This window comes from Peromyscus leucopus, chromosome 7 (genome assembly GCF_004664715.2).
Source record: "Peromyscus leucopus breed LL Stock chromosome 7, UCI_PerLeu_2.1, whole genome shotgun sequence".
NCBI classification, from domain to species: domain Eukaryota; kingdom Metazoa; phylum Chordata; class Mammalia; order Rodentia; family Cricetidae; genus Peromyscus; species Peromyscus leucopus.
The window spans coordinates 41,163,170-41,234,500 of NC_051069.1; the positions used below are offsets into that span (position 1 = coordinate 41,163,170).

At 44.0% G+C, this 71,331-nt stretch overlaps 2 protein-coding genes across 10 annotated transcripts in view; one reads left to right on the forward strand and one right to left on the reverse strand.

Moving 5' to 3' along the window:
• The first annotated feature begins 4,994 nt into the window (after positions 1–4,994).
• Positions 4,995–41,529, forward strand: Tmem45b (transmembrane protein 45B). Its single transcript, XM_028858984.2, has 6 exons — positions 4,995–5,052; positions 35,949–36,148; positions 38,530–38,739; positions 39,173–39,357; positions 39,816–39,961; positions 40,881–41,529. Exons 2-6 carry the CDS (start codon positions 35,965–35,967, stop codon positions 40,990–40,992), a joined length of 837 nt encoding a protein of 278 aa, XP_028714817.1. The 5' UTR covers positions 4,995–5,052; positions 35,949–35,964; the 3' UTR covers positions 40,993–41,529.
• Positions 41,530–49,745: 8,216 nt separating this feature from the next.
• Positions 49,746–71,331, reverse strand: part of Nfrkb (nuclear factor related to kappaB binding protein) — a 34,235-nt gene continuing 12,649 nt past the window's right edge. For 5 of the 9 annotated variants that reach the window (XM_028858981.2, XM_028858976.2, XM_037207656.1 and 2 more), the window contains 17 exons: positions 71,228–71,331; positions 70,531–70,657; positions 70,224–70,289; positions 67,799–67,878; positions 67,654–67,700; positions 66,663–66,723; positions 66,105–66,279; positions 64,070–64,176; positions 62,568–62,691; positions 62,049–62,128; positions 61,685–61,902; positions 61,319–61,589; positions 60,254–60,466; positions 56,817–57,584; positions 52,522–52,628; positions 51,133–51,268; positions 49,746–51,021 (listed from right to left, as the gene is read on the reverse strand). The exon at positions 71,228–71,331 is cut by the window's right edge and continues 2 nt beyond it. In XM_028858981.2, coding sequence (XP_028714814.1) covers positions 50,896–51,021; positions 51,133–51,268; positions 52,522–52,628; positions 56,817–57,584; positions 60,254–60,466; positions 61,319–61,589; positions 61,685–61,902; positions 62,049–62,128; positions 62,568–62,691; positions 64,070–64,176; positions 66,105–66,279; positions 66,663–66,723; positions 67,654–67,700; positions 67,799–67,878; positions 70,224–70,289; positions 70,531–70,657; positions 71,228–71,331 — 2,810 coding nt within the window. In that variant the 3' untranslated portion in view covers positions 49,746–50,895. The remainder of the gene's footprint in view (positions 51,022–51,132; positions 51,269–52,521; positions 52,629–56,816; positions 57,585–60,253; positions 60,467–61,318; positions 61,590–61,684; positions 61,903–62,048; positions 62,129–62,567; positions 62,692–64,069; positions 64,177–66,104; positions 66,280–66,662; positions 66,724–67,653; positions 67,701–67,798; positions 67,879–70,223; positions 70,290–70,530; positions 70,658–71,227) is intronic. The other 4 variants (XM_028858982.2, XM_028858977.2, XM_028858979.2 and 1 more) reach the window with 3 other exon arrangements.

The window sequence follows — 71,331 nt, forward strand, 5'->3', positions numbered from 1 at the left end:
ATCAAGGGGTTTTTCCTGTTCGAATCGAATTTTTATTAATTTTGTTAGTATCCATAGCTTTTCTTCTCCTGCAGAAACAAAGGCAAAACCCCTTCCCCAACGTAGAACATATCCAGGTTTCCATTCTGAGGTCAGCACATCCTTGAAATAAACTGGTTGATTTAGCTCAGGAGTTTGGTCTGTCGTGCAATGTCTCTCCGCAGCTGTTGTTCCTTTCTCATTAGCATTGAGAAAATTCAAGGTTAATAAAGCACTATGCAGTCTATTTCTAGGAGTCATTGTTACCTGTTGCTGTTTATTTAGCATATCCTTTAAAGTTCAATTGGATCTCTCTATGACTGCTTGGCCTGTGGGATTGTGTGGTATACCTGTAACATGCTTTATATTGTAATAAGCAAAGAATTGTCTCATTTTAATGGAGACATATGCTGGGGCATTGTCTGTCTTAATTTGTACAGGTATTCCCATGATGGCCATAACTTCTAATAGGTGTGTAATCACAGAATCAGCCTTTTCAGAACTCATAGGAGTTGCCCATTGAAATCCTGAGTAGGTGTCAATTGTATGATGTACATACTTTAATCTTCCAAATTCTGCAAAATGAAACACATCCATCTGCCAAATTTCATTTCTTTGTATACCTTTTGGATTACTCCCTGCAGGTAATGGAGTTTGGTTATAGATGGAACAAGTAGGACATTTTTTCACAATATCTTTAGCCTGTTGCCAAGTGATGGAGAAATCCTTCTTCAAACCTTTGCTATTTACATGGTATTTTTTATGACATTCTGAGGCTTCTAGCACATTACCTATTAGTAACTGATCAATCTCATCATTACCTTGTGCTAAAGGTCCTGGCAGACCTGTATGGGTTCTGATATGTGTTATATATATAGGATGTTCCCTTTTTCTGATGATTTCCTGCAATTGTATGAATAATGAAGTTAATTCTGTATTATCAGGAATAAATTCAGCAGTTTCAATATGTAAAACAACTCTCTCTGCATATTGAGAGTCAGTGACTATATTGAGGGGTTCTGTGAAGTCCATCAGTACCATAAGAATGGCATACAGTTCTGTCTTTTGTACAGAGCTATATGGACTTTGTACCACTTTACTTAAGTCTCCTGATTTATATCCTGCTTTCCCTGATTTATTTGCATCAGTATAGAATGTGAGGACTCCAGAAATTGGCTTTTGTCGTACAATGTGAGGAAGGACCCATTCAGTCTTCTTTATGAATTCTATTCTCTTGATTTTGGGATAGTGGTTGTTAATCTCTCCCAAAAAGTTACTGACATTTTCATACACAGATGTCACTGTAACTTGCTTATGTTTGCTCAATCCTCTCCCTCCCCTTCCCACAGTTCTCTCATACAGTCCTGCCTAGGAACAGGTAATATTTTGTCTTTCTTCCCCCTCTTATCTTCTCACATTTCCCCTCTCCCTTTTCTTTAGATCCCCTCTCATCTTCCGCATAGTCTCCCTTCGACTTTTGTGCTTATTTATTTCGATTCTACATATGAGAAAACACATGTAACATTTCTCCTTCTGAGACTGAAAATACAATCTTTTGCTTGTTAAGGTCCAAATAAGGACATTCCAGATACTAGTCTGTTATATTTCTGTGTGTGTGTGTGTGTGTGTGTGTGTGTGTGTGTGTGTGTGTGTTTTAAGATTTATTTATTTATTATGTATACAGTGTTCTGTTTGCATCTATCCCTGCAAGCCAGAAGAGGGCACCAGATCTCATTACAGATGGTTGTGAGCCACCATGTGGGTGCTGGGAATTGAACTCAGGGCCTCTGGAAGAACAGCCAGTGCTCTGAACCTCTGAGCCCTCTCCAGCCCCCTATGTTTTGTTTTGTTTTTTAATTATTACTTATTTTTAGTTTACGTGTCTGGGTGTTTTGCCTTCATATGTCCATGTACCACATGTGTGCAGGGCCTAAAGAGGACAGAAGAGGGTATGGGATCCTCTGAGACTGAAGTTACAGTTTGGAGCTGCCATGTGAGTGCTGGGAATTGAACCCAGGTCTTCTAGACGAGTAGCCAGAGTTCTTAACTGCTGAACTAACCTTTCAGCCCTGCTTCTGTCTTTTGAGAGTCTGTGAAGTCTGGTTGCCCTTGAATTTGAAATCCTTTTGCCTCTAGCTCCTAAATGGTGGGATTATACAGATATATCCTACCGCCAGGGAGTTTCCTCTTTATCAAATGACAATTTGATAATAATTTATATTATTGTATTATTTTAAAGTTGATTTCTTGATACTTTGTTGTTGTTGTTGTTGTTGTTGTTGTTGTTTTAGTTCACCTTTCACAATGGGTATGAGGCAGAGTATAAGAGGGAGGGGGTCTTCATCTGTTTCCTGTTGTTGCTGTAGCTGAACAGCGATGCTGTGCAGTTTATAAAAATGGAAGTTGTAGCGGGCGTGGTGCGACGCTTTATCCAGCACTCGGAGCAGAGCCAGGCGGATCTCTGTGAGTTCAAGCCAGCCTGGCTACAATGAGCTCAGAAAGCGCAAAGCTACACAGAAAACTGTCTCAAAAAAAAAAAAAAAAAAAAAAAAAAAAAAAAAAAAAAAAAAAAAATGGAAGTTTGTTTGTGACATGGTTTTGGAGACTGGAAAGTCCAATATCAAAGTTCCAGCATGGGGTAAAGTCCCTCCTCCTCTGTAGAACCTGATGAAACTAGCCCATGTCCTTCTAACAGAGTCACAGATGCCGTCATGGGGGCTTTACCTTGTGACCTCACTGTTGCCAACCCCAGGGGCCTTACCTCATGAACTCTCAAAGGCTCCACTTTCTAATTCCTTGAATGTCTGCTTTTGAGGACTACATTTCCTAATTCCAAAGCAGGGGATTTGAGAGGACACATTGAAGGCAGAGTGGCAGGCATACCTTGGAGTTCAGGGACATATGCTTGCTTCCAAATGCTTTGTTTTTAACTACTTCATTGAAACTGATTTCAGTGAAATTAAGGGCAAAGTTATACTTTAAAAACTGGCTTGTCAGCCAGGCAGTGGTGGCACACACCTTGAATCCCAGCACTCGGGAGGCAGAGCCAGGCCGATCTCTGTGAGTTTGAAGCCAGCCTGGTCTACAGAGTGAGATCCAGGACAGGCACCAAAGCTACACAGAGAAACCCTGTCTCGAAAAACCAAACCAGCTGGGCGGTGGTGGTACACACCTTTAATCCCAGCACTTGGGAGGCAGAGGCAGGAGGATCTCTGTGAGTTCGAGGCCAGCCTGGTCTCCAAAGTGGGTTCCAGGAAAGACGCAAAGCAACACAGAGAAACCTTGTCTCGAAAAACAAAAAACAAAAAACAAAAAAAAAAAAAAGAAAGAAAGAAAAAGAAAAAAAGAAAAAACCAAACCAAAAAAGCAAAACAAAACAAAACAAAAAACCCAAAAAACAAACACCTGGCTTGTCTTACTATCTGGGTGCTGACTTTGATGCGGAGATCCTTTTCTAAGTTCTGGTTTTTCAATGTTAAGAATCTCAGGGCTGGGGAGGTGGCCCCATCGGTAAAGTACTTACAGTGCAAGAGTGAGGACCTGAGTTCAGATTCCCAGAACTCGTGTGAAATGCTGGGTGTTAAAGGGGACACACATACCCATCACCTCACTGCAGACAAGGGAGGGACCCTAGGGCTTGCTTGTCCATAGTCTAACTGATTAAGTGAACAAGCTCCAGGTTCAGTGAGTAACCTTGTCAAGAAATTAGGTGGACACCCAACATGGACCTCTGCCTCCATCCACATGTACACACACACACAGGATCTCTGAGCTTTGGTTGTAGTTCCATTGGTATTTCCTAGCTTGCACAAACCCCTGTGTTTGACCCCCCCTGAACTACATAAACCAGACATGGAGGATAACCTGTAATCCCCATGCATTTGAGGTAGAAGCAGGAGGATCAGAAGTCCAAGGTCATCTTTGGCTACATGGCAAGGTTGGGCTACATAAGATCCTACCTAAAAAAAAAAAAAAAAGTAATAAAATTTTAAAAGCATCTTTGCTAATCAGTAGCTATATAATTAAAATGACACACATTTGTCTCATGACCCTTTGCCTACAAGGAAAATAAAGTATTACTGAGCAGAAAGCCTGAGAAGGATCTGGTAACCCAGAGTAGCCTCTCCCAGTATGATGACTGTGTAGGGTTCCTCCCTTTCCTCTATTTCAAAATCTGAAGGTGTGGGCAAACTCCAGGATGAGGCTTGACACTTCCCTCCAAGTACTAGTCCCCAAGTGGACAATATAATGTTTATTATAAGACCTTTTTTGAAAATAGAGCAGCTTTTCATAGGTTCCTCTGCTAGCACCCCTCCCTGGTTCTTACCAGTGTGTGAAAAGAAAACCTTAGTGCTAGCATTCTCCTGTCTTTAGGGTGTAAGGGTCAAGCACCGAGGGTGCAGAATAAGGTCAGTCTCTTAACAAGAAGTGCCACAGACAGCTGCAAAGGTTATAGCATCTTAAACACTGCAGTGAGAGCCATGCATTTCAAGGGAGGGAATTTTTCTCGTACTTCACCCCGGAACTATCCCACCTGGTAGAACTTTGTCAAATGTGCACAGAGTGGATGGATGGATGGATGGATGGATGGATGGATGGATGGATTTAAAAAATCCTCTCGTGTATACATGTATATACCACCCACCAGAGCCTTCCTTGGCAGGTGAACACATAGGGCCGCTCGTCCCATGTGTGCTGGCTGTGGTTCCCTGACCAGGAGTTGCTTTGCGTAGTAGGAAGTCTCCATAAGTAGTCCTGGATGAGCCAGAAGTCTGGGCTTTCGGGAACACACTCTTTAGCGAGTGCCTGTGGCCAGGCAGGGACTGTCTCTGAAGCAGCGTCAAGGGGTATAAAGGAAAGCGCTGTGTTGGGCTACCTGCGTGAGGGCTAGCAGGGTAGGGCCATCCAGGGTTGCCAGCGCCTGCAGCGGGCGGGGTGGGGCGGGGCTGGGTGCCGACGCCAGCACCTGCTGGGCACCCGCGGCCACATTCGTGGCCGGAGCTGACAAGTGAACACCTCTGAGGCTCGGATAAGGTCAGAAGTCCCCCTGGGACAGGGTCTGGGGGCCCGGGAGAAAAGGAGGCACTGCCTGAGGGAGCTCCACCTGGGAAGGGAGGCGCGGATCGGACCGCCAGGGGACAAGAGAGGGATAAGGACTGACGCACTGGTTGGACGCCCTGGTTCGGAGGCTCCTCGGATGGAGGAAGGGTGCTGGAGTGCAGAGGCTACCCTGGTGCCTCGGAATCCGTTGGTCGCCCCTTCGGGCTGGGAGCAGTCCCCCGCGGAAGTTGCTCCTCTGCACTGTCCCCCGCCCCCACCCCGAGGTCCTGGAATGATTCGGGTCCACACTTAGGTGCGAAGTCCGGCATCCATTCTCCCTGAGTGGAGCAGGGGACGTGTCTACCGCGGAGACCTCGAGTTGTTTTCAGGCTGCCAGCTTGGCTTGTGCTCACTTGAACCCCATTTGTCGCTCTTATTAGCTCGGGATCCACAAATACAGGACCGAGATACATTCCTTAGGCCAGGAAGTCTGATGAGAGACGGTTGAGACAGCCCCTCACCCCACCCCACCCCACCCCCAGCCATCATTTGACCTGGGCCTCTCAAAGCAGGGAGTAAAGCCCTAAGATTGGCCCTAGTACGGAGAACCTGAAAGGGAAAGGGAGAGGCGCTATCTGAATCCAGAGGAATTGACCTTGGAAACAAGGCCCACCGTAAATGGAAAAAAAAAAAAAAAAAAAAAAAGATTTTTACTTCAGTCAAGGAAAGGTGGGGCTTCATAAAATGTAGTTTAAAAAACCTTAGGAGCAGCTTCCTCTCCTAAGGTTTCAGCAACGGCCACTTCCGTTCCTTCCCTTCCCTTTGGAGCCTCTTTCCCCCTGTCCCCACACTACTTCCCGTGTTGCCCCACCCTGGGTTCCATTTGACTTCAGGATTAGTATAACCACCAAAGCTGGAAGGCAGATGCATTTATCTAACTACACACCCATCTAAATAGCTACTATGGGTTATTGTTCACAAGCAACCTGCGCTTTCGTTTTTGTCAATGAGAGCTTTCTACTCAGTAGAGTCTAGATTTTGAACCCCAAGAAGCAGCTCGGTTTGTTGGCTTAATAATAATGTGATCACCTGCTGTTCTGTGGTTTCTGGAAAAGACATGGGAAAGATAGCAAGGTTCCTTTGAATATGAGGGTTCTTCCGTTTTACAAAGTAGAAAGCCTGTGCTAAGTAAGCAGCGAGCAAGGCATTATCTGGTTGACAGTATTTGTATTATAGAGACGCAGTATTCTTCCATCTTTCCAAAGGCTTTGATTTGCTCTCACTGAGGAAGATGGAAACGTACCAGCGCTCTACTTTTCCTTGTAGTCTATGGTCTCTTCCCCGGCCTTTCTGATGGATGCTGCCTGTGATGGCCATCGCGAGAGCTGTTGAGTCTCATTTTATCTGAGGTCTCCCCTGAAATGCTCCTGCTTATAGCTACGACTTAATCTTGGAACTTAAAAAGCTATGGCTTAAAAATGGCACTTGGAGATGAGCACTGGAGTGGAGAGAGATGAAGAAGACTTCTAATTCTTCAAGTGGCATCAGTGGCATGCTCAATTATTCAAAATACGTTAGGTGTTAGGCAGAATCAAAGCACTATCAGAGGTTATCACTCTTTTGCTTGTTGAACGCAGTAGGTAAGGATGGCTTTACCACACGTAAAGCCACCCTCACAGCTGAGGTCCCCGAGATGGCAAACCTTTTTAATTATAGGGAAATTAAAGTCACTGGTGTGTTAACAAAAGAATAGGTAGCTCTATAAAAATATTTCCTCTCGCCGGGCGTTGGTGGCGCACGCCTTTAATCCCAGCACTCGGGAAGCAGAGCCAGGCGGATCTCTGTGAGTTCGAGCAGCCTGGCTACCAATGAGCTCCAGGAAACAAAAAACAAAAAACCCTGTCTCGAAAAACCAAAAAAAAAAAAATATATATTTCCTCTCTATACGTTTCTACAGATGGTCGTAAGACAAACAATAATTCACAACAGTAGACCATACTGAAGGGGAACAAGAGGCCACACACAAGTGCTGTGGTCCCCTTGAATTCCCTGTGACTCCCTCTTCACTTGACCTCTGAACTTCGACCCTTTTAACCAGCCAGCTCTCTCTCCCAGACCTTCTTTAGAACTAGAAATAGACAAAACAGATTAAAGTAGAACTGGATGAGTTTCTTTTTTTTTTTTCTTTTTTTTATATATTTTATTTTTTTTATTTTACAATACTATTCAGTTCTACATAATAGCCACAGATTCCCTTGTTCTCTCCCTTCCTGCCCCCCTCCCCTTCCCCCCATCCAACCCCCCATTCCCACCTCCTCCAGATCAAGGTCTCCCCCGAGGACTGGGATGGACCTGATACAGACTCAGTACAGGCAGGTCCAGTCCCCTCCTCCCAGATTGAGCCAAGCGTCCCTGCATAAGTCCCAGGTTTCAAACAGCTAACTCATGCAATGAGCCCAGGACCTGGTACCACTGCCTAGATGCCTCACAAACAGATCAAGCCAATCAACTGTCTCACCTATTCAGAGGGCCTGATCCAGTTGGGGGCCCCTCAGCCTTTGGTTCATAGTTCATGTGTTTTCATTCGTTTGGCTATTTGTCCCTGTGCTTTATCCAACCTTGGTTTCAACAATTCTCGCTCATATAAACCCTCTTCTTTCTCACTAATTAGACTCCCAGCGCTCCACCCGAGGCCTAGCCGTGGATGTCTGCATCCAGATTCCTCTTTTACTGACCTCTTTTAGGAGTAGATGAACACAGGTACATAGTCAGGGCCAGAAGAAAATTGAAAAGGTCTATCAGTTGCCTGTATGTGCTGCAGAATGATGCTGACACATAGCAAGCCATGGTATTGCCCTGCCAAGGGTTTGGTTTTCATAAAGCATCATCAATATCTTGTGGGTAGAACAGCAGAATGGGGATTTGTAGAGTGCAGAGTGGGAGATAAGAGTAGGCTCTCAGCTGGGCTCTGGTGACGCATGCCTTTAATCCCAGCACTTGGGAGGCAGAGGCAGGTGGATCTTTGTGAGTTTGAGGCCAGCCTGGTCTACAGAGTGAGATCTAGGAAAGGCACAAAGCTACACAGAGAAACCCTGTCTTGGAAAAAAAAAAAAAAAAACAGACCAAAAAAAAAGAGTAGGGTCTCTAGTCCTCATGCAAAACTGAAACCATATCATTCTGTACCTGGCCAGTGTTGCTCACTGCCCATTTATGAAATAGTTGAGCCGGGACTCCAACCTGAATGTTTTCCAGAATCCTACAGTTCATACTAGGTAATCTTATACTATTATTTTTTAAGTTTTGTGATAGAAGATTACTATTTCTGTCTCCTAAATACTCATACATTTGTTTTTATATATTATTTATTCTTTGAGAATTTTGTAGACATATATAATTTATTTTGGTAATATCCAGCCCACAATTTCTCCCCTCCAACTCATTCTGAACCCTAACACAAACACGCACACAACACAGGTACACACACACACACACACACACACACACACACACACACACACACACCTCCCTTCCACTTTCTCTCATCTCCTTTAAAAAAAAAACTCATTAAATCAAACTAGTACTCCAACTACTTCCATGGGTGTGGAGCCACCTGGAGTATGAGCAACCTACCAGGAGCCACACCCGTGAAGAAACAATGGCTGTCTCTCACAAGAGTAGCCTAGTGTTCACTGACTGCCAGTGGCTTCTTAGCTGAGGATGGTGCCTCATGTGCCTCTCTGTTATCCATTCTGGAATGTTGACCATCTTGATCTTGTACAGGTCTTCAGGTCTTACACAGATAACCACAGTTACTGTGAGTTTGTGAGTAGCATCCATTAAAAAAAAAAAAAAAGATTCTCAGCAATTCTCCCTGACCTTAGACCTTGGCTCCTACAGACTTTCTGCCATTTCTTTTGCAATGTTCCCTGTCCCTTGGATGTCGAGAGAGGTGATACAGATATGTAACAAGTCTTTTTCTGTCCCATCTGCCAGCTCCCAAATCATGACGTGCAAACTTCTTATTGATTATGAAAGCTCGACCTGTAGTTTAGGCTTGTTTCTAAGTAGCTCTTATAACTTAAATTAGCCGTTTCTATTAATCTACACTCTATCACGTGGTGTTACCTCTCTCCCATCTTGCATCTCGTTTCCTCTCCTCTTTCTTTGTGTCCCTGGAAATCCTGCCTATACCCCCTGCCTAGGTATTGGCCATCTAGCTTTTTGTTACACCAATCACAGCAATACACCTTCACACAATGAACAAATATCCCTCAACATAAACACCCATTTAATGCTGAACACTCCATGGTCCCTTATTCTTTGCATTTTGACCAATTGTGTATCTCTTCATTAGCCACTGCCCACTGAAAAAAGAAGCTTCTCCCATGAGGGCTGAAAGCTGCATTAATTTATGGATATGAATAAAAGTGTTTCGAAGGTGGTTTGATACTATATTTAGCATAATAATAGTATTAGGCTCTCCTCCAGGACTTATGACCTCTCCGGACACAGGTTCCTGGCCAGTTTTATGACATCAGGCATGAGCTCCCTCCTGTGAGGTGGGACTTACATCCAATAAAAAGCAACCAGTTACCCCATAACATTCATGCCACTATTGCTAAGTTGGTAATAGCTTTCCAGGCCAGCCATCACTGTAGCTCTCAAGAATTCACAGCTGGGTAAAACTGTTGATGACTTTTCTTTGGTAGCATACAAAGAATCTTTCGACACTGTGAAAGCTAGTCAGCAGGGAGGAAACGTCCAGTTCAGTACTAGCTTGAATATCCTATGGCCAAAGTATGTGTTGTCTTCAGCAATAGAGTCTGGCCATCAAGTTCTGATGGGCAACCAAGAGCAATGCCAATAGTTTGTATTGTTTTAGGGATTGCTGGGAGGCCTCCGACCAACAACACAAAGAGAAGTAGCCCATATCAGGCACTGGGATTTTTGTTTAATGACTTATGGCTTCTAGAAGGAGAATTACCCCTCCATCTAGGCTACTTCTATTCAAACTTTTTGTTTGTTTGTTTGTTTTTTGTTGTTGTTTTGTTTTGTTTTGTTTTTTGAGACAGGGTTTCTCTGTAGCTTTGGAGCCTGTCCTGGACTAGCTCTGTAGACTAGGCTGGCTTCGAACTCACAGAGATCCACCTGCCTCTGCCTCCCAAGTGCTGGGATTACAGGCGTGCACCACCAGCCTATTCAAATTTTTTAAACTATATTTTTTCAGTGAGCTTATAAAATAGATTTCCATGTGGCTTTTTCAACTCTCCTTAGTGTTAGTTATCCCTCCCACAACCCTTCCCTCTGCAATCTCTCCCCTTACTAACACCTCCCACTGGTCCCCTTCCCCTTTCATATCACCTGTGTTCTGCTATCCCCTTCCCTTAAGATCTTCCTAAAGTGCTCTGCAATCGCCCATTTCTAGTACCCTGGCTTTTACAGGTACCCTAAGTTACAAACACACATCTAAGTCTAAGCTGGATCCACCTATGAGATAGAGCATGGGACATTTGTCCTTCTGGGCCTGAATTGCCTTACTTAACTGAATATTTTCCTGTTTTAATACTTTTCCTGCATATTTCATAATTTCATTTTTTCTTTACAGATGGATAAATCCCATTGTATTGATTCCATTTCCTAGCTATTGTGATTAGAACAGCAATGAGCATGAATAAGCAAGTAACCCTGTAATCGTTTAGAGCCCTTTGGGTCTATGACTTGGGGTGGTACAGCTGTCACATATTGATACATCTACCCTAGCTTTTTGAGGAGTCTGAACAGTGACTTCCAAAGTGGCGGCACTTGTTTATACTCCATCAGCAGTGGGTAAACATTCCCTCTCCTAACATCCTTGCTGGCATTTATTGGTTTTGGTTTTCTTGATCTTAGCCACTCTGAATGGGGTGAGATGAAATCTCAGTGTAATTTTAATTTTCATTTCTCTGACTGCTGAGGATGATGAGAACTTTTTAAAATGTTTATTAGCTATTTATATTTATTCTTTTGAGACCTATGTTCAGTTCCAGAGTCCATGTTTTAAATTGCTTTCTTTGTGTCGAGTTATTTTTACATTCTACATACTAATTCTCTGTCAGATATATAGCTGGCAAAAAAAAATATTTTTCCCATTCTGTAGGCTACCTCTTTAGTTTATTAACATTTGACTCCATGGTACAGCAAGTTTTTAATTTCATGACACCCCACTTGTTAATAGTTGGTCTTATTTACTGCAAAACCAGGTCTTACTCAGAAAGGCCTTCTCTGAGTCCATACCTGAAGTAGACTCACTTCTTCTTCTCTAGAAATTTCAGAGTTTGGGGTCTAGTATTCAAATCTTTGGTACATTTGGAATTCATTTTTGTACATGGTGAGAAATAATCAACTTTCAGGGCTGCAGAGATGGCACAGTAGCTAAGAGCACTTATTGCTCTTGCAGAGGACTAAGGTTTGGTTGCTAGAACTCACATTGTAGCTCACAACCATGCATAATTTCAGTTCCAGGAAATCTAATGCCCTCTTCTGACTCTGCAGGCAATATATAGATGTGATGCACATTCATATACTCAGGTAAAACACTAACACATGTAAAATAAAATCATCTTTTACCGGTTAGAGAGATGGCTCAGAGGTTAAGAGCACTGACCGCTCTTCCAGAGGTCCTGAGTTCAATTCCCAGCAACCACATGGTGGCTCACAACCATCTGTAATGAGATCTGGTGCCCTCTTCTGGCCTGCAGTCATACATGCTGTATACATAATAAATAAATAAAATCCTTAAAAAAAAAATTAAAAAAAAAAATCATCTTTTACCAAAAATTAAGAACCAACTTCCATTCTTCCACAGGAAGATACTCAACTTTCATTCTTTTACAGGTAGATATCTAGTTTTTCCAGCACCATATTTTGAGATGCTGTCTTTTATTCAATGTGTACCTTTGTTATCTTTGTCAAAAAACTAGGTGGCTAAACGTATTTAGACCAACATCTAAGTCTTTAGTCTGTTCCTTTGACCAATGCTTCTATTATTTTTTTTAAAGATTTATTATATACACCAGATCTCAGTATAGATGGCCTTGAGGTAAGTCACCATGTGGTTGCTGGGAATTGAACTCAGGTCCTCTGGAAGAGCAGCCAGTGCTCTTAACCTTTGAGCCATCTTTCCAGCCCCAATGCTTCTATTTTGTGGTAGTGTCATACTGTTTTTTATCACTGTGGCACTGTAGTAGAATTTGAGATCAGGAGTAGTGATACCTCCAGCAGTATTTATTGTTTGGGATCATTTTGACTATCTGACATCTTTTCTGCTCCCGTATAAATTTTAAGACTGTTTTTTCTGTGAAAAAAATTGAATTGGAGTTCTAATACAAATTACATTGAATATTTGGATTCATTTTAGTACAATGACCATTTTCACAATATTAATCCTACCAATCCATAATTATAGGTGGTCTTTCCATCTTAAGATTTCTTCTTCAGTTTCTTTAATGTTTTAAAATTTTCATATTTCCATTTATAAGCCAAACGGTGGTGGCACACACCTTTAATCTTAGCACTCAGGAGGCAGAGGCAGGTGGATCTCCAAGAGTTTGAGGCCGATCTGGTCTACAAAGCAAGTTCCAGGACAGCTAGGACTGTTACACAGAGAAATCCAGTCTTGAAACCCCTACCTCCGCCCCCCCCCCAATTTTTTTCACTTATCAGTAATTTGTTTCCTTGGTTAGGTTTGTTGCAAGGAATTTTCTTCTTAGGCTATTATGAATGTGGTTGTGTTCTTGATTCCTTTGCTGGTGTGCTTATCATCGGTATATAAGAAGGCCACAGACTTAGATATGTTCATTATGCAACTGGGCACACTTTGCTGAAACCATTCGTCAGCTCTAGGGGTTTTCTGTTGGAGTTCGAGGATCATTGGTGTATAGAATCGTATCATCAGCCAACAGGGATTAATTGACTCCTTCCTTTCCTGTTTGTATCCCTTGTGCTTATTTCTCTGGTCTAACTGCTCTGGCTAAGACTCCAAGCACTGTGTTAAACAGAAATGGCAAGAGCGAAGCCACTGTCTTGTTCCCAATCTCAGTGAGAATACTCTTCGGGTTTTCTCTGTTTAACACGGTGGTGGCCCTGTGGTTGTTGTATATGACCTTGGTTAGGTTGAGATCACGTTCCCTCCACCACACGTCTCTCAAGGATTTTTCTCCCAAGGTTATGCTGAATTTTGTCAAGGGTATTTTCTGAATATATTGAGATGAGCATGTGATTTTTGTTTTTAGTTCACAATGGATTACATTCATGAATAGGTTATATTTATTGATCCCTGAGTCCCTAGAATAAAGGCAACTTGATCATATGGAACGGCCTTGTTGATGTATTCTTGAATTCAGTTTGCAAGTGTCATATTGAGAATTTTTGTGTCTATGTTCATCAAGGGAGCTGGCCAGTAATTATCTGGTATCAGGGCAATAGTGGCTTTTTTAAAGGCAGTGTTTGAAAAGTAGGGAAAAGTGCTAGTTCCATTGGCCCAGAGTGTATTACTTGGTAAGCAGTCGCTATGGGGGAGTTACGGCTGAAGGGAGGTAGAAGATAATGAACCATTTGCCTGGGTGTTATTATTCAGGCTTTCTGCTCCATGCTAAGCTCATTGGTTTTAACTAGTTCTGTCTCTCGCGGTTCTCAGCTCCTCTGCTGTGCAGTTTTCTGTGAGTTGAGACCAGCCAAGGCACTGTTTGCTCAGGTGTGGTTGCTGCAACCGCACCCTGCTGGCATGGGCAGCAGCTAGTGGAGGCACTGTGTAGAGGTTGTCCGTACTTCCCATGGTATCTCCGTGCTCACGGTGGTCCAAACGGCAACGGCTGGAGACCCCGTGGATAAAACAATTCAGCTTTTGTGAATTTTCTGAGAGAAGTCTGGTAGCCTGGTTTGCAGCCAACTTCAGAGTCTTCCCATTCTTCAGCTGCATTGACCGCTGAGTTGGTTGCTGTCCCAGCGGGTCCATCAATAGTAGAGAAGTTTGCTGGAGAGCTGAGCAAGTGGATCCTAGTGACTAAGCAGCAGCTGATGGAATATTCCAGGTCCCTGGTTTCCTTAAGTATAATCAACCATTCCTTGCAACCTGCTTAAAATCTTCCATCTTATCCAGAAGTCTGCTTTGTTTGAGTTTTTTGGTTTGGGTTTTTGTTTGGTTGGTTGGTTGGTTGGTTGGTTTGGTTTGGTTTGGTTTGGTTTGGTTTGGTTTGTTTTTACAAGACATGGTTTCTCTGTGTAGCCCTGGCTGTCCTGGAACTTACTCTGTAGACCAGGCTGGCCCCAAACTCAAAGATCTCCCTACCTCTTCCTCCTGAGTGCTTCAAAGACAAGGTCTCACTATGTAGCCCAGGCTAAAGCTTTCAATCCTCCTGCCTCAGCTTTCCAATTGAAAGAAATTAATCATTCTGAAATTTTTATTTATTTATTTATTATGTATGCAGTGCTCTGCCTGCATGTGTCCTTGCAGGCCAGAAGAGGGCACCAGATCTCATTAAAGATGGTTGTGAGCCACCATATGGTTGCTGGGAATTGAACTCAGGACCTCTGGAAGAGCAGTCAGTCAGTGCTCTTAACCGCTGAGCCATCTCTCCAGCCCCTCATTTTGAAATTCTTAATGAAATTAAGTCATACAAAAACATAAAAGTATTCAATGTAGCATAAAATCTGTTGTTCGGAGTAATGTTTACATAAACTGTTTAATGGACACTGAGCATTTACTCTTGCTTCTTAGATACCTTGTTTAGCCCGTTTTATTCTCGGCTTTGTCTGGTGTCCTGGGAAGAATGGTTTAGAGCTGCACAGAGTCTTAAAGATTATCAGACCCAATCTTCTCATTTTCAAAGACGAAAACTTAGGGTCTGGGAAAATTAAACAAATACCTCACGTTGCTTCCTCAAATCTACTTCATTAAAGAATAGCAACTGAGACAGGGTCCTCTTGATGTTTACACATGCGTCTTTTGGCATGTGGATCTCTGGATAATTTCCTAAATACATAAATCACATGACTTCTGACTTATTTATTGTATTGGTCTGAGGTCTGCAACACCAAGCCATATCCTTCCTGAGTGCTGGACTAAAATATAGATAGATGTTCCTTGACTTATGGTTTGGTTATATGTCCTGATAAACACATTGTAAATGGAAAATGCCATAAGTCAAAAATACATTTACTGCACTGTTCCTGAACATTTGCCTTAGCAACACAGAATGCTGTGGGGTATAAGTTGTTTGCCCCTGTGATCACATGGTTACCTGGGAGCTGTTACTGACTGCTGCTGTCCAGCATTACAAGAGAAGATCCTATTTCATACATATGGATAGGTTGGAAAATCAAAAGTTAGGCACAGGGGTTTACTATCAACTGAATGTTTATGACTTTCACATTATCATGGAGTCAAAAATGCTAAGTCTAGAGTGAGACTTCTGTTGAAAACCAACAAACAAACAAAGGAAAAAAACCCTATGTCAAACCGTTATTCATCAGTTGGCCGGGTCCTTTCGCCCTAACTGGACAGGAGTTGTGGGTTTGCAACAGGAAGCATTTTCAGTGCTGGTAGACCCAAGCCCTTCATTGCTCAAGACCTGTGGGCTAGACTGGTGGCCGAAAAAACTTACAGTCCCAAACCCTGAGGGCTAGGCACGTGTGGCTCTGGGCCTTTGAAGACTTAAGTTCCAGGCAGGTTGGAGGTTTGTCCCTGGAGTCTTTGACTACCAGTGGCCTCGGCACTTGACCCTGTCCTCTTGTTTTCGGTGGCCCAGCAGCAGCAAGCAGCTGCAGAGAGTCATACTAGATACCTTCCAGTATTACAGCTCTGATACAGGCTGGGAGAGCTGGGACCCCCAGCTCTACAGTGACCCATTCCAGCTCTCAGGCTAAAGGTGTCAGGATCCCCAACCCTTGACGACTGCCAGGACTGTAACTCTTGGCCCGGATGTCTAAGACCCCTGTCCCTGGAGTTCAGCAGTCCTCTGAAATGTGTGCCATGACTGGGGTTCACGATTTCCCTTCTTTGGTTCATCACCTCTACTTCCCATCATTCCTACTCCATCCGTCCTCTGGAACTCTTGAGTGGCTCTCCTGTCATTGCTATTGCTGTGACGGCTGTTGCAGCCTTCCACACTGCTAGCTAGCTCTCAGCTACATCTGCTCTACCTGGGTTTCTCATCCTCCCTTGGTGTCACCAGCTCAGCCTGCTCTACTGCCGAAAATCAACTATGAGCAAGGAAAGACTGCTAAAAAGAAGCCTTTTATTAAGCGTAGTGTTGCAATATCTCAGCTACTACGTGTGTGTGCCAGTATGTGCAGGTGACAGCCTGTGTGTGGAGACAACTCAGGGGACAACTCTCCGGAGTCACTTTCCTCCTGCCAACTGTGAGATCCAGGGATGAGCTCGGGCCTCCATGCAAGCACTCCTACCCACTGAGTCATCTCGCTGGCCCAGTGTTCATGTTCAAAGGACATTTTCTCATGCTTTGGGTTTTGCTATTCGTAATGGAAGGTTTATTGAAATGACCTTGATAAAGAATGCCAGGATCCTGGCTTCAAGAGTCCTCAAGTTTGGGATTGGAAAGATGGGGAATTTGGTTTGGGACATAGTGACCTTGAAAGGTCTAAACACATCTATGTGCTTTTATGTAACTGTCACATTAGCAGAGTGTCGGATTATGAATCTGATGAGATCAGGCTAGAAACAAAGTTAGAGGAATCATCACCATGGAAATGGTACTTGATCTGTAGCTATACAGTCATATAAGGGAAACAGGAAATGGAAGTCAGCTTGCACACAACAAATGACCATTGAGAAAAAGAAAAAAAATAGAGCAGCCTGCAGAACAAGAGAAAAACTTCTCCAGCTATTCATCTGACAAGGGATTAATATACAGAATCAAATGAAAACTCAAAAAAATAACGCCAAAAGAAGTAATCTGCCAAGCCTACTGGCACGTGCCTGCAGCCCAGCGTAGGAGGCAGGAACAGGAGAGTGGAACGAGTCCAAAGCCACTTAGGTGAGGTCCAGACCTGGTCGATTACATAATAATACCCTGTCTCAAAACAGACAAAAGACAAACACAATAACACTATACAGACAATACTGGCCAAATGAACTGGGAGGTTTAGAGCCTCAGGGCTGTGTGTATTCACAGCCTGGGAATTTCATTTGATGACTTTACAGAGATCTTTTCATTATTATTACACCCCTTTCTAAATTCAATGTTGTATTTTCCTTGGGGTGGGGGAGAGGGAGAGACCTACCAAGAAACCAAGATCAAATGATCAAACTAGGCAGGCACTGAGCCTCCTCTCTAGTCTGGCCACAGTGCTGAGAGCAGGGGCGGGCCTTCGTGGACTTTACAACCACGATCATACAGGAAAATCATGCAACGAGCGAGCAATTATCCACACCACACCAGCAGTCTGTTACTAAGCAGCTCCCAGAACAGGGCAAAGTAACAAGCAGCAGGCCTGGGTGTGTTCCAGATTGAACCTGAACAGAAAATACTGAGTTCCTGTCGAAAAGGGTAGACTCGGAGTAAAAATGAATTGGTTGGTTAGTTTAATACACATGCATTCTGGGGCTGAAAGGATGGCTCAGCGGTTAGAAGTGCTTGAAGCTCTTGAAGACCCTGATTTGGTTCCCAGTCCCCACACAGGGTGACTCACAACCACCTGGAACCACAGCTCCAAGGGAGATGACACCATCTCCAGGCTTCCTCAGGCCACACACTCACACAGACACTTGCACATTCACATAAATAAACCTAGAAATACATGTTCTGAAGCACGCTAACCAAACAGACCAAATGTACACTCCACGCCCATTACAAAAATATCCTCAGCCTCCACCCTGTTAGCATTTGATGATATGAAACAGTACTTGTTCCCCTTCATGGAGTCAACTACTAAAAACAATACACAATAGTTTTAGTTCAACAAGTATACCACTCTGAGGATAGAAATCCAGGTCTCTCTCCATTGATACTGGGACCAGGATTAAAATCACCAGATTAAAGAAGAAATGCCCATTTATAAACCACTTACTCTAGTTGTTCTCAGCTAATTCTCACAAGATTCTCCCAAAGATGAGGGTGTGGTGGCTACTTTTCACTGATAAGTAGATCCAGCTTAGAACTACGTAAGCATTCAAGGTACGATTCAATGGAGGGCATTCCATCAGGTCATCCATCCTGAATGAGCATGGCACCCTCCCATGGGCCAGGGCTCCAGTTACATGAAAGGGTAAAGGATGCCTGAAGAGTGCTGGCATTCTTTTTCTCTGCTGCCTGGCACACCGTGATTGAACTGCTCTGCTCTGCCACACCCTGCCTGCCACGATGGACTGAGGCATTTGAGCAAAGCAAGCCTCCCTCCCCTGAGTGGTCCATGACAGACATTCTGTTTCAGCAATGAGAAAACTAACACAGTAGGAGTCCCCGTTTTACAAATGCTGAGATGCAGAAATCTAGGAAACTTGACCAAAGGTTTTTACAGCAAAAGTAGCAAAACCAAGACTGAGTGTATGTCTGACACTCTATCCTTCCTGCTTTATGACTGTGTTTCCCCTCAAAGGAAACTCTGGGAACCCAGGTGCCTTCAGGAAATAGGATGCACTTACACGGACTTAACCCTTCTCTTGAATCTTCTCTATCTTGGACTTTCTCGGGCCATGTGTGAGTTTGTGTAAACGCTCCACGGATTCTTGGGCATCTAGGGCCACCACGTCTGTTTGATTTGACCTTTCAGTATACTCTTTTATCAAGTTCCAAATTTCAAAGTTGAATACCAGGTGGCCATGGAAGATGATGACTCATGATCTTTCTTGCTAAATGAGGTGAGAGAGCAAGGATGATGAAAATAGGTAGCAGTATTCCTGCTCTGATTTGCCATATAAGTAATCAGCTGCTAACATCTGTCGGGCTTTGCAAGTGGCGAGTGGCATGGGCCCTTCCTGGAACCCCACCCACATTCACTGACTAAGGCTTGCTTGTTTTTCAAGGAAGCTTTTGAGACATTTCCTGGCTACTGTCTTCGTGTCCCTTCCCCTGATTGACAGGAATCCTCTCTTTATTTTCACTCTCTCTAGACTCTAGGAAAGGTTTTAAGCACATGTGTCATGCTGGCTTAACTAATCGCACATCAACACCACAGCTTGAACAGGTTCAAAGCAAGGTCCTCCCTTGAAGAGTCACAGAATCTGCTTTCCAGCGCAGAAAGCTGGGGCTGGAGAAACAGCCCAGTGTTTAACAGGCAGGCATGAGTGAGGGCCTGAGTTCAGATCTCTAAAGCACACAGGAATTCAGACATGATAGCGACATAGGAGGTGAAGACAGGAAGTCCCCAGAATCTAGAGAGCCGGCTAGCCTGGCCTGCAGAGAAGGTAACAAGAAACGCTATCTCAAACAAGGTTGAAGGAAAAACTGAAACACAAGGTTGTCCTCTGTCTTACACACTCACTCTCAGAGAGAGAGAGAGAGAGAGAGAGAGAGAGAGAGAGAAGGAAAGGAGGGAGGGAGGGAGGGAGGGAGGTTGGTTAAAAAAAAAATAGAAGAGTAAATAAGGCACCAAGACATTCGTTGAAGGAATAGAATCGTCTTTTCAACAGATGGCTGGGACACTTGACATGGACATGAAAGAATGGAACTGGAACCTTGTTTATAACACATACAAACATTAATTCAGAATGAATCAGCCACATGATATAGGTGCTAAAAATATAAAACTCTTGGAAGGAAGCCCAGGAGTGAGTTTTTAATGACTTGGGTTAAATGGTGGTTCTTTGGATATGACATTAAAAGTAAAGCCAAAGAATAAAAAATAAAAAGATTGTAGGCAGACTTTTCTTTCCTGCCAGCCAGTTCCCAAATAACTACACTGAGACTTATTATTAGTTATAAATGCTTGGCCAATAGCTCAAACTTGTTACTAGCTAACTCTTACATCTTAAATTAACCCATATCTCTTATCTACTCTCTGCCACGTGGTTTGGTACCTTTTCTCAGTACAGCAAGTTCATCATCTCCTCCTCTCCCAGTCTCCTTGAGATTCTGAGACTGCTCCTTTCTTCTCTTACACACTCTCTTTTTGTCCACAAGTCCCACCTAACCCCCTGTCCAGCTATTGGCCAGTCAGCCTCTTTATTAAAACAATCACAGTGACATATATTCACACAATGTAAAGGAACCTTCCACAAAAGATAAATTAGTATATATATATATATATATACACCTGCCATGCATGGTAGCTCAAGTCTTTAATCCCAGCACTCAGGAGGCAGAAGCAGGCATATCTCTGTGAGTTCAAGGCCAGTCTTGTCTACAGTGAGTTTCAGGTCAGCCAAGGCTACCCAGTGAGACCCTGTCTCAAAAAAAATTCTATATTTCAAGAATACCATTAAGAAAGTGAAAACATAACTTACATAAGAAAATATTTAGATAGTCATTTCTCTGACTTGTAAGTATCCAAAGTACATTAAAATTCAATAATAAAATGGCAATCTAGTTACAAATGGACAACACAACTGAAAGACTTCTCTCCACATAAGACGTACATGAAAAGCACATAAAAGCATACAGATTCTCAACATTAGCAGCCGTTTGGGAGACAAAGCAAAAGTGAAACACAACTTCATAAAACCTTCTAGGATGGAAAAAATGAAAAAGACAACGTAAGTACTGGCAAGCATGTAGCGGTGCTGGGGACCCCGGACATTACCGGGGGGATCGTGAATTGGGGAGGCCACTTGGGAAAATCCTGACTAATGCTAAGGTAGGACTGAGGATAGAACTGAGTGGTGGCATGATTTCCTGGCGGCTCAGAATCTCAGGCTCCCTAACACCATGAAAACAAACGAACCAACAAAATTAAAGGGTTACCATTTGGAGTTGGACTTTTTGAATTTTGGAAAACTCTCAAGTGTATTTATTGCAGGTGTGCTAGAGGTAAGTCAAGGAGTCAAGGAAAAAAACATCCTGAGAGGAAGGAGTGCTGGGGCAATCTTTTTTTGTTGTATCAACATCAAAAGAATGCTTTGGGCAGGGAAACCATTCATAAGACATGTTAGAGAAGGTTATGCAGGAAAACAGCGTAAAGAATCAAAAAAATAATTTTACTTATTTGAGGATTTCATAATATATTTTTATCATATTCTTTCCTCTCCCACAGCTCCTCCCAGATCCTCCCTTACCTCCCTATCCACCCAACTTCATGTTGTAGAGACGGTTTTTATTAGGGTTGTCGTTGTTTTCTTTGAAGATAATTCCAGTTGATTGATAAAGTAGCTTTAGAATTCATGTCGGTACAGTTAATTGGCAGGGATTAGCAGACCAGTTCTCTCCCTACAGGTGACAGCCAATACATTTCGTAATAAATCTGTGCTCAGTTTGTGAATGGAGCACATTTTTAGGTACTGTCTCAATCTTTTCGTTTGTTTGGTTTTGGTTTTTGGCTTTAGCAAAGGACAAGAACTACTGGTCTTGCATGCTTCCTTGTGAGTAGGTGTCTCTCCAAGTCTACTTTGGACTTGATGTCAGTTGTGTACAGTCCCAGCCTTGAGTGGGTAATAAGTGTTGGGTTGTTTGAATAATTGTAACGTGGGAGGAATAAAAATGGCAAAGGAAGATTTTTTTTTTAAGATATTCATGATGAATAGAGGTGAATCCTGGCATACCAAAAAAAAAAAAAAAAAAATGGTTCTACCCCTGAGAAGTAAGGAAACTCTCAAGTATAGGTCTAGTATAAGAAGGAATATACTTCAAAGACTCTGACTCAGAACAGGCATCTCAGAGCATCCCCATCAATCATCACTTATCTGGTTGGCTGGGGTATCTTCTGAAAAGGAATTTCAGACGTTTTGCTGGTTTACAGGCGTGCACTGTCTGAGGCAAGCTGCTTAACTCTTCCAGCACAAGATCTGTCATCTCAGGAGGTCACAAACGTGGGGGGGGGGGGTTCTATTTAAGAGGCTAGGCTAGCCAAGCATGGTGACACACACCTTTTATCCCAGCACTTTGAGGGCAGAGGCAGGTGAATCGCTGTGAGTTCCAGGCCAGCCAAGGCTCCACAGCAAGACCCTATCTCAAAAAATAAAACAAACTGAAAAGAGGCTAAGGAATCCCAAGATACTTTGGTCTGCAATGCTCTGGCTCTCCGCAATTACTGAGATTCTAGTCTGTGTCAAATGCTTAACACAGACACAGAGTTTTTCTGGGAACTTTAGTTTATAGCTGCCATTAGCCAAATGTCACATTTTATTCATGCAGAGGCCAAATGCTATTCCATGCCCTCTAGTGTGAGGAAGGCTTCTTCCTAAGGTTTGCCTCCTAAGGAGGAGACAAGAAAGCAGTCTCAGAAGGTAGAAGTAGTTGGCAAAGCAATTAAGGAAAAACTTCCTGGATCATAACAAACCTATTGACCATCACAGTCTAGATCTGGTTTTTCTCTTTTGTGCTCTGTATCTGACATAATATTTACATGTGACATATAACAGAAGTATTATATCTAAAGTTAATTAAGAACTCAGTGTGGTGTAAGGAATAATAGTGGTATATATGAAATTGTGAAAGAATAAATATATTTTTTAGAAGAACTAAAAATAGTAGCTGAAGGAAATGGGTTTTGTTTTTATTCATTTAATCAACCAAAAATGTTATTTATGCATCAGTTTTATATTAGGGTACTGTGTTTTTAGGTGTTTTTTTTTTTAATTGAACAAAATTGTCAAACAATATATTCTAATTATAATTTCCCTTTTCCAACTCCTCCCAGATTCTCCCCACCCACCCAACTCTATGCCTTTTCTTTTTCTCTCCTAGAAAACAAAGTCGGCAACAACAACAAAAATAAACAGAATTTTTTTTGTTGTTGTTTTTTGTTTTTTGTTTTCCGAGACAGGGTTTCTCCTTGTAGCTTTGCGCCTTTCCTGGAACTCACTTGGTAGCCCAGGCTGGCCTCGAACTCACAGAGATCCGCCTGGCTCTGCCTCCCGAGTGCTGGGATTAAAGGTGTGCGCCACCACCGCCCGGCCAGAATTTTTTTTTAAAGGAGAAACACACACACAGAGAGAACAAAACATAAAAACACAATATTGGACAGGACAGCAGTGATGCACACCTTTAATCCCAGTATTTGGGAGGCAGAGCTAGGTGGATCTAGCTCTGTGAGTTCGAGGCCAGCCTGGTCTACAGAGTGAGATCCAGGACAGGCACCAAAACTACACAGAGAAACCCTGTCTCAAAAAACAAAACAAAAAATGGAAACCATAATATACAAACAAAAGACAAGTAAAACAAACAAACAAACAAAAACTCAAACAAAGCCATCTGAGACACGAAGTCTACAAAAACAGCAGAGTTCATTTTGTGCTGGCCATCTACTGCTGAGCATGGGGTCTCCCCTGAAGTGGGATTAATGTCCCAGTAAAAAATACTCGTTTTCCACAGGAGAAAACTAATTTTTCTTTTGCAAGTGGGTTATTAATTGGTGATAACGTCTTGATTAGGGATAAGAGCATCAGCCTACGTCACTAAAGAAAACTAACTCTCCCTCCCACAGCAGATAACAAAGGCCCATAGCTACTTGGGCTAATGGTGGGGTTTTGTCTGAACGTGAGCAGGTCATAACCACACTGTCATAACCACTGTGAGTCGTGAGCACAACCGTCCTATTGGGCCTGGAAAATATTTCCTTGATAGTATCCAGCACCTCTGTCTTTTACAATCTTTCCACCCACTCTTCTGAGAAGATCCCTGGGCCTTGGGTAAAGGGGTGTGATATGTACATCCCATTGAAGGCTGAGCATGGCACAGTGTCTTTTTACCAGTTGAGGAGCTCTTCATTGATTGCCATCCACTGCAAGGAGAAACTTCTCTGATGAGAGCAGCAGGTGGACATTCACAACTCAGAGGCTGCATCCACATGGATGGACAGTTTATTATAATAGAAGAGGCAGAGACAGAAAGAGGGAGATAGAGAGAGGAAGGGAGAGAGGAGAGAGAGAGAGGGCCTGCACACCTTGTGGGAGTGAAGGAAGAGGAGAGAGAGAAAAGGGGCAGAATTTTTCCTTAAAAGGAGACTTTTACATCAGGACACAGGGTGGTGCCAAGGGGCGGGATCAGAATATTAACATTTCTCCATTTTGATTATTATAAAAAGAGGTGAGTTATGAGATCAAGTAGGGGAACAAGGGCGCCGAATTCTTGAGGCTACTGCAAGCTGGAAAAGTGTTGGGGGGTGGGGAGCCAGGAGTCAGGCATGGTGGGAGGTGCGAGTGAAGAAGCATTGTTAGCTGCCATGGTGGAAATCTCTGGCATGGAGATCTCAGGTGTCCGTTCCGTGAGGTTGTGGCAGTGAAGTGAAGGATGGAAGGAGCCATCTCATCTGCCATTTCTCTGGAGGTGGCGGTGCATCCATCCCAGTTGGTGTCCTCAGTTGGGGGTTGGCATCCTCAAAGCTGGTGCCAGCTGGTGCAGGGGCTCACATATCTGGAGAGCCCCTTGGCCCAGGCAGGAGGAGGGAAGCTGCAAAATAGTCTCAAAAATGGATGAGGTCAAAATGGGCTCTGGAGACTATTAATTTTTATCAGACTCGATTTTTTGATGCAGTAGAAGAACTTTCCCCAGGGACCTGTAGGTATCTGTGAGACAGCTGGAGTAGATTTATATCATAGCAAAAGGGTTGAAAATCCATAGAAATTAAGGACTCTTAAGAATGGTCTGTAGTCAATGTTGTATCAGTTTATCAAAGCTGCATTTATCAATATTAAAATTTTGAACGTCTGGAGTTATATCTGAAACCAGTCTATCCTGTACCATGAAGTCTGTGAATGAGGCATAGCTGTCTGTAATTTTAATAGGAAACTTACTAATGAACTGTCAGTAATCTTGAGATTAGGACTGTCAAACCCTACTCGTCAAACATTGTCAAATCTGAGAAGGATAAATTTAAGAAGTGAGACAGTTTTCCAGCTACCCAGGCAGCAATCCCAAGTCTCTCCATGGTCGTTGGGGCGTGGGGGGCAGAATCCCCAAAGGCAGTATTTGTTCAGCTGATAGGCTCAGAAGATCTGACAGATTTTTCTGTGGAGTAGAAATTTGGGAAGATTGACCCACCTGTCTTGGGGGGGGATCAATCCCCACTGATCCAGTAATTCACAGTCTGGACAGGACCTCAGCAGTTTGCTGTGTGGCTGGCCTTGCCATAACTTCCAGGTGAAGGTTCTGTGGCCATCTATCTTCTTAGGAGGTGATACAGGATGCTGCTGTCAGGAGCTGACATGTCTCTTTATCATAAAAACCTTTTATATTAAATGCCATATTTTCAAATCTCTATAGGTGTTTGAGGACTGGAAGAACAAAATCTGTTAGATGTATGTATAACTTTGAGAGCATATATATTACTTAAATCTGAATATACAGGTTTCCCGGTTAGTTACAGCTTAATGAAGTTAGCAATGATGGGGGGGGCGGGGCTAACCTTCAAGTACAGCCAGATTATAATCCTGAATGACTTATATAGAAATAATTATTTCTTAAGTCATACAATATCTCCCTGGTTCTGCATAAAGAAGGTCAAGTGTCTTATCTTGTTGCAGAACCATTTTAATTAATAAATATCAAAGGGCATTAAATGGCAAATCAGTTCTCTATGCCAGGGGTTTTCTTTCCTAACTTAGCCCTCTAGCCTGTCCTGGGAACAGGGAGCACAGAATGGCCTGGTCTCCATAGCTGCTTCAAGCTGCACTGGGGTGCAGGTGTTCAGGACCCAGGCAACGGGGTATTTGTCAGAAGCATGTGCTTGTCTGACCTGGCTGTAGAGGCAGGGGATAATTACATTTGGCTGTGGTCCACATCACATAGACAAGAATCTCTGTTAGCATCCATGGCAGGGAAAGCTCTGTGGTTTCCATAACTGCTGCTTTCTGCCAGCCTGCTGGAATACAGACTAGAGATGGGAGTTAAAATTTATAAATGTATTTGGGGCCTTCAGGCCTGTAGTTTGGGTAACTGGAGACCAGGAAAGAGAAAAAAATGCCATCCTCAGGAATAGACATGTGAAAAAGATTCCTGAACTGAGGCAGGGATGGAACATCTGAAAAGCAGAAGTAGACTCATACCTATAGGTTTTAAATCCTGAGCTTGTGACCCAAATAGTATCAGAATTGTATTAATGTTAAAATCCGAAATTTAAAATCTTAAGCATTAGTGCTGCTACCCTATTCCGGCATAGGAGCGTGCTGTCCCCGCCCACCCAAGTGGCTGTGGAGGAACTAACGCCAGGCCATGACTGAGCTTCTGCCCCACCCATGCTGCCCATAGTAAAGATGGCAGTGAGGTCATAGGACCTGCCAGTTTTGACCTTAGCCAAGATGGTGGCTAGACCATGTGGTTGCCCTTATTTAAGATGGCGGCTCCTGATCACGTGATCACCTCTATCAAACATGGCACCTGACCATGTGTTCATGTGTTTTTTTGTTTTGGTTTTTTTGTTTTGTTTTGTTTTTTGTTTTTGTTTTTTGTTGTTGTTAAGACAAACCGAACAGGGAAGAAACAGACAAAATGGAGCATTTAAAAGTTAGTGAGAAACAAGTTAATGGGCCATCTCTCAAGCTTCAGTAGCGGCAGCAGCAAGAGCAGCCAGTGGGGCGGGAGAAGGAGCCCACGCCAAAGTCCCTCAGGTGGACAGGAGGTCCTGGCAACAGAGTCAACTGACAGAGAGAAAAGATTTGAGTGGTAGAATTACAGACAAGGAAGGGAAGTAGAGGCAAGGGGTGTACATGCCAATAAAGGAGCCTGGCGACAGGTGGGGGACCATGGAGGGGTGGGCGACCCGAGGGAGCTGGGAATGGGTAGGTGCATTTTTCCACAATGAGGTATAACAGTGCAAGACAGCCAAAGGACCATCATCACAGAGGCTGTGGGCCATGGAATTCAGAGGGCACAAGTCGCCTCCATATACCATCGCATCGGGGCAGGGGCCGAGGGGTTGTGAGCCCAAAAGACAGTGAACAAAACCGAACTGACTTCCAGTGTTCCAGAGAGTCAGCGAGACTGTCATCACAACGGTTGTGGAGGGCATAGGCCCGAGGGAGGGGCTTAGAGCCCGAAAGACAAGTGGTACCAGCACCACGAGAGACAGCAAATCCTCAGTTGTGGGGAAATGACCGAAAGGGAGGCTTACTGAAGGGGGACAGGGCTTACCGATTTATACAGGTGTTGGATGAAGTGAGTGTTGAAGGTCCCAGGGCTCCTAGCGTGTCTCAGCCAGCAGGCAGGAGAAATGCACCAGGAGGACCCCTGCCGAGTCACTAGCACCAATGTTATAAATTATTACCCGGCAGGGGGCGAGGGGGGGAGCGGGGGCGGGGGATCCCGCGTGTGTAGGAAAATGTGCTGGGCAGATGCAGCGGTGGACATGGTGGCGACCCTCTCCATGCGGGCATGGCTGTGGGGCAGCGGGTGGACATTCACAACCCAGAAGCTGCATCCACATGGATAGTTTATTATAATAGAGAGATGAAGAGACAGAGAGAGAGAGGACGGGAGGAGGGGGTCAGGGATGCATACCTTGTGGGAGTGGAGGGAGAAAAGGAGCGGAGTTTCCCTTAAAAGGAGACTTTTACGTCAGGACACAGGGGTGGTGCCAAGGGGCGGGATCAGAATATTAACAATTATATTTAAGAGAAGGGAGAACTTCTCACTGTTGAATTCTCTGTATGAGATTCTTCAGGAAGTGTGAAAGAAGAATTTTTAGGAAGTCCATAAGCATTTGGAGAGAGCTTCACCCTGAGAGAAGAGAAAAGGAGAAAGAGGTGGCTGGGGTATTTCTGTCAGCCATAGAGAAGACAGGAGGGAGAGAGCAGCCAGAGGCATCTGGAAGAGTCCACAGCAGGGAGAGAACATAGTAGATTTGGTCCCTGAGAGGAGGGGGGTGGGGAGCAAGAGAAGAGAACCAAGAGAGGGGGCAGGTCAAGAGAGGGGATCATGAGAGGGGGAAGGTCAAAAGAGGGGACCATGGGAGGGGGCAGGTCAAGAGAGGGGACCAAGAGGACCACGAGAACGAAGACAACAGGTGGCTGAAATGGCAGGGTGACATAGGAATGAGAAGCTGAGGGAAGGGAAGTCCATGAGCTGGAGAAGCTTAAGGTGGAGGGCGGGGTGAGAAGAGCTGAGAGGAAGCACAGGTCCTGAGTCTGGACACCAGCATGCACTTGGGTATGCTAATAGGCACCACGCTGAGGCATTTGTCCTTTGGACCAGAGGTTTGCTGGTTAACTTCAATTTTATTTAGAATGCATTCCAGGGGTGAGCTGGGGTGGACAAAGTGAAATCGCCCACGAATTGGCTGTGAGATAAGCTGCTGGTGGTGGTGATGGTGGGGGGGACCCAGGAGGAAACTGCAGGCCGGAAGGCTGTCCGTTCTACCTTCTGTCAGTCATACCTCCTGTGGTAAAAAGCATGGTGGCTTTGGCATCAAGCACGGCTGTAGACAGCAAGTGCCAGGCCAGGAGCAGAAGAGGAGAGAAGGACGGAAGGAAGTTCTCACAGAGCAAGAGTGATCACTAATTGAGAAAATGCCTTTCAGCTGGATTTCATGGAGGCATTTCCTCAACTGAGGTTCCTTCCTCTCTGATGACTCTGGCCTGTGTCAAGTTGATATAAAACCAGCCAGTGTGCTACTCTTAAAAGGGATGGGAAGTCCTGCACTTCGAGGAAGCAGGCTTGGCTAATACATGATCTGTGCTATGGGGCATATACACCTTTGGCTACACGACATAGGTCGGACAGACACTAGATAGGGGAGAGAATGCCTAATGTGTGACTGCAGTTAGGCCGCGTTAGACCGTCTGGCAGGGGTCTAGTTTTGTTTTCCACCCTATTCACAGTCCTCTTTGCTTGAGGCCTACATGTTACCGGAAGTTCTAGGTTTTCTCACGGGCAAAGCTACTTCTAGCATTTTAGAAGATGAGGCCATCTCAGCTTCAAAAGGCCAAGGTCCTCCAGCTAGTGACCAAGGGGCAGAGCCGCTGTCCAGCCACAAAGGATTACCCAGAAGCCTTAGCATCTAATGGCGTTGGCCCTGCTGGTTTTCAGACTTGCTTGTGCCCCACACCTTTCTTCCTCATGGTCCCTTCTGCTGTGATGGTGCTGTCCATCCCAAGCCTATTTAGGAAATAGGTAACTCCTCGTTTTAAAGCACCACAGGCAGAGCAGAGTTCTAAGTCTTGCCCACAGCCAACTGAGGAGATTACCTGGGGTGTGGGAGTTGAGGCTTGCCTTAGTCAGTGTTCTGTTGTGGGGAAGAGACACCATGACCAGGGCATCTAACTGGGGCTGGCTTACAGTTCAGAGGTTTAGTTCATTATCATCATGGTGGGAAGCATGGTAGCACACAGGCAGACATGGTGCTGAAGAAGGAGCTCGGGGTTCTACATCACGATCTGCAAGCAACAGGAAGAGAGAGACTCTGGGTATGGAACGGGCTTTTCAAAACCTCAAAGCCCACCCCCAGTGACACACTTCCTCCGGCATAGCCATACCTCCGAATTTTTTCGAATAGTGCCACTCGATGGTGACCGAGCCCTCAAATCTTTGAGCCAATGGGGCTATTCTCATTTAAACCACCACAATGCTGGAATGGGCTAAGACTTCAACACTGTTGGGACAATGTGAACACACTTTGCACGTGAGAAGATGTGAATCTGAAGGGAGAATTAGGCAGGATGTGCTTCTACCTTTTCACCCAGAGTTCAGAATTATAGATTGGGGAGAGAGTAAAAAGGAGTGCAGGGAAATCAGGCCCACCCCACCACTCCAACGTTCTTCCAACGTTCTCCCTAGATACCGAAACAGAAAGAAACCCGCTAACTACGCCATCGAGCACGTTCTCACAGCTGCCATCCTTGAAAATGCTCGTCCCTTCCTGCCCCTGCCATACAGTGCACATGACTGTAAAAGGCCAGAGCACACGCTGAAGTGAGAAAGTTGGGGATGTCCCTTTGTGAAAGCATTGTCTTGTGTTCGTTTCTCTGCTGTGGATCTTCCGTTGTAGTGGGAAGTTCTGTTGTACAACGGCCACTCTTCCTGTGTATATATACATCACCAAGCACATCACGAAAGTGCTTACTTTTTTATTTGGTACTTATTTTTAAAAAATACATAGTATACATATGATATTGAGAAAAAAAACAAAACTTACTAGTCAGAGGATTCATTTTCTTAATGAAGTAGCCATTTCCCCTCATTTGAAGGGTGACAGGGCAGTGGAAGGATACCTCAGTTGGAGAGAAGACCACTCAGGCAGGCCTACTTAGTTACCCAAAGTATTAGAAGTCTATTTCTTCCTAGTTAAGATAGTCATGGCCTGGTTTCTTCTTTACTAAAGTTGGCCCATTCTATCAACTCTGCCATCTGTGTAGCTCCTCCAGTGAGGCAACCCACTAACCTGTGAATGGAAGAAACCTTCCTCCTCGATCTCTATCCACAATCAGGTGAAGGTTTGCAGCCTGCCATGTAGGCCTGCCTGGCACCAGTGTGAACTTTAGACCAATTTAAAGGTAAGGGCAGTGCTCGGCAAACTGGCATCAAGCACACAGATGCAGATAAAGACTCAGAGCTTACATAACCTATTCAGGAAAAAATGAGGAAGGCCAGGGAGAAGGAGAAGCCAGTTCATCTACAAAGCTCCAGCATGCATTTGCAAAGCTGGTTTTTCTACACCATTAAAGCCAATAAAATGGAGTATCACAGGCTTGATCTTAACAAGAATCTGAGTTAACCATTAAGCAAAAGAATGAAAGGAGGCTTTGCAGTTCTATCAGAATAAAGATACGGTAGGTAATTTCTTTCTGCAAAACAGAAGGAAAAAAGATAATGTATAAAACTAGACAGATCTGTCAACACCAACCACTTCATAGAATCGGGAACTAACCAATTATTAGCAGCAAACTGAGAGAAGCATTTATTCTTGGGAAGCTTCTATCTTCAGGTAAGAAATGTATGCCCATAGAGGCTTATCACTTGCTCAGTCGATAACTTTTAAGTAAGATCAGCTGACTCTGAAAATGCTGGCACACAAAGACTAAATTCCAAGTGATGGCTGAGGGGCTGAAAAGCTCTTGGCTTTATTGAGCATGAGAAGTGATCATGTAATGAATACTCAGGAATGGGGGGGACAACCAGCTGTGCAGCCCTCACTGCAGTCCACTCATGGTGGGCACCAGACTAATGAGGAATTTAGCAAGCAGAGTTTTGCAGTAAAGTTATATAGAAGGATTGAGAAAATCTCTCCACATATCCCCCATGAACATGTTGAAGTGACCTGAGAAATTCCAGAAACAAGTGAAAGTCTAGAAAAACAGGAAAGCAGGCCATTGCCAACCCATATACAGATGGGTTGACATAGACTGAATGCCATGCAGAACTAAAGTACTGAAGCAAATCTCTACCCAAATAATTGGCTGACTACTCTAAATAATTTGTTATGAAAATAGAGATGAGCTGGGTGGTGGTAGTGGCACATGCCTTTAATCCCAGGACTTGGGAGGCAGAGGCGGGCAAATCTCTGAGTTGCAGGCCAGCTTGGTTTATAGAGAGAGTTCCAGGATGGCCAGGGCTATGCAGAGAAGCCCTGTCTCAAAAAAAACAAACAAACAAACAAACAAAAGAAGATTCATGAATCCTCATTATGGAGCTGGAGAGATGGCTCAGTGGTTAAGAGCACTGGCTGCTCTTCCATAGGTCCTAAATTCAATTCCCAGCAACCACAGGGGGGCTCACAACCATCTGTAATGGGATCTGATGCCCTCTTCTGTCATGCAGGCATTCATGCAGACACTCATATACATAAAATACATGAATAAATAAATCTTTTTTTTAAAAAAAAGGAAAATAAGGTATAACCTTTATGAAATCAAGCTAATAAATTAAAGAAGAAGAATTATAGCTAAATGAAGACAGAGTCTGTACCTCATGCAGAAGACAGAATCCATAATCCAGGCAAGTCACTGTCTAGAGTTGCTGCAATTAAAATGGACAAGACATAGAAACAGTAAATTATGAACTACTCCAAAGATCAAAGACGAAGGAAATTGGAACAAATTCTAAAGGGCCATATTTAATAGACAAAGACTTGAATGCAATTATTTTGAATATGTTCAGAGAATTGAAACTGTTTGAGGGATTAAAAAAAATGACTCAACAAATAGGACACCTGGAGAAACGCAAACTCCAAAAAGAGTGGAAATTCTGCCACTGAAAAGTACAATGACCAAAGTGAAGAACTCGTGAGAGCAGGGAGTTATGGTAACGCACAACTGTGATCCTAGAATTTGGTAAGCTGAGGCAGGAGGATTGTAAGTTCAAAACCAGCCTGGGCTATAAAGTGGGACCTGTCTCAAAGGTGGGGGGAAATGGTAAAGGAAAAGGTGGGGGAGGGGGATGGAGTGGGATGGAAGGAAGGGAGCAAAGAATCAAATAACTTGAAAAAATTAATAAAAACAATCTAGTTTGAGGGTGGGGTAAAAAAGAATGGAGACAAATAACAGAGCCAGCAACTCAGGAGAAAAAATGACATTTCCCCACATACATGTAACATGAGCTCCAAAAGAAGAAGGAGGGAGTTGGGCAGTGGTGGCGCACGACTTTAATCCCAGCACTTGGGAGGCAGAGGCAGGTGGATCTCTGTGAGTTCCTGACCAGCCTGATCTACAGAGTGAGATCCAGGACAGGCACCAAAACTACACAGAGAAATCCTGTCTCAAAAAACCAAAAAGATAAAAATAAAAATAAAAAGGAGGAGGAGGAAGGAATAAAGAATACTAACTGAAATATCTTCCAAATTTGATGAAGAACTTTACATTATAGACCCAAGAAGCTCAACTGAAATCAACTTTTAAAGAGAGAAACACCAAAGAACCTGGCATAGTGGTGAGCATTTGTGACCCTGGCACCCAGAGATGTTAAGTTCAAGCCAGCTTGTCCTACACAAGACACCATTTCAAAACAAAAACAAAACATACAGAGAACCTCTTACACACATACATCATAGTCAGTGACATGGCTGAAATCTACTGTCAGCAAGGAAATTTTGAAAAGCAGCAAGAAAGGACTCGTTACATTTAGAGGAATTATAATACGATTGATGATTTTTTTTTTTTAATCAGAAAGTACCTCAGTAACACCAAGAGTTCCATGACCTTATACATGCACAGAAAGGGAGGGGAGGGGAGGGGAGGGGAGAGGGAAAGATGAGAGAGAGAGACTGTTAATGAATGAATAATGAATGAATAACTATGAGGAAGCTAGACTGCTTGGTGAAAGCATTCATCTCCCAAAGACAGTCAATGAAGCCTAGAATGGGTGACTGCTTCTTCAAAAGTAGAAAAGCAAAAGAAAACTTAACATGACAAAGAAACATGATAGCCCCAAAGAATAGAACAGCATTCACACAAAAGCCATTCCAAAGAAATGGAGAGTTATCAATTACCAGAACACAATTCCAAATAACTGCTTTAAGGCAACACAGTAAGCTACAACAGAATAGACTGATGAAGAAATCAGATAATCAATTTAAGAACAAACCAGGAAGTCCAGCAATAAGAAACCCCATGGAAGAGGCCCCATGCCTGAGTCATCAGCCCCCATGCCACCACCACAGCCAGCATGCCTGGCAGTGAAGTCCATGGCATGGGTCAGGCGTGTGTCAGAGCTCCAGTCTCTCCCCCTCTCCCCCTGAGACAGGGTTTCACTATGTAGTCCTGGCTGTCTTGGAACTCACTCTCTAGACCAGACTCACTCTCGAACTCAGAGATCTGCCTTCCTCTGCCTCCTGAGAGCTGGGGATAAAGGAGGAGCTGGCAGCTCCAATCTTAGGAACAAAATGAGAGCAACAGCCATGGTCAAACCATCTGCTTCCCTAAAAGTGAGGAAATAAAAAAATTCAAGAAGGGTCTGCATGAGACATGGAGAAATTTCCTTTATCCTGGTTAAAAGGCCAGGGAGAGGCTTATCCCTGTCAGCACTCTGACAGTCACAGAGACATGGTAATGTAGAAAGAAAAACTTAGAACAGGATTTACTACCACGTTGAGCTTTACTGCTGGTTCTGAGGAATTTAAGCTGTCGAGAATTGCTTGTTCATTATGTATCACGACCATGAAAAATGAGTCTCCATGCCTGTGTCAAGAATCTTTCTTGCCGGGCAGTGGTGGTGCACACCTTTAATCCCAGCACTCGGGAGGCAGAGCCAGGCGGATCTCTGTGAGTTCGAGGCCAGCCTGGACTCCAAAGCGAGTTCCAGGAAAGGCGCAAAGCTACACAGAGAAACCCTGTCTCAAAAAGAAAAAAAGAAAGAAAAAAAAGAATTTTTTTCTCATCCTCCATGTTCTTTTAGTCACCATGAAGTTCCTAAGGAAAAATAACACTTTCTTCAGAACAAATCTTAGTTAACATTCATAACTTTGATAAACGGAATAAAAGCACATCATGTCTGAGTTTTAGTAACGTATCTTCCCAGTTTGGTGGACATGGCACTGTGCTTGCACTGGCACATCTCTAGACGAACCACCAGCTTGTATACGTTGTAATTTATCTTTTGTCCATTGTCTATGGTCTTTCCTTACTAATGTGTGAAGGCTGGGCCTGGAGAAATGGCTCAACAGTTAAGAGTACCAGTTGCTCTCCCAGAGGATCTGGGTTTGATTTCCAGCACCCACATGGCAGCTCACAACTGTCTGTAACTCCAGTTCCAGAGAATCAGACTTTCTCTTAGACATGCACACAGGCAAAACACCCATACACACAAAATAAATTGCATTAAACTTGAAAAAAATAAGTAAAAAAAAAAAGTAAGGGCTTTATAATGTAATTGACATTCATTGTATAGCTACCACAGTTTCCAGATTTGTTACCTTTCCAGCTTTTAAATTAATTACACTTGTGTGTTTACACATGGGTGTGTGTGCCATGGTGTGCATTTAGAGGTGAGAGGGCAGCTTGTGGGAGTGGGTCTTCTTCCACCAACGTTAGACTTGGATACCCTTACTCACTGGGCCATCTCATCTGTCCCCTTTTCATCTTTGTGACATAAAAAAATGCTTATGTAATAAACTTTCTTTTCTCTAATTGTCTCCTTTGCATCTATGCCTCTAACGGCTTTTACACTGAACTCAATACTTACCTGTCCTCCACTTCTCCCACACCATTTCTTTTTAATGAAGCCTCAGGGCCAGCCGTCTTCTCTGCATCCCTAAATTACCTGACATACAATAATACTACAGTGATGTAAAAGCTTTTCACATAAAAAGAGTTGATCCTTGTTGGTGCTGCTCATAACTTGCAATCAATTTTGCTTCTGGAGGGGATGGGTTTTTTTGAGGCAGGATCTCATGTAGCCTAAGCTGGCCTTTCATTCCCTAGGTTGGTGAGGATGATCTTGACCACCAGATCCTCTGCTTTCCACCCCCCAAGTGCTAGGATTACAGGCATGCAATGTACCACCACCATGATGGGCTCAAACTACATAGAGTGGAAAGACTTTTAATCCATGCAAAACAGCTGGGCATGTTGGTGTATCCTTGTGATTACAGTGCTAGGAAGATAGGCAGATCTGTAGAGCTCACTAGGCAGCCAGCCTAGCATGATGGGCTCCAGGCCAATGAGAGGCCTTGTCTTAGAGTAAGGTGGATGGTACTCCTGAGAAGCAATACCTGGGATTGCCCTCTGGCCTCTACACACATACCCACACACATCACACACACACACACACACACACACACACACACACACACACACCCCACACACGGGGCTCTATGTGTCTATATGTATTTATATGTCTTCGTCATTCAGTTACCTTACAGTTGTCCCCATCTTTTAGGTGTCCTAAAACACTGATGGCAAACTTTAAGGGCCACGCTCTCCCAGGGAGTTTCTTTCTGCTGTTTGGACTATGGTGGTCAGTGAAGTACCCACTGAAGTACTTTCATCAAAAGGGCCTAAAGAAGAACAGACTGAGCCAGCAGCAACAGCGTATTGAGATCATTGAAGGTGCAGTCAAGACTTTGTTCGCAGTCATCGGTAAGGACAGAATTTTGTCTGTGGTATCTCCTCTCACACCCAGCACCTTCAACCCATTTTCCTGGATCCTGTGAAATAGACGTCTTCCTAGCAGGGATAACAGGACAAGATCTTAGGTGACTGCAAGTCTGTTTTATTTTGCTACCCAATGTGTATAAAGCTTTAATATCAATAGCTAATGGGCCCTTACATTATATACACTATGAAAAACTACCAAGTAAACCACAGTTTTTGCCCTACAGAAGTTGCAGGAACAGAACAAATACTACGTGGAAAACAGAAAATACAAATAAAAATTGGGAGGGGGTAATTTTTTTTTAAAGCAATGAAAAGCATTAAATAGGATTTAGTTTAAAATAAAAAGAATAGCCCTTTTCTAGATCTCAGAGTTAACAACCACCTCACTGACGTATCTTCCACCCACAAGCAGCAAGCATTTGCCAGGAGGGGTATCCACAGGGAGGTCAACAAGGCAGGCAACAGAAAGGTTGAGAAAGTCCTCAGAGGGCTGTGAGGGATTTGAACCCTGCCTCTTTCTCCCCAAATCCCCCACTGCTGTTCTGCAGCAGCTCCTCAGGGGCCATCAGTGACAACAGCAGCAAGTGTTCCTCCCGGATCCACACCTGCTGAGGGTCCCGAGGGAGCTTATTCTCAGGTGGCCTCTGCCACTTGGCCTCGGCCTACCATCGTCTGGGCATGAAGAAGCGCCAGGAATGCCCTCCTGCAAGCAGAACTTAAACACCTGCCAGATCTAGCCAAGACTTCCTGCAGGCACCACCAGCTCTTTGTGGAGCTCATGAGTAAGAAGACCACACATATGTCTTGATAGTAAGGAAAGCGTCAACACTGACTTTTTTAAAAAAAAAAAAAAAAAAAAAAGAAAAAGAAAAACCGCTAAATTGCACTTGCCATCCTGGCTGGGTGAAAGTGACATCTGTTCAGTACCTCCAGTGCTCCTACCGGATGCCAGCAACTCGGTGTTCTGAGTACTGGGAAACAGTGGGAAGCCCACATAGTCTCCACTTCACAGGGCTTCCATTCTATTATCAGGGGCACTTTTCCTGGATCATTTCACAAACTTCCCGATCCCTTATAGGTGAATGCAAATTTGAATGACTTCCAGGCGTCCCTCAAAATAGTTTAGATACCGAGCATAAAGGCCAATCTGCCTTTTAAACGTGATAGAAAGTGGAAGGGACAAGAGCCATGAGTGATACAGGCTATAATCCCTGCACTTGACAGTCAACAAGATGGCAAATTTGGGGCTAGCCTGGGCTTAACATTGAGATTGTCTCAAAAAGCAAAAACTAAACAAAGCAAAAAGAGAGAGTGACAAGAACCATGAGCTACCTCACTTTTGTCTCTCTAGGCCCCATGGCTGGCAACTGTGAGGCCTTACATTGCTCACCAGTGTTGTAAACCAAGGGCTGAGGAAGGTTCCTCACTCTACGGCAGCCCCAGCACATACCCAGGAGCAGCTTCCCTCTCTCAGGCCTGCACATTGGTCATCGCTGTGGCTTCTAGTCAGTGTCCTTTCAGCCTCATTCTCTCTTGGATTTCTGCATTGCTCACTAATACATAATCCAAAGAACACAGCAGGCTTTCTTTTGGGCCACCAACCAGCTCCCAAACCATGATGCAGAGACTTATTAGTTATGAATGCTCAGCCTTATCTTATGCTCGTTCACTAGTCTTATAACTTAATTTAACCTCTTTCTCTTCATCTATGTTTTGTCTCGGGGCTTTTTGCCTTTCTTTCATTCCGTATGTCCTACTCCGTGTCTGCTGGCTGGTAGCTGCCTGGCTGGCCCCCGGTGTCTCCTTCTCTCCCTCATTCTCTTCTCCCTTCTTAACCCTAGATTTCTCCTCCTACTTATTCTCTCTGCCCAGCAGCCCCACCTATCCCTCTACTGCCTAGCTATTGGCTGTTCAGCTTTTCATTAGACCAATCAGGTGCCTTAGGCAGGCAAGGTGAAACAGCAGCACATCTTCACAGTTAAACAAATATAACCCACCTTTGCCTAGTTAAAGTAATATTCCACCGCAAAAGATCAGTGTCTCGGTCACACTATCATCTAAGGGGAAAGGCTCTATTCTATCTCTGCTGGGGAGCAGATTCCCTGATGACCAGTATGTTCTATTTCTATCGTGGCTTCTACCCTATCCTCAAACCCTGAAGGAACGAACATCCAGGGACAGGTGTTTGCATAGGCTTCTCAGAAACATTTTGTATGGCAATAGTTCTGCAGTCAGTCTGCTGACATGTTGGCCACTGTCATCCATATCTGGACCTGGCTCACATCTTCAGGCGATTTTTGCTATCTCATGTTTGTCTTGTTGAAAGCTTCCCCATTTCCGTTTTCGCTCTTACTTCCTGGCAGGGATGCTGGCAGAGCAGTTTGTTCCAGATGGGCCTCACCTCCACCTCTACCATGAGAATCAATGGACAAAGCTAATGAACTGGCAGCACAGCACCATGTACCTGTTCTTTGGTATCTCAGGACTCATCGACATGCTCACCTACCTTTACTTCAACATTGTGCCCCTGGGGGTAGACAGAGTGGTTTTAGCTATGGCAGTATTCAATGAAGGTAAATTGGATGGAGAAAGGGAAAGACAAATGGATAAGTTGAATTTACCGTAGATCAAAATTTAAAAGAAATGTTAATATATAATGACTTTCTCAGAAAATCAATTCTCAAGACATATTATACGTGCGTGTGGATGTTCACTCATTCATCCAACTTCTTACAAACCAGCACCATAGCTGACCTATGACACCTACTCTGTATTGCTTGTCATGGAATCTGCAGACAGATACATTCTTTTATAGTTTCAAAAGACCTACAAAGTGAACAGTCTGCATGTGTTTGCTGCCAGTTAATATCATGTAAACTGGCTTCCTGAAATGCTAAAGAATGTTGATTTAAGTATAGGGGGAAAAATTCCAATAATCAGGAAAGGCCAGAGTGAATCTTAAGTAGAAACAAGCAAGTTTCTGATGGCTATCATTGGTTTGCACAGGTTTTCTCTTCTATTACCACGTTCACAACCGACCTCCACTGGACCAGCACATTCACTCACTCCTGCTGTTTGGTTTGTTTGGAGCAAGTATCAGTATCTTACTGGAGGTGATCTTACGGGATAATATTGTGCTGGAACTTTTCCGAACCAGTCTCCTTATTCTTCAGGGAACCTGGTTCTGGCAGGTGATCATCCACATTCAAGCTCCTCATATGGTCTAGGTTGAGAAGCCCCCTCGGAAATGCCCAAGAAAAATGCCCAAGTGACTTGTTGCCTGAAAATACATACAGCAGATAACATGGGGGTAGGAGGTGAGGGTGTGGTGTCTGGTCCAGATGACCTTTTTATCCCCACACCACCCCCTTGACCTGTGTAATTTTTCTCCACTGATAGCTTGCTGGTACACTGATTAGTACTCTGTATTTACTAAAGTACACATATAAAATGCAAGCCCTAAAGTGGAGTTATTTTTAAATCATCCTATAAAACAACCAAACTTAACTTTCCTGTGAACAGGGCTTGTGGTGTGACTCATGCAGGAATTGAGATAGTGTAGAACATACAGAGCCACTCTGTGGGCCATGGAGACAATCGGGTTTCTTCTCAGACAACCAACCAGAAACTTTCTCCTCTGCTCCTACAGATTGGATTTGTCCTGTTCCCCCCCTTTGGAACACCAGAATGGGACCAGAAAGACATGGACAATGTCATGTTTATCACCATGTGCTTCTGCTGGCACTATTTGGTTGCCCTTTGCATCACAGCTATCAACTACTCCCTTGTTTACTGGTACGTTTGAAACAAATTTTGTCAAGTTTTTCCTTTCTAACTGGACTCGAAGTGTTGGTGGTTAACTTCTACTGCTTAATGACTGCCGATTGCATGCTAAGCTCTGCACAAAGCACTCTTTATTTGTAGGGCCGTTACCTATTGACTCCTTGCACTTCCTGTCCCAGGCACCACATGGTGTGACCCCTTTAGCCCTCCTCACTTTACTACTTATTGTTTCATTTTTAACAAATGGGGAAGCAAGGCTCCAAAAGGCTGAGTAATTTGACCAACTACTAAATGGAAAAAAAGCTGAAATTTGGCATGTGTTATTATGGAGACCTGTTACTGTGTAAGCTGCCCCTGACTTCCCCCCTGCCCCAGGTCTTATTTCCCTAGACTCAATGGAGATAAACTTCACCCAGAAGAACCCCAGAGACAAAAAAAAAAAAAAAAAAAAGTTTCCTCCAGCTCTACTTTCTGGTCAGTAAAATAGCTAGATAGCAGCCAGGTGGTGGTGGCACACGCCTTTAATCCCAGCACTCACTCGGGAGGCAGAGCTAGGCGGATCTCTGTGAGTTCGAGGCCAGCCTGGGCTACCAAGTGAGTTCCAGGAAAGGCGCAAAGCTACACAGAGAAACCCTGTCTCGAAAAAAAAAAAAAAAAAAAAAAAAAAAAAAAAAAAAAAAAAAAAAAATTGCTAGATAGCTAGATGGCAAGAGGCCTAAATCCACTAAATCTAGTCTCAAGAGTATTTTGGTTACCATTGAGTCTTTCTCTCTACTGTGAATAGAATCCTAAGAAGGCACATGTGTAGATGTGCTATCACCGTGTTTAATAGACACCTGAAAAAAGGCTCTGCTGTTCTCTTACATCATGGAGTTAGTGAACAGAGGACTTCAATGGCTGATTTAATTAATGGTTCTTCTGTCTACCACAGCTTTCTGAGTCGGGTGAAGAGACATGCAGAAGGAGAAATCATTGGCATTCAGAAGCTCAAGTCTGACCACACTTACCAGTCAGCCCTTTTGAGTGGCTCGGATGAGGAGTGACATCAGACCTTGGGGAAGTGGAGCCCTCACATCCTTTGTGAATAGCTGGAGTGAATGCAGCATGTCCCCTCTACTTTAAGGCTTGCTTTAGTGTGCTCTTAGCGCTCCACATTTGCGTTCCTCATCTAATACAAAGCCAGAGGCTCAGATACAGGAAAATAGATCTCAGGTGTTTTTATGTACCACGCTATTTGGATATTTAAGTATAACTGAACTTACAAAGTCTGTATTAGAGTAATACCATTCATACAGAAAAATGAAGACCTTTCAGTAGCAAGCCTGTTCTTGTAGAGGAATTGCTGTAAGACTCTGAACACCTCCAACAGGACGTGACTGTGTGGATGAAGTGAACTGTGACTCTGACAGGACATTACGTGCTGCTTTGGATAACTTGCCCCTCTTCTCTCAATCACGCAGGTCCTTTCTTCTCAGAAATGTGTCAGGACTTAGGGAATGACAGACAGTGCCTTCAATTCAGAGTCAATTCTAACATGTTTTTTAAATAATAAAGAAACTCATGAGCTTTGGTATTTGAAATGTTAACTTTTCAAACATTTTCTAGTAAGTCATACCAGAGCACTGTATTTTGGCCTTGATTAGAGATAGAATTAGGTGAAAGACAATTTTCTTATATTAAGTAGCTAGTTCATAGTTCATAGCTCAGCTGAGAGCTGAAACTCTGATTCCTCAACATTATCCCATTGAGGGACATTATATAGCAACTCTGTACCCCCTAGATAGAGGGGGGAAATCAGTTTATCGAAGGCCTTCAATTTTAAAATAGCTAAAACCAAAGGGTAAGGATTTAGAATTCTTTTTTTTTTTTTTTTTTTTTTTTGGTTTTTAGAGACAGGGTTTCTCTGTGTAGCTTTGTACCTTTCCTGGAACTTACTTGGTAGCCCAGGCTGGCCTCGAACTCACAGAGATCTGCCTGGCTCTGCCTCCCGAGTGCTGGGATTAAAGGCGTTCGCCACCACCGCCCGGCATGGATTTAGAATTCTTAATATAGACTTGATATTGTGCTGCTGATTCTGGATGTTTTGTGTGGTTTATTTTTTATAACTTTCCTCAACAAGTATTTATTAAACATCCTAACACTGAAATATTTGCAAGGATTAATGAGATGTCCATCAAGGAATTGACAGTATAATGCAAGAGAGAACTCCTGAGGCTATTGTTAGGCAGTGTGATGGGCACTCTTAAGAAGTGCAGGGGCTGGGGCTGAGAAATGGCTCAGAGGTTAAGAGCACTGGCTGTTCTTCCAGAGGACCTGAGTTCAATTCCCAGCAACCACATGGTGGTTCTCAATCATCTGTAATAAAATCTGGTGCCCTCTTCCAGCCTGCAGGGATATATGCAGGCAGAACTCTGTATGCATAATGAATAAAGTACACACACACAAAAAAAAAGTTCAGGGGCAGGCTGGGTGGTGGTGATGGTGGCACATGCCTTTAATCTCAACACTTAGGAGGCAGAGACAGGTGGTCAAGGCCAGCCTGGTCTACAAATTGAGTACCAGGACAACCAGGAGCTACACAGAGAAACCCTGCCTCAAAAAATAAATAAATAAATGAACAAACAAACAAACAGAACAGCAAACAAACAAAAGTACAGGGGCTGGAGAGATGGCTCAGCATTTAAGAGCACTTACTGCTTTTCTAGAGGACCTGAGGACCCAGGATTGGTTTCAAGCACCCACATGGCAGCTCACCACCATCTACAACTCCAGTTCCAGGGGATCTGTTATTCTCTTCTGATCTCCAGGGGCATCAGACACACATGTGGGACATATACATACATGCAGGCAAAACACCCACACACATAAAATTCAAATAAGTAAACCTGAAAAAAAAAAAAGGACTATACACAAACCACAAAGGAAGGAGCAGAGGAGAAATGGCGAGTTGGACCTTTAGAAAAGGTACAGCAGGCATAGAAAATAGTATATACAAAGCCACAATACAACATGGGGAACTAAACATACACATTAGTTCCTGTGTAAAAAGGGGCTTCTGTGCTGACTGAAGTTGAAGGGTCTTCAAGACCAAGTAACACTCTTCACTGTGCAGCATCCATCTCAGCAGAGCCTCATACCTCTGTAATGTAAGCATGCGATGTTCTCCTATGGTTGGTCAGTATAAGGGCAAATAGCTACAAACTGGCAAAACCCATCAACACTATGACTTGAAAGATTCCATACCCCATCCCTTCATAAACAACCAGAAGAGATATTTTACAGAAAGTTCTTCAGGTTAGCTAGTTGGGCTGCAGAAAGTCTCATGTAGGATTAAGAATAATTTGAAAACATGAAGTGTTAGAGAACTCTTGGGCTCCCTTTTCAAGGGTCCTCTTGGTTTGACAGCTGAGCAAGAACCCAACTCATACATCAAATATTTAAAGACCCATTCACCAGCAACAATACAAAATTGGTTCTTTCCTCAGGTCCAGGTTGGAAAAGGAACTTATTTCCTGTTTTATTTTCATAGAAAAAGATGTACTTGAGACTTTTTATATTGGCAGAACAAAGAAACAGTATTCTTGAGGGACTGTCATACAATTAAATATAAAATATTAAAATTTATTTTTGTATCATATGATAGCCCACAAAAGCTTCCTGGTGAGATCTGAGCTTGCTTGACACAGCAGGGCTGCATTAGGGGTTAGCTTAACCACATGCCATGGTCACCAGGTGTCTGGGATGGTCTGCACCTGGCTGTGCTGTGGGGAGGTCTTTTGCTCCACCCCTTGGCATTCCTTTAAAAGCCCTTTAGAAGAGACAGAAGGGGCTGGTGGGTTTTGACCCAGGCTCTCCTGAAGCTATCCTGTGTTTCTGTCTCTCTCTAAATTTCTATCTACATACTTCTCACTTCTCCCTCCTCAAGAATACCCTGGGGGTAAAAGAGGGAGATGGTTTCACTCAAATGGTGCCTGAACAGGGACCAGGGACTTGGTGAAAGGAGGGTTAGAGGGTCCCGTGGGAAGTTAGGGCATGTCTGGTTATGGAAATTAAAGCAGGGGTAATCTATTTTTGGGAGTGAAAGGGGCTGAAAGATGCCCAAGTGAGGCTGCGGCGTATATTTCTATCAAGGTTTCTTTCTTTCTCTCTCTCTCTCTCTTAAAGTCCTATCTATAAAAATTAAGGAAAAAAATGTAAGGTAGAATTTAAGAATATGAGAAAGGTAGATTAAGAATACTGGGTAAGAAAACAAGATAAGCAACAAGATGGAAGAACTATGTCCTTGATTTTCCAACTATGGGACTATGAATGCAAAATCCTGGGGAACATCAGAAAAATCTATTAAAAAGGAGAAAAAAATATTCCTATGGAAGCTTTTGGCCTATGGACAGTTTAACTTAAGTCCTAGACAGCAGAGGAAAGAAATGTTCCCTGGGGTGAACGTAGATGAAATAAACTTTCACTCTGCTGACACTGCCATGGCATGGAGACACCGTGCTGTCAGAATCAGTTTCCTCTTGACCTTGAAGTCAAAAGTTTAGAGAACAGAAGTCTTGAGAAAACTTGGGAGTCTTTCTCTCTCAAAAACTCAAAGCTTTCTTGGGAAATACTTAATCTCTCTCTAAAAAACTAAAAAGCCTTTCAAGTCTTTGCTTCTCAGACTTTCTCTTTCTGTAAAGGCAAAATTAGATCCACCCGTTAATGACATCTATGGAAAAATCACCTGTGGTTTGCTCTAACATGGAAAATTCTCTGTTAGCACTATCTCTTTCAAGCTAATATTAGAAAAACAGCACATACTTCAGACCCTAGCCAGAAATCCCCCTGTAGCTAGAACCTAGCCATAGACACTCAGGAAAGTGCAGGCAGAGGAATCAGGAAAGCCCAGCTGCGGTGGTGGCATCAGGGGCTTTGTAGCTGGGGGAGGAGATATGCCATGACAAAACCAAGAACTATCTGGGAGAAAAGCTCTCTCTTCTAGCAGGGAAAAGACCTTTCTGAAAAAGCTTAGTTTCAAGTGTTTTTGTTTTCCCTCACTGACCCAGTGAGGAGAGGGAATGAAGACCTGAAGGGTTTTCGCCTCTGGCAATAAGTGCTGTCTGAGTGTGTGCAGGCAGACAGAGCAATCTGCTTGGGGACAGGGTCAGGTGACAGGTACATTTAGGAAAGTACACCTGTCTTAATGCTAACTTAGGGAAAACGAAAACCTCCCTTGATTAAAAGAAAAAAAAAAAAAAAAAAAAGCAGAAGCTTGACTTCAGTATGAACACAAACCACACAGACTGTATAAACAGAAATGAGAAGTGTGGCATACCTGAAAGGCAACCTGGGAAATGTAGTTCAAAAGGCAGTCTGGGAAACAGTACAACTATATATTGTTTGCTCTTGAATATATTTATAATAAGTATAAATAAGTATGCTTGTAAAGAGTTGTAAATATGCCAGGTGGTGGTGGCACACACCTTTAATCCCAGCACTCGGGAAGCAGAGCAAGGCGGATCTCTGTGAGTTCGAGGCCAGCCTGGTCTACAGAGCAAGATCCAGGACAGGCACCAAAACTACACAGAGAAACCCTGTCTCAAAAAACAAAACAAGAGTTGTAAATATGTATAGTGATGTAAGTCTGTAAGAAGTGTAAATACATTTAGTAAATAGTCGCGCTAGTAGTAAATATGTAATGTTTATACTAGGATTGTTGATGCTAATGAACCAGAGTTTGTTAAAAGCTAAAGGAGTATTTAAGTTTGATGTAATTTATATGATGTTTGCATCAAGAGTTTATTGATTTAAAAAGGGCCTGGCACTGTTATAGCCATCTCAAGACCCATTCCAAAAAAAAAATGCCATCTTTATCATCCTCTACTCCTGCTATGGAGATGAGGTTATAAGATCAATAGGAACTTGGGCCAGAGCTAAGTTAAGCTCAGTACCCCCTCCTACCAGAGGCTGAGAGTCAGGGATGGACAACGTTCTTCTTTCCACCTTCCCAACCTAAGCCAGAGGGCACTTGATGTAAAGTGTATCTTCAAGACAGGTAAGGGTTGGCTGGCAGAAGGGAATGACCTAAGACAGACCCAGCTTATCTGAGGGGCCTGAGGGGCTCTTTAAAAAATTAATAGGAGGGACCTGTGGTAGTCCACAAAAGCTTCCTGGTGAGATCTGAGCTTGCTTGACACAGCAGGGCTGCATTAGGGGTTAGCTTAACCACATGCATGGTCACCAGGTGTCTGGGATGGTCTGCACTTGGCTGTGCTGGGGGGAGGTCTTTTGCTCCACCCCTTGGCGTTCCTTTAAAAGCCCTTTAGAAGAGACAGAAGGGGCTGGTGGGTTTTGATCCAGGCCCTCCCTAGGCTAACCTGTGTTTCTAACTGTCTCTCTTCTCTATATTTCTATCTACATACTTCTCACTTCTCCCTCAAGAGTACCCTGGATGAAAACGAGGGAGCTGTTCTCCCTCAGTATTTCTAACCAGTGGTTTGGGGAGCTGAGGACCAAACCCAGGGCCTTGCGCTTGCTAGGCAAGCGCTCTACCACTGAGCTAAATCCCCAACCCCGCAAAACTAATTCTTAAACAGTGTTGAAGTACAAGCCACGGGGCTGGAGAGCAGCTCCCGCTCTTCCAGATGACCAGAGCTCAGTTCCCAGCTCCCACATCTGAATGACTTCTGACTTCCACCAGTCATACATACATGGCAATATACTCACAAAAATACAGATACACACAGGTATCTTAAAGTACAAGTCAATCAGAATGCTTTTCACTAAATCCCGTCTTGGATACATGGTCTGAGTAATTTTACCAATCTGTCCACCAGAAGCTGAGGATCAAAGATGCCACTGTATTGTAAGAGCTATTCCCTGCAAAACATCCACAACAGCTGCCCCACTGCCTACCTGGAACCCCTTGAGGTCTACGTATGAAGAAAGCACACATATTAAAATACTGGTGCTTATGAATGACTACAAAAAGGCCTAGAATGAACTGAATAGAATTGGTAATTGGTTTAACTAAATGATTGACTCATTAGATTATGGTTATCTATCATAATTACCAAGATGACATCTGTGGCTCTTAATATTACACTGACATTCATTTTCTCTCCTAGGGACACATATTTTGATCTCAACTAGTATCTACACTCCTATGCCTAGAGGGCATAATACTTGCACTGTTCATTAGAGCCACAATTACATCCCTTCACTCACACTCAACAATATGTACTCAATTCCTATCATAATTCTAGTTTCTGCAGCATGTGAAGCGGCTGTAGGACAAACCCTATTAGTCAAAGGATCAAATGCATAGAGCACAGACTATGTACAAAATTTCAACCTATTACAATGCCAAAAATTATTTTCCCTTCCCTATTACTTCCTCTCATTTGACTCTCAAGCAATAAAAATGTATGAATTAAAGTGACCTCTCATAGCTTCCTAATCAGCTTACTCTCCATAATCCTCCTATGACAAAGTGATACAAATAACCTAAATTTTTCATTATTATTTTCCATTGATTCACTATCTTCCCCGCTAGTTATTCTCAAAACATGACTTCTACCTCTAATACTCCTGGCCAGCCAAAACCATACCAAAAAGGAAACAACTAAATAAAAAAAAAATAAAAAAAAAAACTTATATTTCCATACTGGTATCTCTACAAATTTTACTAATTATAACATTCTCTTGCAAACAAATAATTATACATCTTATTTGAAGCTAACCTAATCCCAACACTTACCCAATGCAGTAATCAAACAGAATGATGAAATGCTGGACTTTATTTTACACACTAGCTGGACCCAGCCCACTACTCACTGCCCTTATCTTCATTCAAAACTCAACAGGAACATTAAACTCTCTTCTCCTCCCCTTAACTTTACCTCATTCAGCCACACATGATCTAATATTTTATGACTTGCCAGTATAATAGCATTTCCCATTAAAATACCACTATACGGAGTCCACTCATGACTTCCTAAAGCACATGTAGAGGCCCCAGTTGCTGGATCAATAGTTTTAGCAGCTATTTTACTAAAACTAGGAGGCTATGGTATAATACAAATTTCTGTAATCCTAGACCCATATATATCCTACCCTCATTATGAGGAATAGTCATAACCAGCTCTATCTGCCTATGACAAACAGTTAAAATCCTTTACTTTATTCCTCAGCGAGCCATATAGCATTAGTAATTGCAGCCATTGATTCAAACCCTATGAAGCTTTATAGGGGCAACCACACTAATAACTGCCCATGGACTCACCTCATCCTTACTGTTTAGCAAACACTAATTATAAACAAATCCACAGTTGAACTATAATCATAACCCAAGGTTTACAAACAGTATTCCCACTAAGAACCATCTAATGACTCATATCTAGCCTGGCAAACCTAGCCTTACCACCCTCAATTAACTGGAGAGCTACTAATTATAGTATCATTATCCTGATCTAATTCCTCAATTGTACTACTAGGCACTAATTCTTTTGTTTTGTTTTGTTTTGTTTTTTTTGAGACAGGGTTTCTCTATAGTTTTGGTGCCTGTTCTGGATCTTGCTCTGTAGACCAGTCTGGCCTCGAACTCACAGAGATCCACCTGGCTCTGCCTCCCGAATGCTGGGATTAAAGGCGAGCGCCACCACTGCCCGCTAGGCACTAATTCTAATTACCTCTCTTGCTGTAGCCAGCTCCAGTAGGAAGTCTCTTATCTCTACTATTCTAACAACACACTACGAAGTACCAAAACTAGACTCTCTGGGGAGTCAATCCTACAAACTGGCATCATGAAATCAGCCTGTATTTTAAATCTATGCTCTCTGGGATATACATATCCAATATATCTGCATGTACTAATCAGATGGACAATCAGGTAACTTCAGTATATAAAAGTTTGGAATAGATCTGAAGCTGAATGCAAGAGTTACTTTGATGGAATTTGCTAAATCAGAAGAGGTTTTAGCCAACAGTAAATATTAAGAGAGAATATCTCCTGCCTTCTCTTATTGTTGTCTAGAGACTACCACATCATTTTCTGCGTGAAATATGATATCCAAAAATATAAAACACACAGGTAATTTTTATTCCCCTCCCTATAGTTCTCTCACTTGTCATCATTTCAGTCAATTCCCATGCCAGGCCTCTAGGCACCTATCGAGACTGTGGTTTCATTTCATCCTTTCACCTGTGGTTTGAAAGCCAGGCTTCCCACCAAACTCTAATTACTCTTAAGTTTCACCAGGAAACATCCCAGTGAGTCTTCCTTAAGGAGGAGGATCTGACGAGGGAGGACTTAACTTTTCTAATGTAGCACTCAGGTGGGCCTCTAGCCAGCTGAAGTGAGGCAAGCCTGAGTCTGAAGTTCTAATCCTCCCCCCAGCTTCTACCTCTAGAGAAGAGATTACATTACAGGCTTATGCGACTCTACCATCCCACGCAGGAGTGCTGGGGATCCAACCTGGGCCTCTAGTATGCCCGCTGGTGCTCTCTCCCCACTAAGTTGTATCTCCAGCACCGGGGCCGCCTCAGGATTGCAAGACCAGGTGCTCTTCTTCGTTTTCTCTCAGATTTGTGTCTTCTCACTGTTAACGAGGGCTGGCGATTCTAACGGACGAGGCTGCCGTAGGAATCAAGTGCCCGTGTAGAGCCTCTCTGCAGCCCAGACCACTCTAGTCCTTTTCTGTGTCTCAGCAACTTGCTAAATAACCCAGTTTCAACCTAACTACCACCTGACCCAGGCCACTTCCATTCTTTGTGGTCCTAGCTCTAATTGCCCATAAAAGAAAACAATTAAGGCGCAGAGATGAAAGATACATTTTTAATAATTTGGATACTTTCACAAAGAGACAGGGAAGCCCTGTCCCTACAGAAAGGCTTTCCCACCTGCCCCTGCACACAGCAGGACATGTAAGATGTGACCAGTACACCAAGTACGTAGGACTTTAAAAAGCATCCCGCTGAGCTGTCTGTGGCTGGTGGTGACTGAGAAGTGTGAAATGGCCAGGAATAAAAACGGCAAACTCAGACTCACGTCTCCTGAAGCTGGCAGTGCCAGGTAGTGCCTGACGCTGTCCCCAGCTCCACTACTTCTTCTACTTTCCAGTCAAGTGACCGGCTTCAAAGGTCTGGTTCGCAGCTGCTGTTGTACAGCAGACAGAATGTGCAATCTCAGGCTGTAAGCAAGTGCACTGTGAGCAGCATCTCGGCCAGCATCCCCTACTCCCTGTCCAACAGCTCTGAACTTCCACGTGAACAGGCTTGTCAAGGACAATGCCCACAAATGAAGATACAGGGACACCCAAGATCCCGACACTCATCTGTAGTAAGTGGTGCCAAACTAGTCTCCCGTGACCTCATGGCCTACATTTCCCTACTACGTAACTCCTCATTATCAAGTAAGCCACCAACCTGGTCAGAGTCTTGTTTTGATCTCATTCCGGCAAAAGGAGTAAGGGATCAGTTTAGGGGCACTAAAGCCCAGGCTTCTATTTGATAAAAGATGCACAATAAGTTCTTTAAAAAAATAAGTTACACAAAATTTTCTGACACAAAACTCACATCTGGACAAGTCACCAAGAGGATCAAAAACTAAAAAGTAAAATCCTCACACAGAATGAGGCTTATTCACTGCTGGCCCGCTCACCAACTGGCAGGCCTGCTCCCTGGGCATCCAACACTCGGGAGGTAACTCCGGCCCGTGTGACTGTCACCTCCCCTGACTCTGATGTTCTCTCCTTCTGGACTAGACAGGGCAGCCCTGGAACCCTAAAATGGAACCTTGTCAGGGCTTCATTCTGGAGTGTGGCTGCAGAATCTAGGCCACAGTTGCCATCACCCTCCACCACCCTGCCTCAAGCAGGAGAGCTCAGAGGAATGAAGCAACCTCCCTGCTCCTTTCTGTCAGCCGAGATGCACGAGGCCTGGTCTCCTCAAGCTGCCTCTGTTCTCGGTCACTGTTGTTCAGGTGCTTGTTTAGGAGATGGAGCAGTGGTCACAACAACAGTGGAGACTGCTTTGGAGGAGCCAGAAGCTGTGCCTTGCTGGAGATGGGATGCGGGAACAGTCTGGATGCGTACCTGCTTACAAAGAGGAGGTCTCATCAGTGAACTGCAAGAAGGCTCACCAATTAAGAAAAGCGAAGGAAACAGACAAGCCTGAGATGGTCAACAGTCTGCATGAGACCTTACCTGTGTGGCCTGACCTTGCTGCTGAAGCTGCTGCAACTGCTGGGCAGTGAGGAAACTCACCGGCTTATTGCCAGCAATGAGCTTAGTACCTGCTGGCATGGTTGTGAGGATGATGTTGCGACCCAGCCCGCTGAGACTGAGGAAGGGAAACAGAAGTAAGGCATAACCACAACGCTCTGGCTCAGAATGAAGTCACATACTAAATGAAGGGCAATAACGAGGCCTGATGCCCAGGAAAAACCTCAGCATTCTGAATTCAAATGGAATCTCCTACTAGGGCTACCTTTCTTCTGAACTTCTATACTTTGCATGGCAGGAGCCTCCAGAGTAGAGGACAACATGGCCTAAACTCTGTCTTCTGCCCTGGAAGAGGCAGGCACTGCCAGGAGGCATGTGTCCCTGGCAAGAAACTCTATCATTGGGCACATGGGAACCAGCACTGAGAGCACTACACAGAGTACAGGTGTGAGCCAGCCTCAGTGTAGAGGCTCACAGAGGCCATCTAGCGAGAACCCACTCAGGGTCAGAGAATCTGGGCTTGCTTTACCCAGCAGGGCTGCATAATGGGGTGATTTGACCACAGATGTGGTTACCAGGCAGGTGTTTGAAAGAGCCTACACTTGGCTGTATGGTGTGCTTTGATCTTGTAAAGGTGGGGTCTTTTGCCTCTCCCCTTATCATATTATAAAAAGCCCTTTTAAATAAAGGACTGGGTGACTGGGTATTGACCCAGGGCCCTCCCGAAGCTATCCTGTGTCACTGTCTTTCTTACCATCTCTTTCTATCTTTCTACCTAATATTTCTTCATTCCTCTCTCCTAAGAACCCTTCGATAGGTGGGAGCAGGGCAGAGCTGCACTCCAGCATCCTCCCACACCTCAGCAGCCAAGTAAACTCTGTCTCTTAGGAAAGAAAAAGGCCATCCCCACAGCCCCAAAAAGCTTCATCATGACTAAGAATGCCAGAATGACTGCATCGGCCTTTTATCTCTTTACGTCAGGGCCAGAAGAAACCAGCATTCACCAAGCTGTCTTAAGCTCAGGCTCAAATATCAAAGGAGGATCCTTTGATCCTCCAACTTCCTCCAGCCATCCCAACTTCCTCCAGCCATCCCAACTTCCTCCAGCCGTCCCACCCAACACTCTGCATCTTCCTCATTTTCTACCACTCAATAGATTACTGTTTTATTACTCCCTCTGTATTCCTCTCCCTGCTCTACAATATAAGCTGGGCACAGAATGGCTCTTTTATGCCTTAATCATTGCATTCAATAATAGCACTGAGCCACTATCCAACAATAGCACTAATAACATTACTGATGAAAATGTCAGGCGCCAGCCATCTTCCCATTCCGCAACAACTGCATTTGCTCTTCCACAACAGCACTCACTTGGCCCCAAGGTTGCCTTTGATGATGGGGGCTGTGACCACGCTCTTGCCCTTCATTGGCTGGCTAATCACAGACAGAGGAACTGTGATCCTTGTAGGCAGCTTCCCCTACAAAGAAAACAATCAGCTTTTGTGAGCTAGAAAGAGATACAGCAAACCAGGTAGTGCCTGCCTATGGAGAAGCCAGATTAGTACAGACACCTCCAATCCCCATTCCCCCAAGGTTCCAATATTACTGCAGTCAGAACCAAGTGACTCCGGGAAACACATGTTAAGTTACATGTCACTTGTTCCACTACCTAAAGAACAGCAACTGCCTGTTTGTCACAAGGGGCTCAAGCTCCAAGTTTGCCTTAAGTCTCAGAAGACTTTGGACTTGGGAGTTGGGGAAAATGGGACTTGAGACTGGGTCTCTCTATATAGCCCAGGCTGTCCCTTGATTCAGTCTTCCTGCCTCAGCTTCTCTAGTGCTAGGATTACAGGAATGCACCACCCACTCAGCTAACAGACCGGAACTTTTGAACAATGCCGGACACTGCATTTTGTGTTATGTGTGTAACTAGGAGCATTTGGGGACAAGGGGGGCAATATTATAGTTTAAATGTGAAATGTCACCCACAGGCGCATATACTGACTAATTTAGACGATTGCAGAAACTTTTAAGAGGTGAGCCTCGCTGGAGGAAATCAGGAGTGTGCTTTTGAGGTTACACCTGACTCCCTGGCGCCTGCTTCACTGACGATTCTTCTTGTGAGGTGAGCAGCCTCTGAGACAGGCCCCCACCACTATGACTTTCCGCCTCACCACTGGCCCGGAATCAACAGAGCTAGACTGGGGCGGAGACCTCTGCAACTATGACCCCGAGTTAATCTCTCCCTCATTTACACAGGTATTCTGTCAGAGCAATATAAAATCTGACTAATAAGAGTACAAGTCTTTAAAAAAACTTTTTATTAATTTTATGTGTTTTACCAGTGTGTATGCATGTGTAGTACATGTGTGCCTCATGCTAGTGGAAGCCAGAGAGGACACTGAACCCCTTGGAATTTGAGTTATGAATGGTTAAGAGCCACTGTATGGATGCTGGGTCCTCTGCAAAAACAAATGCTCTTAACATGAGCCATCTCTCCAGCTCCTGGGTATGATTCTTTATATACTGCTGGATTTGCATGAACTTCTCTATCTAGAGTCATGAAAGCTGTTGGTCCACAGCTTTGCTTTACTGCAATGTCTACATATGGTTCTGGTGTGATGATGATGCAGACCTCACAGATAAATTAACCACCAAGCGTGTGTTCACTTAGCAGTCCCACATTCTAAGCCTCTCGGACTGATGAATCCTATCTGTCTGGGTATCCACGACACATGGTGTAGTGCTGGACACTCAACCACTATATGGGAAGGAAGGACAAAGAACCTCTAGAGCTAAAGAGAAAATGGACAGCACCCCAGAGGGATGCAGGCTCACAGGGGTGGGATGCAGGCTCACAGGGGTGGGATGCAGGCTCACAGGGGTGAGCAGCAGGACAATCTGATAAGAACAAGTCACACTTCTCCAGAGATAAGAGAGGTTAGTTAAGGGACACTAATAATAAAATCAACCAAGTGAAAAAAATCTAACTCCAAAGTTAGTAAGGCCCGAGAAGAGAAAGAGAAAGAGAGAGGGAATGTGTCCATGTGGGAACGCAGAGGTCAAACATTCCACCACACTAGAGGGAAGAAAACAGTCACTATAGCACCCACTCTGAGGTGCCTAGTTTCTGACACTTGGTTAGTGTTAAAACTACCTCTCCCCCAGTATCGGGGATGAAACCCAAAGCTTCCCACACGCTAAGCAGGTACTCTAACACTGAGCCACACCTGCTGGATAATTTATAACAATGTGTAAATCTTACTTGCCTTTAAAAAATACAAGAGAAGTGGTAACAGAATGCTTCAAAAAAGGAAGAGGGGATGACAAAGGACATTTCCTATGAGCAAGTTATTTGTGAGTCAGAAACTGATACAAAGTAGCAGGTCACTACTGTGAGCCATTAAAGAGCACTACAAGATGACATTGGGCAGCAGGATGGCAGGAGATAGGTAGGGCCTTTATATGGACCTGTACGTAGCTATTTTCTGAAAAATGCAAAAAATCTCAGTGATCTACACTCTAAACTTTGCATCATGATTTCAAATGACTAATAAGCTATATTTTTTTCCTACACTGAAAATAAAGGTTATTATTTTTCACCCTGATAAAGATGGCACAGGTACAAAACCTTGAAACCATTAAAGAAAACACTGGTAGAAGTAATCAGAGAAAATGAAATACTTGGTTAAAAGATGACAGACCGACTGAGCGGTGGTGGCGCACGCCTTTAATCCCAGCACTGGGGAGGCAGAGGCAGGCAGATCTCTGTGAGTTTGAGGCCAGGCTGGTTTACAGAGTGAGTTCCAGGACACCCAGGGCTACACAGTGAAATCCTATCTTGAAAAAAAAAGCAACAAAAAAGATGACAGACCAAAGCAGGCTTGGTGACAATCCTGGCACCCAGAAAGCTAAGGGGGTCCTATCTACATAGGGTGTTCCATGCCAGTCAGGGATACAGCAAAATCACCAAGAAAGAAATGAACAAAACAAAAACCCAAGACACGATTGAAGGAAAGGGGCTGGAGAGATGGCTCAATGGTTAAGAGCACTGGTTGCTCTTCCAGAGGACCTGGGTTCAATTCCTGGCACCCACATGGTGGGTCACACCTGTCTATAACTTCAGTTCCAGAGTTTGACACCCTCACACAGACACACATGCTGGCAAAACATCAGTGAAGATGAAATTTTAAAAAATCAATATAAAAAAATATTTTTCCCTGCAGTACTGAAGCTAAAAACCAGAGCCTTGACCCTGCTAAGCAACTATTCTACCACTGAGCTACATTCCCAGGTCCAAACTGAAGAAAATATTTTCTATTCACATAACAATATACAGCCAATAGTCTTTTGGGGAGCACAATTAGCATGTCAAAACTTTCAATGTGTGTATCTTTGAGACTAAAAAAATACTTGCACTAGAGCATTGCTGTGGCACTGTCGGCAGTGAAAACAGACCCCTCAACAGAAGCTCTCCTATGTATTACTACATCACTAAAAAGGCCATGGTCAATATCTGAGTATGGCCGATAATGATCCCCAAGACTAGGGGTATACAACTAGGTGTATATACAAAGTGTTCAGGAAAAGGGCTGGAAGGATAAATACATTATTCATTAGCCCTTATAAAGACAGAACAGCAGAAGGTAAAGAAAATTTTGTATTTTACCCTATACTTCTGATATTATTCTTTAATATATATATATATATATATTTTTTTTTTTTAAGATTTATTTATTATGTATACAGCGTTCTGTCTGCATGTATGCTTGCATGCCAGAAGAGGGCACCAGATCTCATTATCGATGGTTGTGAGCCATCATGTGGTTGCTGGAAATTGAACTCAGGACCTCTGGAGAAGCAGCCAGTGCTCTTAACCTCTGAGCCATCTCTCCAGCCCTATTCTTTATGTTTTAAGGACACACGTACACATGCTATACTTTTCTAAATTGCATTCCAAAAGCAAACAACCCAAATCTATGTGTCAAATGGAGTGATATCGACAGACAAGTTTCCTAGTTGTCAGTCTCCTAAGGGACGGGGGCTGAACCTGAAGAACTTTCCTAGGCTGGCCTTGGCAGTACACACCTGCAATCCCAACAGTTGCCGGACTGAGAGAGGAAGACTGACTGAAGGAGCGAGAGTCAGGACCAGCTTAGGCACCTAACAAATTCTAAGCCAGCCTGGGCTATGTAGCAAAATCCTGTGTTCTGGCTAGTTTTATAACTTGATACAAGCTAGGGTCATCCAAAAGGAGGGAACCTTAATTGAGAGAAATGCCTCCAAAGATCCAGCTGTAGGATATTTTCTTAATTAGCTATTGATGGGGGAGGGCCCAACCCATTTTGGGCAATGCCTTCCCTAGGCTGGTGGTCCCAGGTTCTACAAGAAAGCAGGTTGAGCAAGCCAGGAAGAACAAGCCAATAAACAGCACTCCTCCATGGCCTCCGCAACAGCTCCTGTCTCCATGTTCCTGACCTGCTTTGAGTTCCTGTCCTGGCTTCCTTCAATGATAAACAGCAATGTAGAAGTGTAAGCTGAATAAACCCTTTCCTCCCCAATTTGCTTTTAAACAGAGCAACAGAAACCCTAATTAAGACACCCATCTCCTTCCAGAAAAGTTTCCTGAGCAGAGGGCTAAAATCTTTACCATCAACATTACTCACAGACTGGGATGTGGACACAACTGTAGTGTTAACAGGGACCTGTCGCACAGTGGGGGCTCCAGTCCCGATGCTGATGGGGGTGCTTGTTGCCCCAGAAGCCACAGCCACAGTCTTAGACACAGTGGCATTTATACTGGGCAAGGACACCGTTGAAGAATGGACAGTTCCAGACCCACCAGCAACAGAGGCTCCTTGCTTTGCATGTGCTGCAACAGTGATGGTCTGGCCTGCTTTAGGAGGCATCACTCCCAGACCCTGCACAATGCGGATCGTGGCAGCAGGTTTTGCTTCTGAAGAGGCCACTGTGTTCTTTCCCTTCTGATCTGCCACACTCACACCAAGAGCTGGCATCAAGCGAAAAGCTGAATTCGAGGTTTCTGCTGGCTTGAGATCAGGAGTTACTTTGACCACGGTAGTACCTGCTGGAGCGGATGAAGCAATGCTGGCTGAAGGAGCCTTGGCAGGGCTGTCAGCTGCGTGGACAGGGTTGGAAGTGACATGTAAGGTAGCCGATATGCCTTTGCCTGCAGTGCCACTTCCCGTCCCAAAGAGGTCCTGAGTCAACTTGACTGTGGTAACCTGAGACTTGGCCAATGTGGCCATCATGTCCGGAGTGATCCTCAAAACAGTCTGGCCCTTGGCATCTGTGGTGATGGAAGAGGGTGGCAGGCGCAGTACATCCTTACCCTGGATACGGAAGTTAGTGGCTGTGAGTGGAATGCTGTTGCCTGTCTGGGGCTTCACACCAAGCTGCCCAGTGATTGACACCTGGATGGGGAAATACAGTCCAATGAAGATTCACAGTGCTAAGCTGGGGTCACAGAGGAGGCAAACCTCCACTCATAGGCATACACTTCATGTGTCTTGAACTTTGTATTTGAAAAATGGTAAACACAAACAAGAGTAAAGAAGAATGTAACAAACCATATACCCTTTACCCAGCTTCAAATGTAATTACTTTGTCAATCTTATCTACCCTTTCCTGGCTTTAGGAAGGAATAGGAGAGACTGAGGTGGAGTTCTGGCAGAGTTGCCAGCAGTACGGGTAAGCTGGCATACCTTTACAAAGGGTGCTAGAAAGTAAACCCAAGGCCTCACCACTGAGCTACACCTACCAGCCCCACCCCACAAGAACTGGAATATTTTAAAGTAAACCAAGATACATCATTTTGTGTATCTTGTGTGCGTGTGTCTGTAACTTACTTAAGCAAAGGATTTGGAGGTTTTTCTTGTTGTTTTTATTTTGTTTTGTTTTGTTGTTTGTTTGGTTTTTTTCCAGTTTTTTTGAGACAGGCTTTCTCTGTGTATCTCTGGCTGTCCTGGAACTTGCTCTGTAGACCAGGTTGGCCTTGAACTCAGAAATTCACCAGCCTCTCCCTCCCTAATGCTAGGACTAAAGGCCTGGCACACAGGATTTTTTTTTTTTTTTTTTTTTTTTAGCTAAAAACATTATTCATTGCTGGGTGGTAGTACACGCCTTAAACCCAGCACTCAGGAGACAGAACCAGGTGGATCTCTGTGAGTTTGAGGCCAGCCTGGTCTACAGAGCGAGATCCAGGACAGGCACCAAAACTACATAGAGAAACCCTGTCTCAAAAAAAAAACAAAACAAAAACAAAAACAACAAAACGTTACATCACTATGTAGCAAGTACTATCAGCACATCTGATTGTCCCCATCCCCACACCACCTTCTGGTATCTCAAATCCATCTATTTACAGTTATCCCACCTGTTTTAAGCAACAGTGTGGTGCACTAGCTCCTAGAAGGGGCTCTGGAGTCAGACTCCCTGGGTTCATCACTACCAGCTTCACAGTACCCAACATGTAATAGCTTGACCCTTTGGTCTACTCAAGCCTTCCTCTTGATGGCCCTTCTACTGAACCACTACCATAGAAAGCAAATACAAAGGATACTGGCCATCCAAAAGAACAAAAACAAAACAACAACAACAACAACAAAAACCCATCAAATCTGATTGCTTCATGATTCACCCGCACACACACTCCAGTCCAAATTCTATGCTGTCTTCAGAAGCAAACTTCCTTTTTAAATGACTCATGTTTACTTATTTCTGCTTCCTCACCTGACATTCCCTTTAACAATGCAGATCCTGGTCCCAGTCCCATCTATTCAATAGCTATACACAGTGAGTCTCATTCATACTTTTTACCATACCCCACACAGGTGCTGTCCAGTCTTCTGGAATACACTAAGTCTGTGTGTCCTACATTCTCCACACTCTAACTTTATTCCCTCAGTAAATGATACCACTATACCTAACCATTCCACAGGAACACGTCTTTCTTTTAGACTCACATTCAAGCTACCAGCAAACCACACAAGCTATATCCCCTGCTTACCACAGCTAACAGGCACCTTCCACACCTCTCACCTGGGCTGCTGCAGCTGCTCTACATAGTCTTGATTTCATTCTCATTCCCCAAAGTGTACTATATCCAGTAGCGAGGGATTAACTACAAACCAGGTCAGGTCACTGAGGAGTCCACAATCTGCCTGTGCTTCATCGTCACATTTAAGTCAGAGTCAAAGCTCAACATACTGTAACCACGGTCAACCGCACCAAATGCACTGCTTGTACACTAAGCTACCCACAATGGTTTTACTTGTCACTCCTCAAAAGTGTTCCTGATGTAAGACCCTCAACTTCCAGGTCTACACATGTAGTAGTTAATCTCCAGGTCACCACTACATAGCAACTTCATTCATCTCCTTCAAATGTCATTCTTCAGAGAAGCCACTTCCCATCATCACGGTTAAAGTAGCACATGATATTCCATCTTCCATCTTTACCCAAATCACCAGTGTTTCTTATTATCTGATGCTGACCTAGGTATTTGTCTCCTACTCCTATGACATATGAGCTCCACGAAGGGGCTTAGTTAGCCTGTTAGCACATGCCTAAATTCCCCAAAGACAATATGTAACTATTGAATAAAAATGCTATTTGTCATTGTGTGACTTTATTTCTTTATCTACAAAATGGTTTGACAATACCTACATACAGTGCCATGACAGACTGGCTAATGTCTATAAACCACACAGTGGAATGAAGCACACAAGAAGTACTAGGTATCAGTTTTTAAGTGCAAAGATCACACTTGCATATTCACAGCCAAGAAAGAACAAATGCATATTCCACCTTTACAAGTGACAGACTGAAAACCCTGTAAAATATGCCATGGGAGCTAACTACACAAACCCAGGAAAACTGCAACATAAATTCAAACCCCAGCTACAAAATACTGACCGTAAAGGCTGCCTTTGGGGTGGGGGCACTCACCTGATCAATCTCCAAACCATGAGTCAAAGACAACAAACCCTTCTCCACAGGCAACAAAGCTGTTCAGGATCATCCCATACCATCAGTCCTTTGCTTTAGCTTCAGGACACCACTCAGAGTCAGGTCCACATACCTGCTTGATGATGTTCTGTCCTGTGACATTCTGGATGACGGCTGTCGTGGAGGCACTTGGAGCAGAGTTCCCGGGAGAACTCATGGCTGGCTTGCTCACTGGGCTGACTGCAGCAGGGAGATTCGTCACTGTAAGCCCTGTCTGCCCAGGTCCAGGCCGTTGTACAGAGGCCGCTGCAGCTTGCCCCTTGACTGGAACAGTTGCCACTACTGCCTAGTTCAAGAATGTGAAGTCAAGAATCCAATTAGACACCAAAATGGGATCATCCAGGCAAGCAAGGACCCTACACAACTCCACTCAGAAAGCACTCTCTATCTATCTATCTATCTATCTATCTATCTATCTATCTATCTATCTATCTATCTATCTATCTATGGTTTTCCAGAGACAGGGTTTCTCTGTGGAGTTTTGGTGCCTGTCCTGGATCTCTCTCTGTAGACCATGCTGGCCTGAACTCACAGAGATCCACCTGGCTCTGCCTCCCGAGTGCTGGCTGGGATCAAAGGTGCGTGCCATTACCACCTGGCCAGAAAGCGTTCTCGAAGTACCATTGCTATCAGAGCCTGAAGCTCACCATGCCCTGGAATGTACACTGCATTTCTTATATTTGTATAATGTTCACAATGTTTTACATTTAACATTGTATTTCATTTCTACATACTGAAGACAACTGTGACTCTTCCATTTTACAGAGGAGAGGAAAATGGGACAAAAAAATGTGAATCTTTCTAAGAGTCAAACAAGTGATCAGTGGCACAGCTAAGGCAAAGGAAATTTGAAAGCACAAGCTTTGCATTTCATTCCACTTCTACAGGGTCTTGATATGAGAATGAAGATCTTGATTCCAACATGCAAACAGAGTACCTAAAAGTACTTTTCCAGCTTTGAACGGATTTCCCTTGAAGCTTTGAACATTAAATGAGTTATTTCAAAGAGCTTCATCATCAATACCAACAACATAAGACTTCCAGGTCTTCCTCAAGCTCTACCTGCTTGAGTCACTAACTAGCCCACTTCTAGGTCTACACAGTCCCTATATCCCAATGACACGCAGCATCCACTTACCTGGGGTACTACTTTGGTTTGTGTAGCAGTGACTGGCACACGGATCTGTGGTCCTGCTGGCATCTGTGGTAGTGTCTGTGCTGGCCCTACTGACTGCTGGGAAACAGCAGGAAGGCTGGGCTGGGCTACCACCCGAACCTGGGGCAGTCCGGCTGAGCTGGAGTGGCTCACAACCCGAGCAGTGGCCTGAGAACTGGGTGGAGTCTGGATGGAAGCTGGGGAAAGCATCGTTCCTAGCTGTGGCATTGTTGGTGAGGACACCAGAAGAACACTGTGAAAAATCAAGGGGAAGAAACCAAAACACACTCAGTACACACATACAAAAAGACTCTGGCGGGAAAGAAGAAGAGAAGCATGGGCGCTTACCCTGAACTCGACTTAGCTGGCTCGGACACAGGGGTAGAGCCGCTTTTGTTCACTGCTGACACAGGTGGAGGAGAGATGGGGGTGGTGGGCAATGCTGGCGTGGTGGGGGTCACAGGCGTAACTGGGGTAGGTGGCATGCTGGAGTCACTGAGGCTCATCTGGCTTTGCTCAGAAGGGCCACTAAGGCCCTTCATGGAGCTCTCCTTATTACTGGACTTCTAGGAAACAAAAAAAACAAAAAACGGGATGTACCTCAGGCATCATGAGGGTTCCTGATGCACTCGCTGGGTCAGGTAAAGCTGAGTGTCTATGTGGCCCACCTCATCTCAGACCTCTAAGTAAGTGCTCTCAAGAGGTAACTTACCACCTTGGGCGGTGGCTTGGGTTTTTGCTGAAGAGCTTTTCTGGCTTTAGCTGCTGCTGCTTGAGCTTGGTGAATTCGTTCTACAAACAAGGACGTTACACAGTTTAGGGAATTTCAACTTAGCGTGCTTAATGAGAAGGTCTTCATTAAACACCAAGGCCTCTCCAAGCAAAAGCTGTAATCACATTTCTCAGGAGCCTGAGGCAGGAAAGCAGTACATTCAAGGCCAGCCCGTTACACAGGCTAGACTCTGTCTCTAAGCAAACAAAACAAAACAAAAAGCTGGACTTGACTATGCACAACTGTACGCCCAGAACTGGGAAGACAAAGGCAGCATCAACGCAAGTTCGAAGCCAGCCTGCCCGAAGAGCAAGTTCCACATCAACCTGGCTACACATCAAGATCCTGTCTCAAAAACAAAACAAGACAATCCAAGGCCGTGTTGGTGTAACAGAGTAATAGATCTGGAACAGAAAGGCAGACGCCCCATCTAGTCAGCACACTGAAGGCCTCACGTACCAAACTCCTCCTCACTCCGGTCACGATGAAGGTAGATCCACAGCTTTCGTCCAATGTCGTATTTCACACAAGGGTCTTTTTCATAATGCAGTCGATCCAGTGCGCCACTGACTACCGTGTTCACCTAAAAACAGAGCAAAAGGAGACATGGGACAAGTCCAACCAAGATAATACAAGTTTTCTGGACTCCCAGGAGAAACCAGTGGATGAAAAAGTCCCAGAGAGTAACAACTGGATCCCAAGCCAGCTCGTCCTTCCACTGGCTCACTTGGAAAAGAATGGTGTGCAGCTAAAACATTAACTCATCCTCACTGTAAACATGCTGTGAACTAACTGACTGTAGAAACCTTTCCTTTATTATAAAATAAGGAGGGCTGGAGAGACGGTTCAGCAGTTAAGAGCACTGCTGCTCTTGGTTCCCAGCACTCCTATCAGGTGGCCCAACCAATGAGAACTCCAGCTCCAAGAGATCTAATGCCGTCTTCTGGCCTCCATGACAACAGACACTCACATGGCATGTGTTAATATAGACATACACACATACACAGAAATAAAAATTTTTTAAAATAAATCTTAAAAAAAAAAAAAAAAAAAGACAGTTGTGAGTTACCATGTGGATACCGGGAATCAAGCCTGGATCTTCTGAAGGAAGAACAGTGTTCTTAAGCACTAAGACATTTCTCTACTCACTTGGTTACAGTATTTTTAATGGTTTATTTTATTGTTCTTATTACGTGTATGATGTGAGTACACTTACCATGGTGTATGTGTGGAGGTCAGAAGACAACTTTCAAGGCTGTTTCTCACCATCTACCTTGTTGAGGCCGAGTCTTGAGTCTCTTGCTGTTTCTCCCACACTGTGTACTCCAGGCTAGCTAGTTCGGAGATTCCAGGTGATTCTCCCTTGCCTGCCTCCACCCTTACTTTAGAAGTGGGCTTAAAGACTTGTTCCTTCATCCAGCTTCACACGAAGACTCCAGGTACTGAACTCAGGTCATCAGGCTTGCACAGCAAGTGTCTTTACCCACTCAACAAGCTCACTGGCCCACGGTTTTGATTTTGAGGCAGGAGTCTTACTATGTTATCCAGGCTTTAAATTCCAAATCCTCCTGTTTCAGCCTCCCAAGGTAGATGGTATTATAGACATATGCCAACATGCCTACCTAGCTTTTATTTATTCGATTTGGGTTGTTTGTTTCCTGAGACAGGGTTTCTCTGTGTAGCCCTGGCTGTCCTGGAACTCAAGAGATGCCTCTGCCTCCCAGGTACTGGGATTAAATGTGCCCCACCATGCCTGACTTATTCATTCATTCATTTATTTATTTTAATGATTTTATGTTAGGGGATGCACATAAAGCTCAGTGGTAGAATACACTCCTGATGTGTTGACCCTGGGTTCAACCCTCTGTAGCACAAGAAAAAAAAGTGTAACTTACATTTCCTAATAGTTTTTCTGAAATCATTCTGAAATGAAGCCAAGCAAAGCCATTTCTCTAACTCACCTGAGTGCTGGTGACATCTGGAGCAAGAAACTGCGAGTCCTTGAGCAGTTCACAGATCTCTGCTCGAGTGCCTTCTCCATTAGGCAGCCGAGCTGCAGCATCCCGAACTGACATCAGAAAATGCAAAATCCAGGAGTCAAGCAAAGCTTCCAATGAACACAGCATCTCCTGACCTGTTCTGGTGACTGAGTCTCAACTGACTGGCCAGGGCACACTGCCCTCTAGTGGCTATAAACACTGCACTGAACTTCCTGCACTTTTAACACACCTACAGGCAAAAATAGGTCCCTGGATCCCTTAAGATTTGAGTGGAGTGGTGCCCATCCCCAAACAGAACATCCACACCACATCCCCTCCCCACAAGGCTCAGGGAATGTCATGAAGAACGGGTGAAGAGACTTTAAGAGGCAGAGGTTGGGAGGATTGCTAGGAAAGAGCATCTTTGGACACGGAAGGAGCTGTATTCACAAACTCTCAGAAGCTGTGGTCACTACACAAGGACTGCACGAGAGCTACCTAGTCACTACTTCAGCACGGACAGGAGGGGCTCAAAAGATCCCACTTCTAGTTGCAAACTACAGGCAGTCATGGCAGCCAGTGGAGTCAAGTCAGTTTTCTTTGGGGGAAAGAAACCTAGGTTCCATGCTACTTTGGAGTCCTACACCCACACCACACATACACACATGCAGATGACACTAACTGAACTCAGTGGGGCACACAAACACATATAGAATATACATTTCTCGTGAAATCATAAAGTTGGGAGGACATCTGAGGTGAGGGATGAGGGAGGTATTGGAGGAGGGAGTAAGGAGTGGGTTAGACCAAAATAAAATGAATTCATGTGTAAAGGAAAAAGATTCAGTGGTTCTATAAATCTGGTTTAAAAAAAAATTTAGCCGGGCGGTGGTGGCGCACGCCTTTAATCCCAGCACTCGGGAGGCAGAGCCAGGCGGATCTCTGTGAGTTCGAGGCCAGCCTGGGCTACCAAGTGAGTTCCAGGAAAGGTGCAAAGCTACACAGAGAAACCCTGTCTCGAAAAACCAAATCACATATTCATATTACTGTACTATTGCAACAGAAAGCAATTCAAATCACTTACACTCACCCCCACTGGATGTTACAAAATTTGAAACACCCGCTATTGGGTCCTATCATTCGATATCATGAATAAAAACATAGTTTTGCATTTAAATTTGTTTTAACAGCTTAATAATTACTGAAACATGACTTTTGAGGCCAGGCTCATCTACAAAGTGAGTTCTAGGACAGCCAAGACTACACAAAGAAACGCTATCTCAAAAAAAAAAAAAATTTAAATGTATAATTCTAATTCTGGGAAGGAATCTACAGGTCTCACTAGACTACCAAAGGGACTCATAACACAAAGAATTCTTTGTTCTCTTATTTTTTTAAAAGATTTATTTTAATGTGCATTGGTGTTTTGTCTACACATGTCTGTATGAAGATGCCAGATTCTTCAGAACTGGAATTACAGACAGTTGTAAGCTACCATGTGGGTGCTGGGAATTGAGCCTGGATCCTCTGGAAGAGCAGCCAGTGCTCTTAACCACTAAGCCATCTCCCCAGGCCTGCTTCTCTTATTTTTTGAGACAATATCACTATGTGGCTTCAAACTCATTATGCAGCCTAGGCAACCTTCAAATCCACAACAGTCCTCTAGTCTCAACATCCTAAGTACTGGGGTTACAGGCATGCGTCACCTCTCTCAGGAAAAAAATAAAAAAAAACTCCTTAGAGAAGCAAGGTCCTATGCTTGATGTGACGACTAGCTCTGAGCAGTTCATCAAGATGAATGGGACTTCAAAAAGAAGCACTGATACCTGGCCTCCATCTACCAGGGCAGAATCCACCCTGCCATCTCTTAGATTTGAAAACTTAGGAGACTGACCCTCAATCCTATCAATGGAAGGTACATGCGAGGGGTTAAGGTTTGGTACAGGAATATAGATTTCATCTGAGGAAAGCTTTGGGGTAAATATAAGAAATCCTTAGTAATAAATGCACCACATACCCAGAGACAGGATGGTGACGTAGGCAGGCCGGTCAGAGCGCAGCAGCGAATGCTCACGAGCCTTGTTGAGGGAGGTCTCCTTGTCAAACACGCCCTTCACTGGCCCCACCACAGACTCGAAGCCATGCATGCGAAAGGTGAATGCCTTATGGGGTTGGCTATACCTGTAACGCTCCTACCAAGAAAAAAGGCAGAAAACTGCCATGTCAGAATTAGTGGGCTTCTTTCTAGCACTCCCTTGAAATAGATGGATCAAATGAGATGTTAAAATAAGGAGGAAACAAGCAATCCCACAAAGAACTATCACCCAACCACAGTAGAAAAAAGACAGTTCTCAGAGCTGGTCACCCAGGAAATGACAAGGATGCAAAATGCATTTGCTACCTCGAAGAAAATACGGTCAAAAAATTTTCTTTCCCTTTTACCAAATCAGTTCTAGCTCAACAAGCAGCCTCAACCAATGGACTATCTGAGCTGAAGAACATGAACCCCCAAGGAGATGAGATCAAGGAAAGTCAGGCTCTGTGCGTCCGTCTATACAGCTTCTAAAGAGCTTACCTGCTCTTGAAAAACCCGTTTCTCTTCTCCTGTGCTAGGTCGCACCACATAGTCAGTTCTTCTGGAACATAAAGAATTCTACATCATCTCTGAGAGCAAGGAGGGTCACGGACCATCCGCCCTTTCTCAGTACCCAGAACTATTCCCTTGGCTACATGGGAAAATGTTCCTTCAAAAGTCCTTGACTCCTGTTCAGTCTACTCTCCAGCTCCTGCTGATTTTCCCCACATTCTTAGGATCCTCAAATGTTTGGAATAAACAGAAAGAGGGTGGCATCTTTACCTACTGTTTTCAGTATTGCTGAAAAGTCAGCTCAATTTGACAACAAAATGTCATTTTTGGAGGAACAAAGCATTTCAAGTATGTCTGATGACAAGAGTGGTATTTCTGCCTTCCAAAGAACTTAGAACTTGAGTTCTAAACCCGTTACATGAATGTATGTGTGTATATGTATGTGTATATATGTATATATATATATTATATATATATATATATATATATATATATATATATATATATATATATATATATGTAGGGCTACAGTAAGGATGGGCCTCTGAACAGGCAGGAATCAGGACCATGAGATGACTTAACCTGAAGAGCACAGTACTAGAAGTCAAAGGATCTGAACTCTAGCCAGAGTCGAGACACCACCTTTAGCAAATCATCGGACTTCATGGCTTTCTTTTTATAAGTCAAATGAGGAACTTGAATTAGATTAATCATTCTCAAGTGGAAACCAGGAAGGTAAGTACACAAGGAAACTGCCCACCTACAAGGCAGCTCATCTATCTTTAGACTACTGCAGTCAGAGCCATCCTTACTGAGAAGCATATATGCCCTCCTCAAGCATGCTGAGGCACGAGTCAGTGGACTTCTAGGGTCTCTAAGGTCCACTACAGCTCAAACACACTGAAGAAACCAGCAGATCCACAGCAGTAACATTTAGTCATGGCTTTGCGGGAAACACCCACCACAAGAATACACTCACACTCGAGGGACAGGCGTCATGGCATCTGAGCTGTCTTCATTTTCCTGCTGAAGAAAGGGAAGACATTACCAGGTCCACAGGCTAAACAATTTTTACTAACTTAAGGGCTCTAAAATCCCAAGTCATGAAAAAGTCCACGACATACCTTACAGAAGGTCTGATCTTTGGTTTCTAACCACAGGTGGAAAAGAGCAGCTAATTCCTTTTCACTATCTTGAAACTGACCTGTGGGGTGGTGGGGGTACACAAAAAAAAGCAAGACATTTAAACTATTATTCAGAATCCTGCCTTCTCTTCACCAGCTCTATCTATGCCAGAAAGAAAGCATGTCAGAACCTGTCACTGGTCCTTCCCACATGCTCATGCCACCACCCTCACTGCCTGGACAACTGCCCAGGATGTCATTTTTCAGATCTTTTATTCAACAAGTATTTACAGAGTAGTCACTGTGCACCAGGCATTTGGATGAAGCTGAGACCATGAATGAATTCATTCTCTGCCCTTCAGAGAAGTCACATCAAGTGAGTAATGTTGTGGGATATTTGTACACTGTGTGAAGGTGCATTGCTGTGATTGGTGTAATAGAGAGCTAGGCAGGAGAGATAGGCAGGACTTCCAGAGACAGAGAGGACTCTGGGAAGAAGAAAGGGAGGAGACACCAGGAGATGGAGAGCAAGTAAGATATGCAGGAGAGATATAAGCCACAAGCCATATAGCAGAACATAGATTAATAAAAATGGGTTAATTTAAGTTAAAAGAGCTAGTTAGGAACAAGCCTAAGCTATAAGCCAAGCTTTCATAATTAATATGAAGTCTCCCTGTCATTATTTGGGAGCTGGCAGGTGGGACAGAAAAAGACTCACATAAACAAAATCAATTCTACAGGAGGTCTATATATGGGAAGGATCCTATTATTGTAGGTGAAAAAAATGCACTCTTCACACTAGCATAGCAGTAAGAAGACCTAAGGCAAGAAGAAGCTTAACTCTGCAACTGCCTAGAAAGACTAAACTACTTTCTTTGTGACCTCTTCTTGTGTCACTTTATTCAGACTCCTACTGGGGCATCTGCCTCACGATGGTACCTAGATCTCTCGCACAGGCTGGAACCACCAAGGAGTCAGTACCACACAAGTGGACTGTGTCAAAATGCAGCTCCACTTCTCAAAGCTAGAAGCACGCTCATCAGGATGCTTACCTTTCTTTTCACTAGTCAACTCCCAATAGCACTAACACCACTATACCTACCTCTGGGCTCTCTCTTCCATACAATACCCTCCTTGCCTCTCACTGTGTCTCTCCAAAGGCTATTCATAATCAGTCAATCAATCAATAATTGAATGTTCCTTCCCTGAACCCCAGGTTTTGTTTGCTACAAACTGACTTCCAGGTTCCGAGCCCTGGGGATGCTGTCTACTCATCCTCTTGTAGCTCTGCCCTAGGGTCAAAGGTTAAAGGTCAGTTCTTCCTCCACCCCACAACTGGTTTTAGATATTTGTTCCCAGTTCTGCTAAAAAACAAAAAAAAAAAAAAAAATGAATAAAAACAAAACAAAAGCCTATTCCAAAACAGAGTGCCTAGAAATAAATGCATACATATACAGTAAGTGAATTTATTTTTGGCAAGGTTGCCAAATACTATGAAATAAGGCAGAGACAATATCTTTTTTTTAAAAAAAAAAAAAAAGGCCAGGCGGCGATGGTGCACACCTTTAATCCCAGCACTCGGGAGGCAGAGGCAGGCGGATCTCTGTGAGTTCGAGGCCAGCCTGGTCTACCAAGTGAGTTCCAGGAAAGGCGCAAAGCTACACAGAGAAACCCTGTCTCGAAAAAACAAAAAAAAAAAAAAAAAAAAAAGATCTCACAAAGTTGAGTCACCCCTCCAATTCCAGTACTTGAGAGGTGGGTCAGTTCAAGGCCATCCTAGCTACACAGTAAGTTAAAAGGCCAGCCTGGGCTATGTAAGGTCCTGCCCTCAAAACAAAAGCACAAAGATCTCAATGATCTGATCTGCACTCTGAGCTCTGCATCATGCCCAACGACCATAATCAACCATGAACTACTGAATCTCCATTCTTCTAGTGAGGCAACTGATGACTGCCAGAGAAACAAGGGGAGGGCAGGCAGAGGATGCCACACTAGGCAGAAAACAGTAACTACCACGGGCCATCACAGCTCTCACTGGGCACAGTTTCACACACTCCCGTCTCCAAATCTCCTTCCTTCTCACTTACAACAAACACGAGGTCTACGGCCATACCACCCTGAACGCGCCCGATCTCGTCTGATCTCGGAAGCTAAGCAGAGTTGGGCCTGGTTAGTACTTGGATGGGAGACAACAAACATGAGTCCACTGTTGTGAACCCCCCGACCTCCTTGCCGTCTACCATCACAAGAGCTGTCCCCTTCTCAGAAATGCTATGACACATTGTCCCTCCTCACCTGGATTGCCCAACCTTCCTCTTCAATATTCTTCCCATCACTGTTTCCTCTCACTTTAAAAAAAAAAAGGAAAGAAAAAGAGAAAGAGAAAAGAGAAAAACAAAGCCTCCTGGGGGCTTATAATACTTACCAAGCAATTTCCACTGCTGAGTTTTCTCTTTGAATTCAACAAATGGAGAGAAACTAGAAGGAACCGCTGCAAGAAATGGATCGTATGAACAAAACATACATTAAGATATACATGTAAGAGAGTGTTGGCCTCAGAATGGCCTGAGCTCTAGGAGAGCTTCTGAGTATTTTTTTGGTGTGCAAAGAAAGGAGAAAAAGGATGTGTCTGATGCAAATGCACTATTGTACAAATGAGCAGCTACAGTTTACTGCAAGAATTCTTTAAACAAAGGAGGGAAAACGATGAAACCTCACAGAAAGGACCTCACCTCGGCTTTCTCCAGCAAGATACTGTAGAGCAGGCAACACCAATTCAGCCCAGTTGGGGGCAGCAGAGAACCAGCTGTTGAGGGAGCTGGATGGAGAAGACTGCCAGTCCAAAACCCGATCCTCCAGCTGAGGGAGAGGCAAAGATGGAACTCAATTAAGTTTCTCTTTACATCAACAATTCCAGGATGTGTCAGAGCAGCAGGGTATGTACATGGTTTGTCAAATGTCCAGTGTAAGTTAACTGCAGTACTGTAGAGGGTCCAGCTGAATTCTACTTCCCTCCAGTGCTGGTCAGCTTTGTCAAGTTGAAACAAGCTAGTCATCTGGGAAGAGAGCACCTTCCTTGAGGGATAGCCTCTATCTGACTTCAGTGGGCAAATTTGTGAGGCATTCTCTTGCTTAATAATTGGTGTGGGAGGTCCCGGCCCACTATGGATAGCCCACACCTGGGCAGGTGGTCCTGGGTGGTAGAGAGAGCAAGCTGAGAAAGGCATGGGAAGCAAGCCAGGAAGCAGCATTCCTCCTTGTAACTGCCTTGACTTCCCTTCCTGATGGACTGTACCCTGAAATAAACCCTTTCCTCCTCAAATTGCTTTGTCCATGATCTCTATCACAGCAACAGAAAGGAAGCAGGACCAGCAGCTGGAGACCACTGAAGAGCCAGCAAGTGCCAAACTTTAACATCTAAACTCTTACCATAGGAAGGCTAGCCTGACTCTCCAGCAAGATCTCTAACAGAAGAGAGAAAAAACTGGAAAATCGTTCATTGATTCCAAGGCAAGGCTTGATGTCTTCCAGGG

Bases quoted from the DNA above. Each gene is read 5' to 3' on its own strand.
- Tmem45b (XM_028858984.2), top strand. From the start codon at position 35,965: ATGGCAAACTTTAAGGGCCACGCTCTCCCAGGGAGTTTCTTTCTGCTG. The intron at 39,358-39,815 runs GTGATCATCCAC...CTGCTCCTACAG, and splicing joins AGGGAACCTGGTTCTGGCAG to ATTGGATTTGTCCTGTTCCC. The intron at 39,962-40,880 runs GTACGTTTGAAA...TGTCTACCACAG, and splicing joins AACTACTCCCTTGTTTACTG to CTTTCTGAGTCGGGTGAAGA.